The sequence below is a fragment of the Acartia tonsa genome, chromosome 1 (assembly GCF_053477335.1).
Source record: "Acartia tonsa isolate MP-2025a chromosome 1, ASM5347733v1, whole genome shotgun sequence".
Lineage (NCBI taxonomy): Eukaryota > Metazoa > Arthropoda > Copepoda > Calanoida > Acartiidae > Acartia > Acartia tonsa.
Genome location: NC_137260.1, coordinates 48,215,258 through 48,287,346, shown reverse-complemented (window position 1 = coordinate 48,287,346; position 72,089 = coordinate 48,215,258). Strand labels below are relative to the sequence as shown.

At 31.1% G+C, this 72,089-nt stretch overlaps 1 long non-coding RNA gene across 1 annotated transcript; it reads right to left on the bottom strand.

The window, feature by feature from the left end:
• Positions 1-31,037: 31,037 nt before the first annotated feature.
• LOC145322460 (uncharacterized) lies at positions 31,038-32,474 on the bottom strand. The gene is made up of 4 exons (XR_013880712.1): positions 32,250-32,474; positions 31,787-31,859; positions 31,401-31,611; positions 31,038-31,193 (listed from the first exon to the last, which is right to left on the bottom strand). It is a non-coding gene; the product is annotated as an uncharacterized LOC145322460 (long non-coding RNA).
• Between the last annotated feature and the right edge of the window lie 39,615 nt (positions 32,475-72,089).

Genomic DNA, 72,089 nt, shown 5'->3' with positions numbered 1-72,089 from the left:
CAAATATAAATACACACACAGGGACAATGGTAGATTAAATTCTATAAAAATGAGGAAGATAATAAATTTTGTATGAATAATGATAATACCTTGTATCCCTGACAAATATAAATACACACACAGGGACAATGGCAGATTAAATTCTATAAAAATGAAGAAGATAATATATTTTTTATGAATAATGATAATTCCCTGTATCCCTAACAAATATGAATACACACACAGGGACAAGGGTAGATTAAATTCTATAAAAATGAAGAATATTATATATTTTGTATGAATAATGATAATTCCCTGTATCCCTGACAAATATGAATACACACAGGGACAATGGTAGATTAAATTCTATAAAAATGAAGAATATTATATATTTTGTATGAATAATGATAATTCCCTGTATCCCTGACAAATATGAATACACACAGGGACAATGGTAGATTAAATTCTATAAAAATGAAGAATATTATATATTTTGTATGAATAATGATAATTCCCTGTATCCCTGACAAATATGAATACACACACAGGGACAATGGTAGATTAAATTCTATAAAAATGAAGAATATTATATATTTTGTATGAATAATGTTGATTCCCTGTATCCTTGACAAATATGAATACACACACAGGGACAAGGGTAGATTAAATTCTATAAAAATGAAGAAGATAATAAAATTTGTATGAATAATGATAATTCCCTGTATCCCTGACAAATATGAATACACACACAGGGACAATGGCAGATTAAATTCTATAAAAATGAAGAAGATAATAAATTTTGCATTATTAATAATCATTCCCTGTATCCCTGACAAATATGAATACACACACAGGGACAAGGGTAGATTAAATTCTATAAAAATGAAGAAGATAATAAATTTTGTATGAATAATGATAATTCCCTGTATCCCTGACAAATATGAATACACACACAGGGACAATAGCAGATTAAATTCTATAAAAATGAAGAATATTATATATTTTGTATGAATAATGATGATACCTTGTATTCCTGACAAATATGAATATACACACAGGGACAATGAGGGAATTCTATAAAAATAAAGAATATTATACATTTTGTATGAATAATGATGATACCTTGTATCCCTGACAAATATGAATACACACACAGGGACAATGGCAGATTAAATTCTATAAAAATGAGGAAGATAATAAATTTTGTATGAATAATGATGATACCTTGTATCCCTGACAAATATGAATACACACACAGGGACAATGGTAGATTAAATTCTATAAAAATGAAGAAGATAATATATTTTGTATGAATAATGATAATTCCCTGTATCCCTGACAAATATGAATACACACACAGGGACAATGGTAGATTAAATTCTATAAAAATGAAGAAGATAATATATTTTGTATGAATAATGTTGATTCCCTGTATCCCTGACAAATATAAATACACACACAGGGACAAGGGTAGATTAAATTCTATAAAAATGAAGAATATTATATATTTTGTATGAATAATGTTGATTCCCTGTATCCTTGACAAATATGAATACACACACAGGGACAATGGGGGAATTCTATAAAAATGAAGAAGATAATATATTTTGTATGAATAATGATAATTCCCTGTATCCCTAACAAATATGAATATACACACAGGGACAAGGGCAGATTAAATTCTATAAAAATGAAGAGGATAATAAATTTGTATGAATAATGATAATTCCCTGTATCCCTGACAAATATGAATACACACACAAGGACAATGGCAGATTAAATTCTATAAAAATGAAGAATATAATAAATTTTGTATGAATAATGATCATTCTCTGTATCCCTGACAAATATGAATATACACACAGGGACAATGGCAGATTAAATTCTATAAAAATGAAGAGTATTATATAATTTGTATGAATAATGATAATTCCCTGTATCCCTGACAAATATGAATACACACACAGGGACGATGGCAGATTAAATTCTATAAAAATGTAGAGTATAATAAATTTTGTATGAATAATGATGATTCCCTGTATCCCTGACAAATATGAATATACACACATAGGGACAATGGCAGATTAAATTCTATAAAAATAAAGAAGATAATAAATTTTGTATGAAAAATGATGATTCCCTGTATCCCTGACAAATATGAATATACACACAAGGACAATGGCAGATTAAATTCTATAAAAATAAAGAAGATAATAAATTTTGTATGAAAAATGATAATTCCCTGTATCCCTGACAAATATGAATATACACACAAGGACAATGGTAGATTAAATTCTATAAAATTGAGGAAGATAATAAATTTTGTATGAATAATGATAATTCCCTGTATCCCTGACAAATATGAATATACACACAAGGACAATGGTAGATTAAATTCTATAAAAATGAAGAGTATTATATAATTTGTATGAATATTGATGATACCTTGTATCCCTGACAAATATGAATATACACACAGGGACAAGGGCAGATTAAATTCTATAAAAATGAAGAATATTATATATTTTGTATGAATAATGATGATTCCCTGTATCCCTGACAAATATGAATATACACACAGGGACAAGGGCAGATTAAATTCTATAAAAATTAAGATTATCATATATTTTGTATGAATAATGATGATACCTTGTATCCCTGACAAATATGAATATACACACAGGGACAATGGCAGATTAAATTCTATAAAAATTAAGATTATCATATATTTTGTATGAATAATGATGATTCCCTGTATCCCTGACAAATATGAATACACACACAGGGACAATGGCAGATTAAATTCTATAAAAATAAAGAAGATAATAAATTTTGTATGGATAATGATGATACCTTGTATCCCTGACAAATATGAATATACGCACAGGGACAATGGTATTTCAGCTGAAATTCACAGGGGAACCATTTTTCATTTCTATGTAAATCTGGTGAATGAGAGCTTCAGGAATCAAGGGATTGGAAAGCCAATTCTCCAACCTGAATAAAATTTAAACCTTAAACAATATTCTCTCTCTTTAAATCAATACTAGCGCCTGTGCTCCTGGCATCTAGAGGCCCTGTATTTGAAGGGGTGTCAGAATTTAATAGCCTGAACCCAACCAAGACTTAAATTTAAAAAAGAAATAGTGTGAAACCATCACAGGACAAATGTTAAGCTATTCTAAAAGGGAGAACACAATTAAGTAATTATTGAAATCTTAAGCTACAGACAAATTATTATTATAGGAGAGTGTATTCCTTTACTTACCTTACCTTACAATAAAATTAAGTGGTAAAAAATACAGTAATTTTACTGGCGGAAAAGCTAAAGACCAATCTTTTTCTTTGGAGAAAATATTCCAGTCATCATCTTGATTTGGTTTAGGTCATTTTCAAGTTTAATTTGGTAAATTACATGTCTTTTTATTAAATTCCTATTAATTTCTATGCTTCATATGTCTATTACTTTAGGTATGATATGTAGGAGTAGGACTAGGCATATTCCTTGAAAAGCACAACATAATCAGCTCACTGGTTATGGAGAGCTTAAAAGGAAGAACGAACAAACAAACGTAGTGACATCGTTATTCTTGGTATTATTAATGATAAACTATTTTAAAAATCACGAAACTTTTACAGTTAGGATTTAAATTCAATAAACGTAAGGAGTTGATTTATTTCCAGAAATATATGTCAAGCTATGTATGTGAATATTTAGCATAAACATTTCCGGTTGACAATTTTTGCAATAAAATCCCTTTGGGAAAATTTCCCTAAATAAGACAAGTAAGTGCAATTTTAACGCAGCAATAATAAAATAACAATATCAATATCTTTTAAAAGACCAGAAAAATAGAGAAAATCGTAAGCAAAATAAAATCATTAAAAAAGCAAAGGCCAACACCAGAAAGCCAGTTTAAATTTTCAACTTTTAGCACATGTTCCCCATAGTTCACTGGTTATGAAATTTTTATTTTAATGTAAATTATGCTTTAATTTCCCATTATCCATAGACAGGCACGGACGTCGTACAGTCTGAAGACATTAGTTTATAGAGATATCTTTTTATAAATTTTCTATAATTCGTATTAATGGTTGTGACATTTTAAATTTTATATGTATGAAAGGCAATATTAAACATTTATACTTTTATTCTCGTATTTATTCGAATCCGGTGGATAGGAACCGGTTCTCATTCATACGAAAAAACTATGTCTAGCATCGTATTATATCCAGCTTTCTACGAATATAAAAATGTACAATCATAAGATTAAAACAAGTTTTTTTGGCCCGTGCCTTCGGCACCTCGGGGCTAAAAAAACTGGTTTTAATCTTATAATTGTACATTCCATATCCGCGGAAAGCTGTTTATAATACGATGCGAGAATTAACTATTATTTGTTTTTTTTTCTCAAAACTTTCATCTTTTTTTCAGACAAACTTTGTAAATTAGACAGACATATCGAGTTTTTCAGTAAAAATCTTGTTAAATTGTTAATTCATTTTTATGCTGTAAAGTTTTATAATGTTTCGTCTGCTTTTCACTTTTTACTTGATCTTAAAAAAATATATATTTTTTAAAAATGATTTTCAAAAGAACAAAAAGCAACTAATAAAATTTTTTTTATTATTTATAAATTCCATTTTGCTTCCAAAAAGCTAAAAATAAGAACAGGTGTAATTTAAAATACATAAACATGAACATTATAATTAAAAATGGACATATGATACATATTCAGTCATTTAAACACACATAAACCTTGTTATAAATATTCAATAAATAAAGAAAATAAGTGAAATTAAATATGTGTACTAAAAAGTTGATAGTTTATTGGATTAATGATAGATAATTATGCCCTTTTTGACAAGAAACTAATGGAAAAAGTCTGCTGATATCATATGGAAATAATAATAATTGGAGGAATACTTTCAAAGAAAATGTTTTCGTTTATTAGAGTGTTTCAGTAAATTCTCCAATAATTAACTCAGAACATTTTTTAAATCTATACGAAACTTTGCTGAATAGCATTTTCTTTTATTCCACATATTCAAAGATAAACTTTTTTCATCTCTATATTATATCAAATCAGATAATTTTTCGTTGCTGCTAAAAACCTTTCTTTTGTTGTATTACTTAAACAGACGGACATACGGACATATTGTAGTTGTAGAGTAGCTGAAATTGTTAAAATCAGAGATGATCAAATAACAAAATCGAAAGATGAAGGGGACATTGAATTGTAAATTGTACAGGTACCCAATGTTTATAAACTCTTGCTTTCAATAATCACCAATACGTCAAACACGTTGTAAAAGTCAAACTGCTTAAAAATACATTTTAGCATTAATCAAATACTTATTACACGGTTATTTTTCTACAGATATTTTTGAGAGCTACTAGTGGCTACGCCCTTACAGGCCTCTAGGGCCATATAAGGTTGGTGAAGTCGCCCCACACTTTCAATTTTAGTTTTTAAAAGCATTGTTACAGTATTTCTCTATTATATTAACAAGTTTATTCAATTGTTTTAATCCCCGATATTCTATAATATTAGGCTTAATCATGTTAAACTTTTTTCAAACAAATTTAAAGATTTAAATGCTTTTTTCTTTTGTTGAATTTGTTGAAAATATTATTTTATTTGCCCTGGCAAATAAAGAAAATGATAAACAATAAAGTATAAAGTCATAAATATAAATTTAATTAATACATATGACTATTGATATATTATATGGCAAATTAACATATCAATTGCTTCCCTATGGAGCATACAGGGATTTGGGGGATATGACATCAAAAAATTTTCAGGGAAAATTAGAAATTAAAGAAAATCTTATCAGGTCATACTGCTTGGTTTTTAGTTATAACAAATAAATACTATTCGTTTTGTTTTCTGAATGTTAAAAAGTTTCTCTTGTTAAATTTCGATGATTTTTGTTATTTTTTTGATGAGGAAGTGGGGTTTCATTCAACCTTTTGATTGCCTTTATTTAGAGAGTTTTATACATTTAAATTTCACCTCAATACTTACCTATTATTTAGGAATTATTCATAAAAATTAATTCTAAAATACTATACAAGACTTGGCCAAATGGTCCAAAGTTTATTTTTTTTCAGATATTAATTTTTCCTAATAAATAATATCCCCTTTTATCCATGAAAGATGGTTGAATATATGATATGAGTTTGGTTAGTGGATATATAAACTATTAATAATAATATTTGTTACACAGGTTTTGGTTCAGAAAGTTCTTTAAGCAAAATAGTGTAACAAGAATGACAATATCTATAAAGGCGAAGTTCTGAAATTGCAGAATAAACGAACATTAACACTAGTAGAGTGTCAAAACTGGATAAGCAAAATATAAATTTGTCTAAAGTCTTTTTTTTTATTACAAAACTGCTCAAATACAGTATACTTTTTAAGGACATTTTAGGACTTGATTATAGAGAATCTTTACTTCAGTATTCCAAAAATTAGACGAATAGGATAATTATTACATAACAAAACTATTATAACAAGCAGCCAAGCTAATAAAATGAAACTTAAATTAAAAAAACAGACAATCGACCAAAGTAAGTAAAAGTGCACGGTCGAACTTTCCTCACTTTCTTTTGGGGGCGTTGCCGCTAGTACGTACACATATAGATAAGGCAGATATGTTTAAGTTGAGATGACTTGTGGTATTCCTAAATTATGAATTCATAAATTTGTTGGTTTTCCGCGATGGGTAGACTTATATAATGACTGTATACATTTTTAGGATAAAATAGAAAAAATCGGAATAGATAGACATATGACCTAGTACAATAGTGACATTCTTATGAAATTTATCTTGATACCGGCGACTCTAAGCCCCTAAAGGCCTCAGGGGGTACTTGATTTTTGATTTTTTTTGGGGGGGGATTTTTTTTATCTAGTGTCGATTTCTCTTTGGAGGGTGGTTGTTCACTCCCCCAAAATAGTTATAAAACTTCCAAGAACCTATGAGAAGCTACAAAGTAAAAGAGAACCAAGTCGGTCAGCGAGATCCTCAGGTACAGACAGACTGATAGAAATTTTAATTACTACAATGCTTTAGATAGACAAACAAGATAAATTGATATGAAATCATAATAGATAGATAGATAGACAATAAAGATAAATAGAATATAGATATGAAATTATAAGAGATAGATAGACGATCAAGGTATATACGATAAACTGATGATAGATAGATAAAAAAATTAATATAAATAGATATAAAAGTCCCTACAGAAAGATAGACAATCAAGCTAGATAGATATAAACTGATAATAGATAGATAGACAGATACATTTATGTTGAGATGACTTGTGGTGTTTCCAGATAATAAATTGAATATATTTTTAGGATTGTAGAAAGGAAGTGCAGCTTTATTTACTTTAAAAGTTTGGATGTTGGGGTTGTGCCGAATATTAGTAACATAATTTGGGTACATGGCATTTCTACAACCAGCAAAATACGGTTAGATTTTTTGTCAAGCTTTATTTACTTTAAAAGTTTGGATGTTGGGGTTGTGCCGAATATTAGTATCATAATTTGGGTACATGGCATTTCTACAACCAGCAAAATACGGTTAGATTTTTTGTCAAGCTTTATTTACTTTAAAAGTTTGGATGTTGGGGTTGTGCCGAATATTAGTAACATAACTCGGGTACATGGCATTTCTACAACTGGCAAAAATACAGTTTGATGTTTTTTTGGCAAATTGCAAAAACATCTGCCAAAAATACAGTCATTCTTAAAGTTACCGCCATAAATTATTAAATAGATTAAGACTGGCATAATACATACACACAATTTTACATCTATTTCTTGTCAAATAAAGATCTAAACTTTTTAATATAAAAACATCCTCTACATTTTAATTAACAAACAATAATAAACCATAAAGTTAAACAGAAGATATAATTACTTGTATATTCTAATGGCTTATCCCCAGCCCATAGGGACTACAGGTAGATAATGGAGAATATTTAAGTTCCTCTAATAAAGGTTACATTGGGGAGGAGCTGATTTTTCAATGAAAGGGGGGCAGGGGGGATAATGCAGTCCAAAACCTTGGTATGACAAATATGTCTTAATGAATTGGTCTTAATTTTAAGCATGTATATTTAATAGCATAGTTCAAAGGATAAAAATTAAAGCTATTAATCAATGGGTGATTAATATGTGTTTGTTACTAAAATACTATAATAATAAATTTATAATGAAGTTTAAAAATATTACGTTCTACATTGACATGTAAAGATTATTTAAGAATCGATAAAATGAAATAAAAAGCTTAATTTGAAACAAATATTAATTCTAAATTTAAACAAGATATGATGATACAATTTTTGGTTTAAATCTGAGTCATACAGAAGGGGGGTGTATTTCCCCTCTGACAAAATTAAGTGTGGTGATACTCCCCTAGTGTCCATCCACCCCTCTACAATTACATCCTCCCTGACAAATGTCTGCGCCTTTCTAATACAGCCCAGAGGGTGTTTAAGAAAGTCACAACCACCTTAAATTAAGGGAAGTGTTAAACATAATTTGCCCGCTTTGCACCTCAATTAAAAAAATCTGGGACACTTTGGGGGCTTTTTGGTGGGCCGGTGAATATCAAAAGTGTGTATCCTACCCCAGGACACAAAAAATATACTCCTCTTGTTTTCTGTAATTCATCCCGCTAAAGCCAACATCCCCCTCGATTTTGGTCAAGGGGGTTATTAAAATTTTAAGGTGTGCTCAAATTAAATTAAAATTATATCTTTGTAACCGCGACGACCCTAAAATTTGATCATGAAATTGCAATTGCCAAAAATTTAAAATTTTCAAGAATTTTCCAGAGAAACCAAACAATGAAATTTTGGAAAGCGGTGAATTTATATAAATTGTTTTATATGTAAATACGTCAATGCGTTAATTTAGCATATGAATGTTCAGAAATAGGTTTTATCATTTCAAATAGGCTTGAATTAGTGGTAAATCTAAATGCTAAGTTTCTTCGATTGACGGACGTCTATAGACCCATGGTAAAAGTCTATAAATGCCAAGAAAACAGGGATAAGACAATGGACGCTTTATCAATATCTCCACTGAAAAAATTCAACCATTCTCACCAATAATTTAAAGCTAATCAGTTGAAAATAGGTTTTTCATTTTCTCATTTTTTTTAGAAAACATATTTAAAGCATGTTGATGATATAATTTCTGATTTCTTCGAATTTTTTATCTTATTTTTTCTTCAAAATACACATCATATTTACATTATTGTAATTTTTATTAGGTTTCCATCAAATTATTCAAATTCAATTTAAATATATTTTCATATTTACTATACAACAGCGGCTATTCTTCAGTATAACTTTATTTGTTGTAGCTGTCTGTCTGAAAGATTTATATAGGATATACGTGGATAGATTGACAGGTGAAAATTTGTCGTCAGTTTATCTTGCTAATATGGACCTCTTTTATTGGTCAGTTCGTTAATCAAGTAGGAGAGGATAAAATGGGGCAAAGGAGGTGGATGAGGGGCATCGTTATTTTAGCCAGCTGCGAGCATTAATTTATCAGAGTACGTGAAAATCTGGAGCAACATCATGTTTTAATATATCGATTGTCTGAGACAAGTTATTCCATATTGTGTGTGTTATCTAAGACCTAAGAAACTGTTTAACTGATTAGTACATAGTTTTCATCGGTATATTCGTAATTTTTCTTGTAGTTTAAAAGTATTTAAATTGGTGGGTCAAAGCCCTCAATGAAAACCTACTTCTCTCTATCAAAATAAATTTTATTGGAGGCCCTTTAAAACACAACAGTCTTCATGGCAAAGTCAAAAACTACAGGCGAAGCCATAGGAACTTTTAAATTTCTTTGTCCAATATTCTCAGAGGTATAGGTGTAGAACAAGGATAAAAAAATTATCATTTCCTCAATTATTGTTAGTTCTTTACTTTAGTTGGTTAAAAATAGCGGGAAAAAAGGAATGTGGATTAATTTGAAAGCCTTAGCCCTTTCCCATCTGAATATTCCATAGTAAAGGGGACAGTAGAGAACTTACAGGGATCTAAATGTACATATAAGCCAATGGCCTATAAATTTATGTACATCCCTAATGACGATACACAAAATTACTACTTTTGTGGTTGAAACGTTTGGTCACTTAATTTAATGAAGCAACCAATCAAAATTCAATAAAAGTCCCCAAAGTTGATAAACCAACTAATACAGGTATAAGGATTAGGCCAACAAGCGAAATAAATCTGAAATAATATTTGGGAGGCAAAGTGTTGCCCCCCAACGACTGCTGAAATCGCGTATAGTTTTCGTGATATTTTTCTGAATTAATTTCGTTGTTGATATATGCTGCAACAAATAAGTAAACGTTATTATAAAACTTTGGGGACTAGTGTAATAAACAGCCAAATCAAAGTCCCCTTCCTTCCAGAGAACTTATCAAGTTTAGTAATTGTTTTATCAAGTGAAAGGTGTAATTTGTGTTTATTATAACTGACCAAACTTTTAATTGTTTTTATACACGTCATTCACACTGGTCTATCTTCACATTAAGGTTTAAGCTATAAAGATTCAATAAAAAGAAAATTTTCGAAAGTAGGTGTATCAACTTTTTTTTTATAGCTAGCCGGTTCTTTTATTAAGTAGTAGATGTAAAATTTTTCATAGAATTCAGATATGCAATCGGGTTTTTTGTAGACCTCTTATTTTTTAAGTAATTTAAGTTTTTTAAAAAAAGATTAAGTCAATTTTAAGGTACTAAAACGCAACAAAAAAAAGGGAAAAAAATGTCCATTATGTACAAAAATAGTAAGATCTTTAATTTGACACCTTACTTTTTGAATTTTGTCAGGTAATTATTGAAAAAATTGTTTTTTTCAAACTCACGAGAATAAAAACTTTGAACTTAATTTTATCATTTCACAGGTAAAAAAATATGGGTTCATATATACCTTTAGAATCAGAAAAATATTACGAATCCATTGTAAGCAAAATTGAAAAAAACTAAAAAAATAAACAAATGGCCAATTATATTTTTTGTTCAGGCAACACTTTCGTCTTCCCTTTTTTACCCCCTCTTTACCCCGTCTTTACCACCTTCCCATTTTTATACTCAATTCAAGAATTAAGACGTTGCCTGTATAATATAATATGATATTTTCATATAATTCCTTTTATTGTAGTTTATATACTATATTGTAAACTTTTTTTTCAATTTTGCTTACAATGGATTCGTAATATTTTTCTGATTCTAAAGGTATATATGAACCCATATTTTTTACCTGTGAAATGATAAAATTAAGTTCAAAGTTTTTATTCTCCTGGGTTTAAAAAAATCGATTTTTTCAATAATTACCTGACAGAATTGAAAAAGTAAGGTGTCAAATTAAAGATCTTACTATTTTGTTCATAATGACCATTTTCTTTCTTTTTTTTGTTGCATTTTAGTACCTTAAAATCGACTTAATTCTTTTTTTAAAACTTAAATTACTTCAAAAATAAGAGGTCTACAAAAAAACCCGATTGCATATCTGAATTCTATGAAAAATTTTACATCTACTACTTACTAAAAGAACCGGCTAGCTATAAAAAAAAGTTGATACACCTTCTTTTGAAAATTAAACATAAAAAATAAGTGATAAATTTACTAGAGTGAAACAATAGTCTTTTCTTCATAGATTTATAGATATATATTTATTAAAACTAAAAACTTAAAGAACTGAAAATTTTATTCTTCTGTAATAAGAAATTGTTAAGAATTTAACATAACTTTATCCAATATATACAACTTTGAACCTTGTAGTGAATTTAGCACAGTGTGCACACAGTTAATCAATATTTTTAATCAAAGCTCCTCTTTAACTAGGGTCTGAAATTCCTGCAATTTCAATTAGTTTTTGACTTCATGGTAATTAAAAAGTGGTGTTTGCTTATGGTTTTAAGCAGCATTGCTGAAATCATATTTATATTCTTGAATCAAAGTAACAGGATGTCTACCTGTTTGTCTGTTGCTTAAGATATGGTTATTCTTTATAATAAAGCTTCTTAGGTCCCCAATTAAGGTTTATATCTATGATGAGGGAGGGTACCTACTCTTTCCAAAGATAAATCGCCCCTGGAAAAAATAGGCGAGTATAGAATAAATTTGAATCTGAATTAGAATAGCACAAGTTAAAAAAAATGTTTCCTGGTATATAAATAAATAATAACTCATGAGGCTGATTTCGGGTATATCAATAACAGAAATTTGTGTATATAATTTATTTTAGGCAATAGGATTTATCGCAACTGACAAAGTACATACAAAAATATTAAAATATATAATAAAATCAGTACATTTTCATTGTAACAAGTGTCAGGATTGTTCTATCAAAATTTAAATGGAAAAATATATTTAATTTTAAGCTAAGAAAGGAAAATCTGTTTTTAATTTCAATTTGTCAACAATTTTAACATTTTTAGCAAGAATTAAAAAAATATATTTTCTAAATCATAGTTAACATTAAAAATAAGTAACATTCTGTTACACTCTTGAAACTAGATATAAGTAATGAAAAAAAAAAACTGTATTTGAATAGACTCTTTACTGTTTAATGAACTGATTATCATAAAATGGATGGATGGATGGATTGAAGGCCATTACTATTTATCTGTAGCTGTAAAGCTAGCCTTACCAATACAAATTAATATAGAGTAGTAAAGTCCTTTTTATTCCCGGGCTATGACAATAAAAGATAAAAACTATTTAATTGTCTCCTTTAAAAGCAATTTGAAAAAATAATATTGCACTAAAAGAGATGTATATACTTAAACTAGACTTTTGAAAAAAGAGAGAAATATTATTATATAATTATTAATCTTATTGCTCTTTAAAATCTCTCTTGTCTATTGATAGAGCGAAGTGAATATTGAGAATATTTTCAGTTATTGGTTACAATGAGCGCACATCAGGGATATTAGGAAATATTATTTAAGCTTCTCTATAATTGCTTCTCTAATCTTTATTTCTGTCTGTCCGTCCATAATGCTATGTGGAAAATAAGGTTTATAACAGAGCTTTTAACATTTATGAGCTTTGTTACGTTGTTTGATAATAAATTATTTGGATCTGGAGCAGTTCACGGTAAAATATTGGTGCAATCAATTATTTCCAAAAACTAACGATGTACGTTCAGCCGTTTGGCAGCTAGCAGCCTTTAAAGTTCTTAGTTTAGTTGTTGAGATATTCGACCCTAGGAACATTTCACCGTGAACTGCATTAGATCCAATTATATAAATTATTTTTAACTATTCCTTTATGTGTGACGCCCTCATTCTCACAAACGCACACACACACACAGGAAGGAAGGAGGGGTTTCTCTGGGATGAAAAGAAAAGTAAAAAAATCTTCTATAAAATGTATTTCTAAACATTGATATTAAAACTTAAAGCACTTTTTATAATTATGTTACTTAGGTACTTGTATTAATGAAGAGTAGATAAAAAAGATTTTTGAAAAGTCAATCTTTTTAGTTTTAATTATGCTTTTAGGGGTACTTAAGTGATAGGAGAGGCTGAGTAGACCCGCAACTTTAAATTAGCTTTAAAAAAAGAAAGAATATTTTTTTTTGGTGGTAGGGGGGGGGGGTATTTTTCAAGGAAAGATTTCATTTGAATGGATGGAGGCCCTCGCATAAAATGAATATAAACCTTCCCTAGACTTAATGGAAGCTCCACTGTAAATCATATTGGTTAAAAGATACTTAGCTACAAACAGAGATACAAGCACACACACACAGACAGACAGACAGAAATCCTGTTGCTTTTATCTAGATATTTAAAACAATGTAAATTATAAATGCTGTTTTTCATGAAAAATGTTTCTTGATAAAAAATAAAAAATCATCATTGTTGGTACCAAGTCAAATCTTTCCTAAAAAGAATTTCTAGTAATGTTTAAATACCTATCTCAAATATTTCTAATTTATCTATATAACTCGTTGTATCCTGTTTTTGAGCTTGTTTATGCCTAATTAACTAACAAGAAATGTATTAGAAGAAAAAGCTTATATTCAAATAAAGTATATAAAATGATTTTTACCTACGGAGTCCCGCGTAAATTAACTCTTAACAGCAGTCAAATTGGAAGCAGTCTATAGTGGCTATAAAGAAAGACGTCATACAATCCAAGCATTTTAATTGACCAATGCAATGGTAAAATATATACTGGCCAATTATTGGTCATTTGTATTGTATGGCTTTATTTATTTTTATAGGCACTAAAAACTGCTTCGTGAAATTTGAAATTGGTGTTTAAAAATTGCAAAAAACAGTGGTGTTGTAAAAATTAGTTCTTTTATGGTCTCTGCACTTATTTTTGCACCCTAACGCATTTAAATTTCAGACTTATTGCCGATTGCTGATTAACATTGATATTATATCAAAGATTAAAGAATAAATAAGTTTTATAATTTCCTATGTATTGATGTATTGGGCACCATAGTTGGTTATGCCTAATTGGATAGGATGAATTGTAATGAGTATGAGGAGTTTTTCATTTCTTAATATATTCAGTACTAGCGGATACACCCCTAAAGGCCTCTATGGGTACTTGATGTTAGGGGAGGGGGGGAGGGGGGGGGGAGGGGGTGCTAAGGTGACCCTCCATTTTAAATTTTATTTTTAGATAGAAAAAGGGAAAAAAATGATGGTGTTAATGTTTTTTCGAGAGTTGATTTTTCTTAGATGGGCGGAGGTACCCAATCCTAAAATAGTGTAAAACCTTCCCTGGATCTACATTCCCCCTACTCTAACTATTATTGTAACTTACCAGACATAGTTGTAGTAGGTACCATTTTTAACGTCTATAGTATGATGTGATGTGAACCAGATCCCCAACAGAATGAAGGCACGCTATACTTTTATGTTTTGTGTAAGTTTAAAAATAAAAACGATGAATTTGCAAATGAATTATTTTGTTGAAAAATACTATGAATACAATAAATATAAAATCAATTTCATATAAAATAAATAAAGCAAAGTTAATGATTACTGGATCATTTTCTATGGAACAATGCGTGTGCCTCAACATTTAATTAATAATAAATCAAAATATTAATTGGTATGCCTCAATTTTTCATTTTGGAACTCTCCCTTATTTTACAGTGGGATCAAGTTATTTCCCTAAATATAGAAACCTTAGGTTACGTCAGGTTAAATAAGCCAATAATAATATTATAATACATTTTTAGTTAAGATATTTGAAGAAATAATCATTTATGTAGGCCACTTAAATGGTTATTGCCAAAGGCTGGCAGCTAACTTTACAATTGCTGGCTGCTGCTGAAGCTTATTGGGCTTGTGTAAGCCGCTCGGCTGACGGTGAGACTTAATATTTTGCTTTAGCTGAAAAAGCTGCTGATCCCTTTTTAAAGCATATTTGGCTTGATTTAGTTTTGTGCAGTTATCGCATGTCTCTGTTTTTAAAACTAAAATAAAAAACCTCTGCACTTTCTCAAGTGCACCTAGAGTCCTTTAGCGGCGTAGCCGCTAGTATTTAAAACTTGTAGATAAGTTTCATTGGAAATTATGTTTTAAGGTGGGTATAAGGTCCACATTCTAAATAAGGGAAAATTTTGTTGGCTTTGTTTTTGTACTTGGTCAAGTGACAATTTTACAAATGGTTAGAAATATCAACAATGAATCATTAAGTAACGGTTTACTTTTTTATTAGTTTTTAAATTTAACAAGTTTGTTTCATCTATAATACAAAGTAGCCGTCCGTCCGTCTGAAGCTTAAGATCTTGGTAACCACTGAACCGATCGGATTCTACTCTTCAGGGAATATAACTACTGGTCCTATGGTGGTTTTAGGCTGGGAACTCTGAAATCCTTGTTGCTGAAGATCTCGTAAAATGCAGGTCCGAAATTGTATCACTTTTTAGGGAAGCTTCATTAAAGACTTTTGGGGGTTTTAAGCTATTTTCCTAACCTCCCCCACCTTCCTTTAAAGCCTTGTTTTTAAGCAGCTAGTTGTTAATACAAAGTACAACGATGTCTTCGTCCGCCTGTCTGTCTGAAGCTGGACCGAAAAGGTTTTGCTTCTCAGGGAATATATATACTAGTCCTCTGATGGTTTTAAGCTATTTTCATTTTTTTCATTAATTATCGTAACATTCATCTAAGCAATAAGCAATTTGTTTTAAAATATTTCCCCTTGTTTAAATTTAGAAATTGTTAATTTATTAGTTGGTGACATTGAATCGACCCAGAGACAATCATTAATTAGGAATACAGACAAATTTATTTTAAATACATGTATTCTCTCATTTAGGTATGAGGGTGGGGTTACTTGACAATGTATTAAATTCATATTTTGGTGTGAGAAAGGGGTTATAGCTACGCAATATTACGTAAAATTGTGAGCAAGCTTCCAGTCTAACTGTTTTTGATTTTTACCAAACGCATATTTAAAGAACAGTTTGACCTAATAAGCGCATTTGACTGGAATCTCACAATTTTCCAGAATTTTGCGAAAGCTACTATTCCCATTATTATAAAATACAATATACATTAGTGTGGCCCAAATGAAGGTCTAAATCGCTTTTCAATGTGCGCAATGTAAATATAGGTTATGTATTGTTTGTAGATTTTAGCCCTATAATTGATTTTAAGAAAAAATCTATCGCTATCTCGTCAAATGCATTTTTATTTTCATTCTTTCTTCCCCAATTAATATAGCCTTACACCAGATATAAAGCAAAACATCAAATTTTCTGTCTGTTTGTTTACAAACATTGAAATAAAATATTAAAATTACCAGGAATAAACATATGAAGAAAGAAAGTATAAAAATTTATTTATGTACAATTACAATAATTTGGGAAAGCTAATTCATACTGCAAAATCATTGAAGAAAAATAATTTAAGATAAGCCTTACTCTTTATTCCTGGTTTAACCCATTAGTGCCGAGCGCCACTTTTATGGGCCGATCGAGCTGAAAGTTTCAGGGAAGCTTTATAATGGTCAAAACGGAATTCGTATTTTTTTGTTTTGCTCTAGTGGCATGCACAGGAAAGTTGCAATAAAACCCGGTTCGGCGTGAGTAAAAAAACCTTGCGGCATTAATAACCGTTTTTGGCCCTTTTTGGTGCTTTCCCCCGGCATTAAAGCCCGTTTGCGACCTAAATACCCGGTTTTTTGGCGCGAAAAGTTAAAAATGTAATTTTTGAACGCCCAAAGTGAGATGAACACTTTTTAGAACTTTGATACGATCCGTAATTGAAAACTACACAACCTCATGTAATTGATAGAGCTACAACTAACATACAAAACAATTTATATCACATTTAAGATTTTGGCTATAGGTGCCGCCGTTTTCGGTTAAAAAAGCCCATTTCGAGGAAGTTTTAAAACTTTTGCTAATATTTGTATTGATAATAATGGGAGGGATATTGATAATGTAATTTTTCAACGTCCAAAGTGAATTATAGAGTAGCAACTATTCTAGTAGTATCAGTAATTGACAAATATATAAAAAAATATAATTTTTATTGATAAAGGAAAGACTAGAAAAGACTTATTACATATCTTTGGCCTAAAGTATTTAAAAAATATCACAAACAAAAGAATAGAATAATACAGTAATATCAAGATAACAAAAATGGCCTAAAACCATCAAATTTGCATAGAATACTGGTTAGTTACGCCCCCATCCTGTGGGGAAATGTCAAGATAAGCAAAATGGCCTGAAACCATCAAATTTACATAGAATACTGGTTAGTTACGCCCCCATCCTGAGGGCGATGACAAGATAATGAAAATGGCCTAAAACCATCATATTTACAAGTAATAATAATTGATTTTTCGTGTGTTATGCCCCCATCCTGTAGGGCTATGACAAGATAATCAAAATTTAAAATAGTATTGTTTTTTTTGAGAGAAAAAAACATATCCCCCCCCCCCCAACCCTTAAAAATATTTATGTAATAAAGTCTAAACCAAGATAAACCAAGATATATCTATCTATCTGTCCATCCATCCTTTTATTTATCTATCTAACAATTGTTGATTATCATTGGGAATCTACATAAATTTATCGGCCATTGTCTTATCCCTATATATCAGTCTATCTATCTATCCATCCATCCTTTTATTTATCTATCTAACAATTGTTGATTATCATTGGGAATCTACATAAATTTATCGGCCATTGTCTTATCCCTATATATCAGTCTATCTATCTATCTATCGATCCTTTTATTTATCTATCTATCAATTATATTTATCATTGGGAAATAAAGAAATTTTTACATTTGAAGAGAATAATAAATGATAAAAAATATCTAATATATCTAATGGTTGAAAAGTTAAAACCGGGTATTTTTACTCATGCCGAGCCGGGCAATAAAACTTTCGGGTATTTTTACTCACGCCGAACCGGAGTTATATAGAACATAATTAAACGATAAAAAAATCATATAAAAAATAATAATTTGAATAAAACGATTTCACAAATGAATGTAGTTGCCAATAAACTTTAAATTTCACGAAAAAAATCACTAACTTTACTTCATAAACAAAAAAGTTAGAAGGGGTATTTTAAATCACCTTGTTTTTCTTGGTTCTCCCATTTTTGATGAAAGATTGTGGCCGACCGAATAGATAGAAACGCTTCTCTCTGGGGGGAATTGAAAAACAGCGTAGTAAAGGTTAGGCTCATGCGAGCATGATGCAATCCTGAAACTGAAAACCGTTTTTTTTCGGCATTTTCTGGAACCGGGCGTTAAAAGCCGGTTCGTCACTAATGGGTTAATAAAAAACAATCAAATTATTTTTTGCAATATTAATTTTTTTATTAGTATGCTTTTTAGAAAGTTGAATATGAGAATAAGTATATTACATATTTTTTTACCTTCATTTAATTTCTTATTTAAGTAAATTGTCTCTTTTTTGGCGACAATGTCTGTTGAGCAATGAAATTTATTTACTTTTTCCAATTTTATGTCTTTAAAATGTATTTTTTTTAGAGTTTTTTGTCATTTCTCTTCTCATAAGACTAATAGCTACTGTTTTAGTTCAAATTCTTACACAAATTATCAATTTAAATAAAACAATGTTTTTAGACGTTTTTCGGAATTATTCGGCAGGAATGGCGGTTCTGCCTACTTTTTATGATTGCTTCATATTTGAACTCTTGTTACATTATTTTAGGTTGGCAGTTCTTTAATTATTTCTTGTTAAAATAATGAAAATATGAAGTTTTTAATAAAAAGCTTAAGATTGAAATTTCGAGGTCAATTTTCATTGTAGAGAGGTCTAGTTTTCACCAAAAGGTCTACATTTGAGCCGGTAACAACTTCAAGGTATGCGCAAATTGATATGGTAAAGATTTAAAAATTCATGTGTTTTTTGGCCAGTCTAATATACATATATATATTCTCACATTTAGGTATTAGGGAGGGGTTACTTGACAAATATATTGGTATTTCTACTATTTAAGAATAAGAAAGGACTTACTGGACTTATATTTTTCTTTCGCCACCAACAAATCTGAATAAAACAAGAATGACAACATCCTCAAGTAGCAGAAACACAAAAAGGAATGTAAAAGAATTGACAAACAGACAAAGTAAGTTATATAGTGCAAACGTTTAGAGGCAATTAAAAAGAAAAAGAGATAGAGAGAAGTGTATGATTAAAATAAAAATATGATGAAACCTTTATGAATACATATTTTTTTGTCCTATCTCTTGGTCCACTAAGAACTGCACCACGGATGATTTTGCACAGTTTTTTTGCCAAATTATTTTAGCTGCTCTGCAGAAACTGGTCTAAATCATTTATTTAATTTTTTTTGGTTGAATAAAAAGTATATTGATAAGATTCTTCCTTTATTTTGTATGTGCATAAGCCTAGCATAAACAAACAACAATTTTTATATATGGCACGTCAGTGTAATGCGAATTTTATTTTCAAAATTTGTAAAGCTTTGGCAAGGTTCAAAACTTTGACGAAGTCCAATCTGTATCACTTTTGCACTACTTTTGATTCCTGTGACATGATAAAAATGAGGGATTCTCCATCTCTTTTTTAGGGGTTTACTTTCCCACTTCTCCTCTCATCTCCCTCATTTATGTGACGTCACAGGAATCAAAAGTGGTGCAAAAGTGGTACAGATTGGGCTTTGTCAAAACTTTTAATAATTTCAACATTAATATTTATAGTTGCGAACCTACTCTATAATTCTTAGTTCATATGGCTGTAATTAATTATAAATAAAATATTTTTAATATGTGTGAAAAGTTTGCTTGTGATTAAAATTATAAATATAAAGTAAAATTAACTTAAAATACTAACATTATATGGAAATTTAATTAATTTGTTAGGCGGATGTTTTCAAAAAGTCTCTGTCTTAACCAAATATTTGTTCTTCAATAGCCTAGACTCATTATAAGTACAAACAATGGAAATTAAAATTGGCGGTAACTTTTATCGGCCATTTTGTTTACATTCCATCGCCATATTTAATCACTGTTTGCACGAGGTGGATAAATTCCCGCCCTTTTTTTTTTGGTAGCGATGCTACTCTATAAGTATTTGTGTGCCTCTCTGTCTGTCTGATGGTAATGTTAGAGTTTTGCTGAATTTTTTATTTGATTTTTTAAATGCAGATAATTTAATTTTTTTGCACTAATTCTCCACACTAAATTTATAGCATAAATGTATAATCAGACAATTACCTGGATTCCCCTGTTAAGGACCTTATTCGTCTGCTAGCAAATTGCTTTCTGTTCTTAAGTATCGACTTGATTGTGCTAATATTCCCAACGCTATTCGTTGATCTTCAAAGACCCAATTGAAAGTCTCAACAGGTTACTTGGGGATATACAGTTATTTAAACCCCGATCCCCTCTAGTGTTTTACTTTCATCTCTTCACTGTAATATTTATAACATAAACTTGCTTTTTCAATTAAAGATATTAAGATACAAGTGGACTTAAGTAAAACATTTGATATGAGTGTAATTAAGCAAAAGCTAAATCAATTTTTCTATATCGAATAAGTAAACAATTAAAGGTTGCTTTACACCGTAAAAGTTATTATTACTAATTTTCAATATGAAAGTCAACAATATGTAATATTTTTTGTATGCACAGTTTAACGCGGAGCCGGAGCCGCTATTTCCGTTGAAGCTGGAGCCGGTACAGAGGGCTCTTTTCAGTCAGTATCCTCCTTTAGTATTGTTTTGACCTTTACCTTTTATTTGTATTTTCTGGCTAAACTTTTATTTTAAATATATTAAGTACTAGTTATTAGCAGTTTATCATTTACTCGCAAGTTGCATTTTCCAATCATATATGCATACCCACATTTATTAACGTAGCTACTAAAGAACAAACAGCAAAAATATATTATATTTCACAAAAACTAGATCTAATGGTATGCATGATATTTTTCATTCATTAACACAAGCCGTGCAATTCGTGTTTTAACAAAGAGTGCATTTTTTACAAACCCTTAAGTTGTAGTGCCGAAGTGTAGATCTTATTTCAACTCCACATTCCTGTATATTATAATTAATATGTACTAAAGATAGGGATAGTTTTGGCAAATTTAAACGATCATTTTTTTTAAATTTTGAAGTTTAATATCCCTAAAAGAAGATAACATCAGATTAAATAGGTTTGGAAAGGTTAGATAAAAGTCAAGAAATGAAATTCAAAATTAATATGAATTGAAAATATATTTTTTTCTATTCCAACTATATAGGAAACTAAATCATGAATTTTCTTAGAATTTTTTCTAAATGGTCTTTAAATATATATACAAATTGTCTATTGTAAACCTAATCTGTAAATATTGGACTACCTTATCTCTTAGTTTTTAGGCATTTGAAGTACTATCTAGTGATTTGACTGAAAAAAAAATGGTAACCAAATCTACTGATAGAATAGCTTATTATTATGCACTATAAAACGAAATCCACCAAAATTTTTGTTGTATTAATTCAGAGGACGATAAGGTAAATATTATAAGCAAAGCTTCTCTATAGTTTTAAAATGTAGGTATGAATGAATTAGTCATCCTGTATGTAAATAATTATTGGATGTATAAATAAAGAATTTTCATTGAAAGTCTTAAAAATATTGAATTTAAATTACAACGTAATCAATATTCATAGGACCGTCTGATATGTTAAGTTTCGCTTTTATACAAGTTGTCATCTTTGTTTTAACATTGGATCTAAGCTAAATATAAGTCTTACAATATTTACATAAAAATAATTTCTTTTCTTATACAGATCGCAAAGATTAGTTTCAAATTATATACATTGTGTGCTGTAAATAGGCAGGTCATAAATACAGTAAGATGTGTATGTACATTTTCTCTCATTTTAGCTGGGTTTCTGTTGCGTCTATTTAAGCGTACTCTTTAAACCAAGGTTTGTTCGCTTTAATTCAATTGTAAATGTGGTTTATAAAACTCAAGACCACGTATTATTTGGTCAAACGAAGCAGTATAGTTTTCAATAATCTCCCACCGAATATAAAATCACAAAAACCGTTATAAATAATCGAAAAAGTTTATGATAAGAAAACAAATAAATGTTGGCGTCCTTTGTAACAATATGAAGATGCTTCTGTTTATGAATAGAATATGGTGTGGATTCAATTAGGCAAAAAAAACCTCTTACTTAACGCTTCCATCTAATTTTCAAATTTGATGGCCTTAAGCAGAAGAAAAAACATTGTTAAAGTTCGTTCTATTTAGTAATTGGATGTCTATAAGCCATAATATTTCTTTTTGGAATTCAAAATACAAAAGACTTTTGAAAACCAATCTTTCATTTTTGCGTTTAGATATTGATTTCTGGATTTTTTAACTTTACTATGCAATGACGGCTAAGCTTTTTTTGTGGGGGGTGAAGTGGTGCAAAATTTCAAGATTGGGATAATTCAAGCTTTTTGTTGGGGTAGGGTAGGAGAATATAATCACCGCTCACCCCACCCACCCCCCTTAGATGTTCCAGTTATTTTGTAATGTCTATTAGATTTTTATACTAATTTAGTCACTATTATTATTAATGCATTGGCCAATGAAACACCAATTTAACGAGGTTATGCTAGGACAGAATTGAATATGCATGTATTGTATCATACTATTGTATTATTCTAGTCGATGTCAACACTTTTCTCAGGGAAGTTTGTCTTTTACTTTATTTGTATGTTTTATAGTAGCGCAACTACTCTTTTGTTAAGGACAAACTACACAGGAAAAAACGTAACTATACAAAGTGCCTCATAAAAATGATAGAGATGAGAGAAGAAGTGGGAAAGAAAACCCCTAAAAAAGTGATGGATAATCCCTCACGTGGATGACGTCGCATGGCTGATTTTTGAGACACTTTGTTAAGTTACGAAAAAACTCTTATTACAATTTACCTGATGCCTGACTAGCTTTAGTTTTTGCTGTTAAAAAATTTAAATATATATTTTCAAAATTTGACTTAGATTAATGATCTGCACTTAATTGTCCCTGTATTTATGATATTTAATGTGTTTCTTTGGTAACTATTTATCAAATCTTTTATATGCACTACTACCATGCAGTTTACAAATTGTCTGAAAATGTTTTTTTTTTCTTCTAAAGTTAGTCTCTTCCACGAATCCACAATTAGGATCGTTCCGTACGCCCGTCCGGCGTCCTTCCGTACGTAACGGATAGTTCTTATCAATAACGTATGAATGTTAGAATCGTTCTTTCGATTTCAAACTTTCTATGATGATTCCTGCAACAATTAGGTATGTAATAGAAAGCGTAGCAACTGTATGGTCTTTACTACAAAGTCCATACATTTATGCTGATTGTTAATTTGTTGACAACTTTTGAACTATAATTAACCTATTTATATGATTTTGAACAATTATTCCTTTATTTTAGGCGAAGCATCTCTTCAATAAAGTACTAAAAATATAAGTATTTAAGAATTTGCTTTTATAGGTGTTTTCATCCTTGTTTGTAAAGCAAAGCATTTTACATTTGGGATCTGTTCATTATCCGCAGGGATCTTAAGGGATAAGACGATGCACGATGATTGATGCACATCCCCAATAATGGTAAACAAAATTATCCCCTTCATAGATATAGTTTTAAAAGTTTGGACAGTGCTGTTTCAATAATTATTCAATAAAAGTATCTAAAAATCTTAATCCAATGAATTTAAGATTGTGTTTTGAAGCTTTTGGTAGCAAAATCATGAGTCTGTAGGAGGTTAGGTCAATTATTGTTAAAATGTGGAAATATTCAACTAAATTTGTACTTAGTCCAATTTATTGAACCTAAAAAGGAAAGAAAAATCATTTTAAATAGGAAAATAAATCCATTAGAATAGTGAGAAATAAGCCATTTGGCAATCATGGCTAAATGGTTTTTGGCCCAAGTGCCTGATTTTACATTTTAGTGGCCTTAATGCTTCAATTTGAATTGTTAAATCACAGTTGTTTACTAAAGGACAAATAAATGTGCCTCGCACAAATACTTTGTCTTACGGCCGCAAAAATGTTATAATACAAAAGTGTGCCATTTTGTATTTTTGTGTTAGTAACCTCAATGCTTAAATTAGAACAGGTGTAGATTTGTCAGAGACTAAATTTGCTATAGAAACATAGATAACTACTCTATGGCTTATGAAAACGATTCTATGTAGGAGAGAACTTCCCAATGTCCTCTAGGAGCAAAGCCGCTAGAGGCTGGGGGCGATGGCAACCAAATATTGTACTTTAGAAAATCAGATCATGAGGAAAAAAGATGATTTTTAGTTTACTTGACTGCATTTCTCATAAAAGTTTTTTATGCTATTATATATATGTTATTTTTGTGTTCGAACGAAGTATTTAGTTTATATGTTCTATAGAAATTAAATTTTTGATGTATATTTTTGTATAATTTAGAAATTTTATGGTCTTTTTGTAGTGTTTATTTATAATTGAAATATAAACTAATTTGTGGCTTTTTAGCGACTATGTACCATAGGAGTACTTGAGCTGTTAGTGAGTTTATAAGCTACATACATTCAGCATCCTGTTACTTAAAAAAAAGGACTTGGAATGGAGGGATTGAGATATTTTTTTCCAGGTGCTATTTCTCTTGAAAAAATATGGTTACCCTGCCCCCATAAGGTTATAAACAAACAATCCCTGGACCTATTAAAAGCTTCACTGTAAAGGAGAATCATGTCGGTCTCGCAGGTAGCAAGATTATATAAGACAAACAAACATCTTGTTAATTCTATATGAGGTTAGGTACTGCGGGCTGGTTTTTAAGAACACCCATTTTCTTAAGACACAACAGTCAGACATGCATGCTGGGTTCTGGAAAGTCAGACCAATGACGATTCTTAGAACCTAACCTATATAAATATCACAATAAAGTTTTATCCATAAAGGGTTGGTAATGGGCTGTTATACTTTTAAGATATATGACCTTAGAACTATTTTCTTGTCTTGTTTTTATGGATTATTTACAAAGGGTCTTTAAACAAATAGAATTGACAAAGAATTTAAATGAATAGTGAATTTATTTTTCTGGTAAAAATGTATATAATAAATCCATTAAGAGTTAAAAAAAACTAAGCGCTATAATAAACTATATTCAGAAGCCGCAGGTATAGGTCATGCAGGGTTAGGGCATAAAATAGAATACCATACATTCATTTTAGATAGATTCTAAACATATGAGGGAGATCTTTGAGGATAAGTATCCTTTATTTTCTAACTGGCAAGTTTTACACCCTTTTTTTGTGAATAAGGTTCTGTCTTGTTCAACCTTAACTTTTTCCTCTTTTTTTTGTTCTTTTTCCTTCTATTTTTCATTGTCAGGAACAGAGTACAACCATTAGGGACGTGCACAGGAATTATCTTCAGAGATAGTTTTTGTATTTCTGACTTTAACGTATTTTTTATTGGTATTTAGGTAAGTTTAGGAGAAATATTCACAAAAATTCGTACAATAGTTGTTTAATTTTTTTTGACTTACTACTCTTGTCTTCTTTAATATAAAGTAGTAAGCTTTTTTTGTCTGTAGCGTAGGATCTCGATAACCGCTGAACCAAAAGGGTTCTCCTTTACAGTGAAGCTTCTTATAGGTCCTGAGAAGGTTTTAGGCTATTTTATTTTAATAAATATGTCTGGGTATGATTTTAGAATATTTTTCTACCCTTCCATATCCCTTCGAATGTAGAGCCCATAGATGCTAGGGGCGCATCCGCCTAGTAAATAATAAAATAGTACATGCAATAGCATTGTTAACACTAACGTTATATCACAGTTCATGTAAATCTTTATTATTGTCCAAAATAATAGTTTCTCTCAACGGGTATATGGACCAAAGACCAAGTAAAAGCGTATTTTTGATGTTTAGGCTAATTTTGCATTAGAAGTGTACTAGAGGGATAAAGTTAACACAATTAACGCCTCCTTTAAACCTATAAACTTTTTTTTCTCTTGAAATTGATTATATAGTCTTGCTAGTTGCTTCATCCCTAGGGCTGGTGAGGTAAGTATAATAGCTTAAAACAACTTCAAAATACTTAGAAAGCTTACCTAAAAAGTACAACTAATTCGCTCCAGCAATTTTCGAGATCATTGACTTCAAACAAACAAAAAACTTCATTACTGTATATAATAGGATATCTTTTTTACTCCTTTTAACCTTGAATTTGTAGAAGGAAAATACTCGTATCTTTTCATAAAGGGTTTTCCGTTTTCATTTATTTTCCCCAGCCCTTTCCAAATTATTTTTGTTTATTTTTTGTTTGTTGATGACAGACATAAATTAATGTATATTGATTGTACACTGCATCTTTTTACATGATCAATGATTAACTTTTACAAGAAGATATTCATAAATCTAACTAAGGTATGGTTAAAACGTCTATTGAATCTTGAAGAAGACTAATTGTCAGTGATGAAACCTTAACATCAATACATTTTTGCTTCATAGCTTTGTCTTCATTGTCTGATCCTTTAGGAGCCCTGCGGTAACTTAATCTTTAGTAAACCCAACCTCAGACCTACAACTTGTTAGCGTCCTTCTGATATTGAGGTATCGGGTTCGGGTTTTCTGTCAACATTCAATTTTAAGAATGTTTACTAACTGCTGAAAGTTTTACTTTTATGCATTAAACATTTAGTTATATGCATGGACTTCAAGGGGAAGATGGGGGGGGGGGGGAGGGGAGGGTGTTTCCCCTCATCAAACTTTGAAACTCCTAATTTTACCCTCCTAAAATTATTTTCCCCCCCGTCAAAAAAAAACGGACGTCCTCGGTCATTTGCATTGGCAAGAACTGATAATCCAATGCTAAGATATAGAATATTTGTGGACTTTCATAACGTTTGGACAACTACAACAATCTAGCATTAAATGGTTGATTGTAAATTGTTAAATAAATTGTCATTGAGGGTCATTATTTGTCTAATTCTGTAAAGTTTGGTGTTGGTTGTAGTCAAATGCTCTTATTAAGTCAATGTGTTCTTATTTATAACAAGGATGACAACACCCATAAAAGCGAAGCACTGAAACGGTGGGACAAACGGACATTAACACTTATATAGTGTCAGAACTGAATAATCAGAATATAAATGTATAAGAATCGGAGCAAAATTGTAAGTAAATTTGTTGAAAAACTCCTTGATACAGGATAATGTTTATAGACATACTTATATTTTTAGGACTTGATTATAGAGTTGCTTTGCTTATAACATTATACTTTGTTGTCCCAGGAATTAACATACCAAAAGTCAAATCAATCGGATGATTAAATCACATAAAAATTAGTTGTTAAAAAAGTAAAAAAATAAACATGTTTAAAATAGACGTACGGACACTCTGGTTATGATTATAGAGATGCTACGCTTTCTAAGTCGTTTCTAACTACTAAAGGAATCACCAAAGTTTGAAATCGATAGGACAATTCTAACATGCCTAAATTAACGAAAAAAGCTATCCGTTTGTGACGGACGTACGGACCTACCCTAATTATAGAAAAGCTTGGCTTTTAACAAAATGTATTTAAATTTTAGAACAATTTGACTTAATAAGAGCATTTGACTATAACCAAACACCCAACTCTACGGAATTACGCTAAGAATTACCATCTTTATTACAATAAAAATTATGTTTTTTGAAAGTCCTTTCTTCTAAAATTACTGTGTGTAATAAGAGACAAGTTATACCTGTGTCTTTATTATAAAGACAAGCCTGTACTTAACTGATTACTTTCTCTTAACATTATCACATAGAGTAACTGCAGCTTTAAGCTGCCCCGTTTATTAATAGATTATTTAAGATTACAATAGGAACAATTAAAGTGTAGAAATAAGGTATAACAAACAAGCGAAATAAATCTAAAATAATATTTGGGGGGCAAATAGAGAGATTTTACGGACAAAGCCCAAATTGTGTTAAAATTGTGTCAAAAATGATCAATGTGATGTAATAATAAGGAGGAATTATCCATCTTTTTTTTAGGGGCTTTCTTTCCCACTTCTCTTCTCATATCCCTCATTTTATTACGTCATGTGGATCATTTTTGACACAATTTTAACACAATTTGGGCTTTGTCAATTTTACGATGTGTTGCCTCGCAACGACAACTAAAAAACACTTATAGGTTTAGTATTTTTTTCCGAATTAATTTCATATTAATATAAGCTTATAAAAGTGAATAATAAGACATTTTTTAACTTGTCTGGTATTCAAACCTTAACATTTTCTAAATCATGATATAGTTAAAGCAAAAAGGTCTGCAGATTTTTATTGTTTGATATTTTTCCAGTAAGGTAAATAAACCCCTTTCTGCGCGCTTTTGTTTTCAAATATAACCTTTCTCACTGGGGACAGAACTCTGGTTAATCCTATTACGGGCAGACAATTCCATTAATATACACTTGATGATTATTTAAAGGGCATTACAGAGGGCATACAACAGTTAAGTCTGCCAAATTGCCAGAAAACAGGAAGTAATTTTCTTTATTCTATAAACCGTCACTAAACTCCTAAAAATAACGTTTTTTACGTTTTTTAAGTGCTTTGAAGGTATTGGTAAAAACAAGCATATTGAAATATGAAGTACAATCTAAAATATAACATTTTTTTATGATCATAAAATTCTTGTATACTTCATTACAACACAACAAGTACAGGTAGATTCCCTCATAGTGCCTAGTCGAGCACATACCCCCCACACCTTATTTCAAATAAATCAGAAATTGTTGAGGGGGGGGGGGTGTAGTATTTCCTGTTTTTATTCATTAATTAGGGTCAGGTTAGAAAAGGTTTTAGTATGTAATGAACTGCCTCTCAGGATTAGGAAGGACACTGCAGGTAAAGACCCGCATGATGCGTTTGCCAAAGGAAAAAAACTACCCCTTATAATTATTTAAAAATTTAAAAGGCGGGAAGAAGTCTCAGTGCTGGATATGCACTTTGAGGGAAACGACCTTATTAAATAAAAGAAAATGAATAGTCTAGCTTATGTCTAAATCCAAAGTAAAATTGGAATAACAAACATATAAAATGTGAATTATATTTTTACCTTTAAACGAAAAATTTACAATTGGTTGCTTAACAATCTGAAGAAAAACAACAAGGATGATATTTTAAATTTTCGTGAATTGTTTAGCAGAAATTTTTTAACGTCCGCTTATCTGTTGGGGAGGTGTCGGGTTCGAGTCCCCAGACCGCATCAATACTAAAGATGTAAAAATTAGTACCTACTGCTGCTCTTACAGGCGTTAGAGATTTGGAGTAAGAGTAGGGGGGAAGCCTTAGCCCTAAATCAGGTATGCATGGGTGGTCCTTGGCATGGTACACTAGTGATCGAAAAACTTTGCTCAGTCATAGGTTGACTGAAAAGTCCCTGTGGACTAGCATTGTGTAGTAGCTAGCTAGTGTGTTAGTAGCGTTTGTTAGTTCATCTACTGGGAGTCACCCTTAAATACTAGGTTGACTGAAAAGCCCCTAGGATTTGATGTGACTTTATTGTGTCGTTGTCGAAACAGCGCCACGTCCTGTGCCTTGGTTGCATTAAAAGTCGCAATAATATCGTGACAAAAATCACGAAACCTTAACTCACCATCTATAAGGTTGAAGTGTAAATTACCCACAAGCCCTAATTAAAGTGTCAAGGGAAATGATGGGAAGGATGCAAACTCGAATCCGCGTCATACCAAAGACGTTAAAAATGGTACCTACCTGCTCTGTTCGGCACAGGACATCAAAGAGTTTGAGTAGGGGGAATGCCTTGGCCCCAAACAGGCGCAACTCACTACCATGCACAGTTAGGATCTCCAGACAAAGATCGTGCATTCAAAGGGTTGGTTGTCTGCAATGTACTGTGCCACGGGTATGAGGTGAAGTACCAAGAGTCTGGCCTTGAGTTGACAAGTTGACTGTTCAGTCCAGGTGCAACTCACCCACACGACATTAACATTAACATAGCAGAAATTTAATTCTTAACAGGCTGAGGAAACGTTCGCATATTGTTATAATCAGCATAATTATTTTCCTTGCAATTAATCTGAAATTCCTAAAATCCAATAATGTACAATAATTGGAGCGTAAGGCTCGTAGAAACGGTGCTTTAGACTTATGAAACAAAACTACCCCCTCTTATTTTTCATTTATTTCAAAAATATTTGGGGGGGGGGGTATCAATGCTCAACAGGGACTTGGAGTGAAAACAACCAAAATAATTTCTACGTCAACTTAAAGTCGAGAAGCAGGGGCTTTTAAGCTTTTTTATTTGGGGGGGGGGGGATCACCCCTTTACCCCCCCCCCCCCCTTGGACGTCCATGTCTGGAAGCATTATTCAAGCCGAATGATATAAAAATAAACCTAATTGAAAAATTGCCAGCACTTAATTTAACATAATATGCTGTAATTTCTAGGAACTTTTTAAGACTATTACACAACCAATAGCGTCCGAAATCTTTGCTTTAATGGTTAAATCTTTAAATCTCGTTAAAAATAACAACACAAGTAGTAAAATATAAAACTTTATTATACATAAAATTTAAATAATAAAAATTACTACTAATAGAGGCATAAAACAAAATCTTGGGTAGGAGGGCTTGGTCTTGCTTTTCTTTTTTCCTGAGTTTTGAATAAACACGTTCTTGATATTCTTGACGGTTAAAACCTAAAATAAAATTAGAACTTTTGCATTTTTAGATCATTCAACTTCAAGGTACAGAAATATTTAAACAAATCTTTTAAAGAATATAAAATACTACAACAAGGATGACAACATCCATAAGAGCAAAGTACAAATAACATTGTAAAAGCTATAAAATAAGTCAAGTATCAAGACTATCCCTGCCCTCCCCATTTATTGATAAGTACTCACTTTGTCAGGTATTACTCTTGTGAAGAATAGTTGGTTAAACTTGGTAAGGAATCTCGAGACTCTGGGGTAGCAGATCTACCACTTCAGCAGATCCTGGGCTTCAAGGGAGGCAAAACTCTAATGCTTTGTTGAGGTCAACATCTAAGGCATCACATCCTGCAGCTAATAGGCAGGCGGAAAACTAGCGGAGTTTATGAGATCAACACGCTTCCTGTAACAGTAACATCGGGTTAGATGTAGTCCACTATATCCTACAGGTAAGTCTATCCGTCGGTCTGTCTCTCCTCTAGGCTACAGCACTCCTCTCTCTTTAACATCAATTGGTATAGTCCAGATCTCTCTATCCTTCAAGTCTGTCTGTCAGTTAAACCATTATAAATAACTACCTGAAAGTTCCATTTTCTTTTAGGCTTGTTAGAACCAATCGAATGATGTACAGGGAAGGGAAAGATCTTGACACTAAATATATTACAATTTTAATTATACATAAAGATACATATTTAAGTCCCAACAGCAGGGATTACAAGGGATAAGACACGTGTATTTTAAGCGTGCTTATATACAGGGATTGCATGGGTTAAGACAATTGCAATCAAAAAAATTATAAACATTTACCTTGTGTCCATATCAGGGATCACAAGGGATAAGACAATAAATAATAAAAAAGGCAAGTAAATTCAATATAATAAATTACTTCCTTAGATATAGATTAATTTTCGCCAGTAAACATGGGTTGGTTTTAGGCTATTTTAATCATAATAAGTTACAAATAATAAATTAAATAACTTCACTTAAAACTCCCTTTTGGAGCACAGCTAGGAACAAATATATATAATAGTATGGTAGTACCTTCTCTCTCACAATAAAATAATGACTGATAGATTTGCTCCAATTACCGCTGCTTTTATACCCGTCTACTTTTGGCGCGAATTTATTTTGTACGCTAAACTGGTTTTTTCCTCCCGTACCTTTCTTCATCAGGGAACAAAGGACGGGTAAATCCATACTTTATTTTCGTCTTTTTAAGTATATTTTCACAATGGATTTAGATTATACATTTAGATTTTACATATGCTAGGTATTCAAGGTACATCGTAAAAAAGGGAATATAGCCAAAGCTCGACAACCGAAAATGTTTTACTTGAACTTTTCTATAATTATGAAAAATTAAATTTCTCTTTGACAATACATACCAAAAATGACGTTTTTAAAAGCGAAGCTTTTCTATAATTAGGGTCGGTCCGTCCGTCCGTCCGTACGTCCGTCACAAACGGATAGCTTTTTTAGTTAATTTAGGCATGTTAGAATTGTCCTATCGATTTCAAACTGTGCATGGTGATTCCTTTAGTAGTTAGGTACGATTTAGAAAGCGTAGCAACTCTATAATCATTACAAGAATGTCCATACGTCCATTTTAAACATGTTGTGATCTAATCATCCGATTGATTTTTGGTATGTTTATTCCTGGGACAACAAAGTATAATGTTTCAAGCAAAGCAACTCTATAATCAAGTACTAAAAATGTAAGTATGTCCATAAACATTATCCTGTATCAAGACGTTTTTCAACAAATTTACACTTACAATTTTGCTTCAACTTTTATACATTTATATTCTGATTATTCAGTTCTGACACTATATAAGTGTTAATGTCCGTTTGTCCTACAGTTTCAGTGCTTCGCTTTTATGGATGTTGTCATCCTTGTTTAATAACCTAATTGTAATACAATAAGGGTTAAAAATGTTCTAATTAACTCGATTTTATACAAAATTTTAAATTTTGTTAACTTTTCTCTTATTATTTATCGTAATATTCACCGTAAAATTAAATTTTTTTTGTAGGACCTGGAGGGGGGTTAGTTTTTCACTAAGCATTTTGTTGGGCACCGCTAATTTTTTTAGGTATAAAAACTATTAAACAGTGTATTAGATTTGCTGTTTAGTGTCAAATCCAATTTTTATTTTTTTAACAGCAAATCTACTCTATAATTCACTATGTCTGTCAGTCAGTCGGTAACGCTTTGTAACTCACTTTGTCCTTTTGTCCATCTTTTAGTGTGCCTCATTAATTATGGATGTTGCCATCCTAGTTATATTCTTATTCATTAGCAGAATTTGCCTTTTCCCTAAACCTTTTATTATTTCTATACTTGTTAAGATAAATAGTTGATATCTTTATATTATAAATATAGAGTGAATATGTCGGAAGTATTGCAATTATACTTGGTCAACATTTCTTATAACAACTGTCAACTTGGGGAGAAATCATTTCCTGTTACCTGTCCTAATCAGGAACATGGACACAACTACAAAAAATATTTACCAGCATGGCTGTGAAACCGATTTATATCCGCTGGATTAGAACCAGTTTTCAGTAATACTTTATAAGTCATGTATAGCATCGTATTGTAGACAATTTTTCATGAATATTAAATTAAAAATCATAAAATGAACACAATTTTTGTTAGCCCGGGCTTTGGTCCCTTCAGGTATAACAAAACTGGTTTTAATCTTATACTTTTTATTTTTAATATCCACGCAAGTGTGGTTCTCTAGGGTTTGAACCAGTGGTATGAGAATGTTAGGTCTAAAGGGGTGTTAACACCAAAAAAAGAAAATCTACATTCAACTTTTTTTACCTCCCTCAATGTTTTACTAACCCATAGTGAATCGCTGTGCATGCACGCCACTGCACTGGTTTGAAATAACAAATTTTTACATATCTTCCTGATTCTAAGCCATATCAAATTATTAAATTATATCATAAATCATAATTAGGGAACCAAAGGCTAATTAATACCTGCATGGCTTACTTCTATGATTTCTATTTACGTTTATGTTTTGTTTATTCTATGGAACAATCATTGATACGTTTTGTTTTTTATTATACCTAACACAGTTGATGATCTGTTTATTTGATTCAATAGAAATTGGAAATAAAACATAAAATTTATGAATATTGAAAAATACATGTCTATGTCAGTAGTATTAGAGATGTCACAAGAATTTTTATTTTATAGTATTTATATACTATTGGCAAAGAGAAACTCATTTTAAACCATGTCTTGCCTTTTTTAGTGTATGTGATAAAAATAATTTTACTTCTATCACAAAGAGCATAATGGAATAAGGGGCTATTGGACAATAACTATACTGGTACCCAAAGTTTTAAAAACATATTATTCCTTTCATGGCTTATTAACTTTGGGTATGATATTATATCTTGGTTGGTTAATTCCAACTAGAAATATCCAAACTTTTCTTCAATTAATTTTAATTTCTAAAAGGCAAAATTTAGTTTATCATCATTGAGAATATACAACTATTAACGTGTCCCTTGTGCAACCTAACGACTATAATATTGCTTTTTCCACATAATTCCAAGATAAGAGTGTACCTTCAAATGAGATGGATTACTCTTTATCTAGTAGGCAAATTGTAATTCTTTGGTTTCAGATATGGGGTTCAGGAACATTTATAAAATTAGTTAGTTGTCCGCGGATAGATAAATCTTTTAATTAATTTCTGTTGTTTTCATATAATGTTCAAAAAAGCATAACTCTAGATTGTGGGCAATATGTAAAGTTTATGTAATAATTTGCTATTTGATCTGTATTATTTTAGTGTCTTTCGTCAATAGATATATAAGTATAGATGTATACTACAGACAACTACCTGGCCCAAGTGGTGGAAACCCTTTTCATATACTCGCAAATTACTTTCTATTCTTTGGTATTGACTCTGCTGTGTTTATATTTCCGACAAAATTAGCTGATTTAAAAAAGACCCATTACAAGAGTTGGAGAGAGTTTCATATAGCTCATGGCCCCTCTATTCTTTTACTTTGATCCTTGGTCAACAAAAGTACTTTTAGCACCAACTGCCAATAAGGGTAACAATTTAAGACGAGTAATAATGAATGTAGAAAATACACAGATTTTATTATTATATCATAAATTATCGTTAATTGAGGTTGCTATTTTCCCTGTCATTTATTGATTAGTCCGTTTATTCTGTAGAAGGGTAGGGGATGGTGTAACTAAAGGGGACTTGGGTTGGATCATTATTTTAGCCCGCTGCAAGTTACACTTAATTAGAGTACATGATAATCTGGTGTAAGACCCAAGTAATAATAAATCCATTGAGTAGAGAGATTCATTAAAATCAGAAAGATCCGAATGTCTGTTGTTGTGAGTTACACAAATATACATTTGATATAGGTTAAATAGAGGATCCTTTACCTAAATACATACATTAACATTGACATTATTTTATATCCATATGTACTATGCTATTCTGAACAATTATTTTTTTTTCTTTCTGTGTGTCTTTAATAAGTAAGGCTTCGAAATCGATTAATATCCGCTGGATTAGAACCGGTTCGCAGCCACACTGATAGTATAGTATTACAGACAATTTTCCACGAATATCAAAAATAAAAATTATCAAAATTATAATTAAAATATAATTAATTTTTTCATTTCAATTTCCGCGGAAAACTGCCTATAATACGATACGATAAATAACTATTATGAAATTATAATCAAGGCTCCATAATTTTGATTGAATATTGTCAACAAATTAATTAAAATAGATTTTTTTGAATTGTCAACCCATGACGTTAATAAAGATCAATTTAGAGTTTACCCTATATTACTGATGATGCCTAGCAAAACCTATAGTTAAGGTTTCAAGGTTGGTGAACCCAGTCCCCTGTTACACTGGTACTTTTACAATCATATTACTTTTACGTTTCCTCAAAAACTTTTGTTACTTTTGTCAATGTATGACCAATAATTTTGATAGTTAATGAAGGAGAAATTTTGTTTATAAATAACAAATTTATCTTCTATTATCTTGTCGCTGATAATCTCTAATGAGTTTATAATGAATAAATAATTAAACAGAATTTAGACTGCGACTTTAAACCATTTTCTTGGTTCTCATCCATACGAAAAGAACTATGTCTAGCATCGTATTATATCCATCTTTCTACGAATATAAAAATGTACAATCATAAGATTAAAACCAGTTTTTTTACCCCGTGCCTTCAGCACCTTGGGGCTAAAAAACTGGTTTTAATCTTATAATTGTACATTGTATATCCGCGGAAAGCCGTTTATAATACGATGAAAGAAATAGTTCTATTAAAACATTTTAGTTCTTATTTAAAAGATAATTTTCTCAAAAGAATTTAAAAGTGTTTTATTCACATTCGTTTAATTATGATAATGTAATACCCAGAAAAAAGCCCATATCCTTTATATATAATGAATTGTTGGAATTTCTTTATAGACAGAATGATGAATATATTCTCCTTAATATTTATAGACAGGCATTTCTTTTTGCATAAATTATCCTAAATTTATTTCGTCTCATTGAGTATAATGCATTTTCTTGTATGGCACAGCATAATATCAGATTTATTGTAAGAGAAAAGTTTGTTGATATTTTCATATGAATTGTTTTAGAATTCATGATTGTTGAAAAAATTGAATTCGGCCTTTTTTATGCATGTTTGGTTCCTAAAACATCAACCATTATTTGATACTGGCCAATAGAAAAAACAGTTTGGGAAAAAAATATTTCATAATATAAAATTCTGTGCCTACGAAGATGATAAAAGTCCCTCAACAGATTATGACGTCATACGACAGAATATACAATGTAATTGACCAATGGTAAAATTTATGCTGGCCTCTCATTGCTTATTTTATCGTATGACGTCATAGTTTGTTAAGGGACTTTAATCATTTTCTGTTCCTACGATAAAAATAAATTCTTCTCAATTTCTCTATGGAAGACAGAATGAAAAATAGTTTTCCAGTATTGCAGCTTTTCTACAATTTATGTCATTTAAAAACTTTACATATTGTGAAAGTATTTATGTATTATGCAAAAAACTCACAGTTTATTCAAAGCCTTTTTAATCTTTTAATTGTTAAGAGAAAACAGACATAGATTCTCATTAATTTTTATGTACCTAATTGAACTAAGCACATCTTTACAGAGGTATATTTAAAACAAGGATGACAACATCCATAAAAGCAAAGCACTGCAACGGTAGGACAAACGGGCATTAACACTTGTTAGTGTCAGAACTTAATAATCAGAATATAAATGTATAAAAGTCGAACAAGATTTGTAAGTAAATTTGTTGAAAAACTGCTTGATACAGGATAATGTTTATGGACATACTTACATTTTTAGGACTTGATTATAGAGTTGCTTTGCTTATAATATTGTACTTTGTTGTTCCAGGATTCAATATTCCAAAAATCAGATCAATCGAATAATTAGATCACATAAAAATTTGTTGTCAAAAAAGTAGAAAAATCAACATGTTTAAAATGGACGTACAGACATTCTGATAATGATTATATATTTGCTACGTTTTCTAAACTACTACAGGAATCACCATGCAAAGTTTAAAATTGATAGGACAATTCTAAAATGCCTAAATTAACGAAAAAAGCTATCCGTATCGTACGGACGGATGTACTGACTGACCCTAATTATAGAAAAGCTTCGCTTTTAAAAAACATGAGAATTGGAATCTCAACTGCGGCTGAATAAAATTTAGGCGACTGGCTTCAGCGGCTATCAAGCCTGTAGAAGAATAAAAAAACCTTAACAAATGCTGAAAGCTACCAAGAAGTCATCGCAGGATTACAAAAGTAAAAGTTAAATATTTTAAATGACTTTCCAGGTTTTTAATATAAACTATCCTTGTGTATTAATATTCTTTTGATAACACTTTTTTTTCAGAGTAAGATTAATTAATAAAAGCTGCACTTTCCTAATGAAAAATACAATTATGCCTAAAAATAGAATGATGATAATTTATACAATCAAAAACTTTTATAGGGGGGGGGGAAATAACGCGCAAAGTTCGCCGAAATTTCCCCTCTCCCAAATTTTTACCCCTGGGAAAAAATTAGCTTTGGGAGGGGGTTAATTCCCCCCCTCAAATTTGTTGGCAAATCTGCTGCCAAAAAATTACCCCCGGGGTAATTTTTTTTTTTTTTTTTGGGGGGGGGATTTAATATTGTAAAAAGGTACCTACCTAATAATGAAATACTATTAAATATTTGGTAGCAAAAATGCGCTCGTAGCTCGCCAAAAATTTTTTTGTTAGGGATTTTTAATTTTTTTTTTGAGGGGGGGGTTATCACCCCTTTACCCCCCCTCCCTTGGACGTCCGTGTCTAGAAGCATTATTCAAGCCGAATGATATAAAAATAAACTTAATTGAAAAATTGCCAGCACTTAATTTAACATGCTAGGTACATGGTAAAAAAGGGAATATAGCCAAAGCTCGACAACCAAAGCTCGACAACCGACAATGGTTAACTGTTACTTTTCTATAATTATAAAATATTAAATTTCTCTTTGACAATACATACCAAAAAATTACGTTTTTAAATAACTTAATTGTAATGCAATAAGGTTTAAAAATGTTCTAATTCTATTATGATTAACTCGAATTTATACAAGATTTTAAATTTTGTTAACTTTTCTCTTATTATTTATCGTAATATTCACCGTAAAATTAAATTTTTTTTTGTAGGACCTGGAGGGGGGTTAGCTATTCACAAAGCACTTTGATGGGCACTGCCAAATTTTTTAGGTATAAAAACTATTAAACAGTGTATTATATTTGCTGTTTAGTGTCAAATCCAATTTTTATTTTTTTAACAGCAAATCTACTCTATAATTCACTATGTCTGTCAGTCAGTCGGTAACGCTTTGTAACTCACTTTGTCCTTTTGTCCATCTTTTAGTGTGCCTCATTACTTATGGATGTTGCCATCCTAGTTATATTCTTATTCATTAGCAGAATTTGCCTTTTCCCTAAACCTTTTATTATTTCTATACTTGTTAAGATAAATAGTTGATATCTTTATATTATAAATATAGAGTGAATATGTCGGAAGTATTGCAATTATACTTGGTCAACATTTCTTATAACAACTGTCAACTCAGGGAGAAATCATTTCCTGTTACCTGACCTAATCAGGAACATGGACACAACTACAAAATTTTTTCCTGTATGGCTTTGAAATCGATTTATATCCGCTGGATTAGAACCGGTTCTCAGTAATACTTTATAAGTCATGTATAGCATCGTATTAAAGACAATTTTTCATGAATATTAATTAAAATATCATAAAATCAATTCTGTTATCCCGGGACTTTTGTCCCTTTGGGGTTAACAAAACTAGTTTTAATCTTATAATTTTTATTTTTAATTTATGAGTGTGGTTCTCTAGGGTTTGAACCAGTGGTATGCGAATGTTAGGTGTAAAGGGGTTTTAACACCCAAAAAAAGATGTTAGGAAAATCTACATTCAACTTTTTTACCTCCCTCAATGTTTTACTAACCCATAGTGAATCGCTGTGCATGCCGCCACTGGTTTGAAATAACAAATTTTTACATATCTTCCTGATTCTAAGCCATATCAAATTATTAAATTACTAGCGGCTTCGCCCCTAGCCTCTAGGGGCTTTTTCCCTAAGAGATGGTAAAAAAATTGTGGAAACCTTCCACAAAGGTTACAAAAAAAAAAAAATGCAGCCTGCGGCAGCCTGTAGCAGAGCAAAATAAAAAATAAGGGTTTTTGTTTTTTGTTTTTTGGGGGGGGGGTTAGGGGTGTCCCACCCCCCAAGAAAATAGCTTAAACCACCACAGGACCAATAGGTATATACCCTCAAGAGTAGAATCCGATCGGTTCAGTGGTTACCGAGATCTTAAGCTTCAGACGGACGGACGGACAGACAGACAGACAGACAGACAGACAGACAGACAGACATCGTACTACTTTGTATTATTGACATCATAAATCATAATTAGGGAACCAAAGGCTAGTTAATACCTGCATGGCTTACTTCTATGATTTTTATTTACGTTTATGTTTTGTTTATTCTATGTAACAATAATTGATAAGTTTTTTATGACACCTAACACATTTAAAAATCTCTTTATTTGAATTAATAAAAAATCGAAATCAAACATAAAATTTATAAATATTGAAAAATACATGTCTATGTCAGTAGTATTAGAGATGTCACAAGAATTTTTATTTTATAGTATTTATATACTATTGGCAAAGAGAAACTCATTTTAAACCATGTCTTGCCTTTTTTAGTGTATGTGATAAAAATAATTTTACTTCTATCACAAAGGGCATAATGGAATAAGGGGCTATTGGACAATAACTATACTGGTACCCAAAGTTTTAAAAACATATTATTCCTTTCATGGCTTATAAACTTTGGGTACGATATTATATCTTGGTTGATTAATTCCAACTAGAAATATCCAAACTTTTCTTCAATTAATTTTAATTTCTAGAAGGCAAAATTTAGTTTATCATCATTGAGAATATACAACAATTAACGTGTCCCTTGTACAACCTAACGACTATAATATTGTTTTTTTTCCACATAATTCCAAGATAAGAGTGTACCTTTAAATGAGATGGATTACTCTTTATCCAGTAGGCAAATTGTTATTCTGTGGTTTCAGAGTTGGGGCACAGGAACTTCAGATCTTAAGTTTAGAATTATATAGAATTAATTTCTTTTTTTAAAAACTACAGTTAAAAGAGAATTTAGAGTATTGTAGGTTTTCATGTATAATTTGATATTAAATTTGTATTATATTAATGTTTTGTCTATACAAGTTAAGCTCCAAAAAGGGTAACAATTTAAGACGAGTCGATATTCTAATGCGAGAAAGATCTGAATATCTGTATAGTTGTGTGTCTATCACAAATATACATTTGATATATATAGGTTAACTAGAGGATCCTTTACCTAAATACATACATTAACATTGACATTATTTTATATGTACTATGCTATTCTGAACAATTATTTTTTTTCTTTCTGTGTGTCTTTAATAAGTAAGGCTTCGAAATCGATTAATATCCGCTGGATTAAAACCGGTTCGCAGCCATACTGATAGTATAGTATTACAGACAATTTTCCACGAATATCAAAAATAAAAATTATCAAAATTATAATTAAAATATAATTATTTTTTTTTCATTTTAATTTCCGCGGAAAGGTGCCTATAATACATTGCGATAAATAACTATCATGAAATTATAATCAAGGCTCCAAATTTTGATTGAATATTGTCAACAAATTAATTAAAATAGATTTTTTTGAATTGTCAACCCATGACGTTAATAAAGATCAATTTATAGTTTACCCTATATTGCTGATGGCGCCTGGCAAACCTAAGTTAAGGTTTGAAGGTTGGTGAGCCCCACTCACCTTTACGAGATGCCAGGGATGAAGAGGACATTGGAATTCAATTTACACTGGTACTCAAAGATTTACAATAATATTATTTTTACGTTTCCTCAAAAACTTTTGTTACTTTTGTCAATGTATGACCAAAAATTTTGATAGTTAATGAAGGAGAAATTTTGTTTATAAATAACAAATTTATCTTCTATTATCTTGTCGCTAATGATCTCTGATGAGTTGCCCATAAATTTAGACTGCGACTTTAAACCATTTTCTCGTATTTATTCGAATCCGGTGGATAGGAACCGGTTCTCATCCATACGAAAAAACTATGTCTAGCATCGTATTATATCCAGTTTTCTACGAATATAGAAATGTACAATCATAAGATTAAAACCAGTTTTTTAGCCGGTGCCTTCGGCACTACGGGGCTAAAAAAACTAGTTTTAATCTTATAATTGTACATTCTATATCCGCAGAAAGCCGTTTATAATACGATACGAGAAATAACTATTCTCGTATTCATTCGAATACGGTGGATAGGAACCGGTTCTCATCCATACGAAAAAACTATGTCTAGCATCGTATTATATCCAGCTTTCTACGAATATAAAAATGTACAATCATAAGATTAAAACCAGTTTTTTTAGCCCCGAGGTGCCGAATTGTACATTCTATATCCGCGGAAAGCGGTTTATAATACGACGAAAGAAATAACTATTAGTTCTTATATTAATAATAATTTTCTCAATAGAATTCAAAAGTGTTTTATTCACATTCTTTTAATTATGATAATGTAATCCCCAGAAAAAAGCCCATATCCTTTATATATAATGAATTGTTGGAATTTCTTTATAGACAGAATGATGAATATATTCCCCTTAATATTTATAGACAGGCATTTCTTTTTGCATAAATTATCCTAAATTTATTTCGTCTCATTGAGTATAATGCATTTTCTTGTATGGCACAGCATAATATCAGATTTATCGTAAGAGAAAAGTTTGTTGATATTTTCATATGAATTGTTTTAGAATTCATGATTGTTGAAAAAATTGAATTCGGCCTTTTTTATGCATGTTTGGTTCCTAAAACATCAACCATTATTTGATACTGGCCAATAGAAAAAACAGTTTGGGAAAAAAATATTTCATAATATAAAATTCTGTGCCTACGAAGATGATAAAAGTCCCTCAACAGATTATGACGTCATACGACAGAATATACAATGTAATTGACCAATGGTAAAATTTATGCTGGCCTCTCATTGCTTATTTTATCGTATGACGTCATAGTTTGTTAAGGGACTTTAATCATTTTCTGTTCCTACGATAAAAATAAATTCTTCTCAATTTCTCTATGGAAGACAGAATGAAAAATAGTTTTCCAGTATTGCAGCTTTTCTACAATTTATGTCATTTAAAAACTTTACATATTGTGAAAGTATTTATGTATTATGCAAAAAATTCACAGTTTATTCAAAGCCTTTTTAATCTTTTAATTGTTAAGAGAAAACAGACATAGATTCTCATTAATTTTTATGTACCTAATTGAACTAAGCACATCTTTACAGAGGTATATTTAAAACAAGGATGACAACATCCATAAAAGCAAAGCACTGCAACGGTAGGACAAACGGGCATTAACACTTGTTAGTGTCAGAACTTAATAATCAGAATATAAATGTATAAAAGTCGAACAAGATTTGTAAGTAAATTTGTTGAAAAACTGCTTGATACAGGATAATGTTTATGGACATACTTACATTTTTAGGACTTGATTATAGAGTTGCTTTGCTTATAATATTGTACTTTGTTGTTCCAGGATTCAATATTCCAAAAATCAGATCAATCGAATAATTAGATCACATAAAAATTTGTTGTCAAAAAAGTAGAAAAATCAACATGTTTAAAATGGACGTACAGACATTCTGATAATGATTATATATTTGCTACGTTTTCTAAACTACTACAGGAATCACCATGCAAAGTTTAAAATTGATAGGACAATTCTAAAATGCCTAAATTAACGAAAAAAGCTATCCGTATCGTACGGACGGATGTACTGACTGACCCTAATTATAGAAAAGCTTCGCTTTTAAAAAACATGAGAATTGGAATCTCAACTGCGGCTGAATAAAATTTAGGCGACTGGCTTCAGCGGCTATCAAGCCTGTAGAAGAATAAAAAAACCTTAACAAATGCTGAAAGCTACCAAGAAGTCATCGCAGGATTACAAAAGTAAAAGTTAAATATTTTAAATGACTTTCCAGGTTTTTAATATAAACTATCCTTGTGTATTAATATTCTTTTGATAACACTTTTTTTTCAGAGTAAGATTAATTAATAAAAGCTGCACTTTCCTAATGAAAAATACAATTATGCCTGAAAATAGAATGATGATAATTTATACAATCAAAAACTACTTTTTCCTCATGTTTTTTGATTTACAAAATATATTGCAATACTCAAAAGTCACACTTCTTTCCTTACCCAGATTAATATATTTATTTGGAGTTGGGTATAAAAAAAGTTTTATTTTGAATGCGGTATAAATTTTTAAAATAGATAAACAATTCACATTATTAAAAAAGGAAAAGTTTCATGGTTTATAAAATTTGTCAAAAGAAAACTTTTGATTCAGACTAATATTTACTAAAAACAAATAAAGATTCGAACTATAAATTCTATGTTAAAGACATAACTAATAAATTGAAGAGATTTATGAAAATGAATTAGATTATTAAAAAAAATAGTATATGTTTATTGAATCGAATAAACAAGAATATAAGTTTTAAAATGTGTGTCAGTATTTTTTTCTTATATTGCTAATAAAATGGGTAGGACATAAATAAATTTCATCTATGCATTGTGAGAATATAATAATAATAATGAATGTAGAATATTCATGGATATTATGACAGGGGAAAAATTGTCGTGAATCTAGCTTTATAACATGGAACTCATATATTGGTCAGTTTGTTCATTCAGTTGGAGGGGAGGAGATTGGGCTAAAGGAGTGAAAGAGCGAATCGTTGTCTTAGCCAACTGCGTGTTTCACTTTATTAGAGAACATGAAAATCTGGTGTGAGATCCAAGTGATAATATATCCATTATAATAATAATAGTGTTCAATACGAATTCTCCTCATTTATACAAGGATGTTTGGAAAGACAGGTTAATCCAAAAATAAATATTCAAGAAATACCCCCCCCCCCCACTCGCTGGTTGGTTGACATAATTGCGACCAAATTTAATTCTATGTATTTAAACAAGGATGACAACTTCCATAAAAGCGAAGCTCTGAAATGTTGGGACAAAAAAACATTAACACTTGTATAGTGTCAGAACTGAATAATCAGAATATAAATGTCGAAAGCAACAAAATTGTAAGTAAATCTGCTGAAAAACTGTTTAAATACAGGGTATTGTTTAAGGACATATTTTTAGGACTTGATTATAGAGATGCTTCGCTTATAACAATGTACTTTGTTGTCCTAGGAATCAGTATTCCAAAAATTAGACCAATCGGATAATTTTATCATATAAAAATTTGATGAATCTTACAAGACAATGGAATTACCTAATTTCTGATAATATTAATAATGGAAAGGCTCCATCCCGCAGTGGCTAACCAACCAACCAATGTTAAAGAAGTTAAAAAGCAACATCTTTAAAATGGACGTACGGACTTTCTGGTAACGATTATAAGGTTGCTTCGCTTTCTAACTCGTACTTAACTCCTATAGGAATCATCAAGCAAAGTTTAAAATCGATAGGACACTTCTAAAATGCCTAAATTAACGAAAAGAGCTATCCGTTACGTACGGACGTACGGACCGACCCTAATTATAGAAAAGCTTCGCTTTTAAAAAGGTTGGTAGAAAGAAATTGTACCTTTTAAATTGTCAGTTTCCAGTCGCGTTTTCCAAATTATGCGGATACTCAACCCAACTTAAAATGTTGCGGCTGGCTTTATCCTATTGGTTTTGTTTTGCTTAGATGCTGACTTTCTGCAGATAGATAATTGAAAAGTTGACCATAGTTGCGAAGCTCCTTTATATATGTACTAGGGCTTCGCCCCTAGCCTCTAGGGACTTTGCCCCTCTATTAAAAATGCAAAACTATAAGTAAGGTTTATGGTTTTGTTCTATGAGTGTCCCACCACCCAAGAAAATAGCTTAAAGCTTCCACAGGACAAGTAGATATATTCCCTAAAGAGTAGAATCCAATCATCAGTTCAGTTGTTACCGAGATCTTAAGGGACGGACGGCAGACAGGCGGACGGATAGACGGACAGACATCAAGCTACTTTGTATATATGTTTAATATGTACTGTAAAATCGGATTTTCTATACATTTATCCGTGCATCTTGCTACCTTATTTTGCAAATGCGCAAATTCTTAATACTTAACCTATATCCCAATATTTAGGATATCTTTAGGATTTAGGGAATATGGAAATAGACCATTGCCATAATTTTACAAAACAGGCATTTGAAGCATACTAGCGGCTGCGCTCCTAGCATCCAGGAGCTCCGTATTCGAATAGGAGTATGTAAAGAGTTAGTTTTATTAAAGGTTATCCTTATATAAAAGTAACATGATGTAAGTCTTTGTGTTTGTATTGGAGGATCTCGCTAACCGCTGGACCGATAAAGATTTCCTTTCCAGCGAAGCTTATCCAAGGTCCATGGAAATTCTATAACTAAATCCCAATTTTTCTACTTTTTCTGTTAAAAAATATAATGTAAAAGAAGAAGGTCGACCCTCACCTCCCTCCCTCAAGTTCCTTTAGAGGCCTCTAGGCGCGTAGCCGCTAGTAACTTATACAGGTCTTGGATTAATAAGTGAAAAAACTCTCTTATTAAAGGAATCCTGTATTTTAAGAATGAAATTTTGTATTTATATTTCTTTGTTCCTGTATATTCCTATTTGAGCAGGCATATTATGTTATTTGGTTAGTATATATTCATGAAAAAGGCCAGCAAAACTAATATACGCAATCATGCAATCTTAAAACAAGCAGCCACATAATTTTGAGCATATAAATATGCTAATATACAATCAAAACTACCAAGAAGGGAATAGAACGATTTAAAATCTAAGCTACAACTTTAATGTTGCTTTTAAGAGTAGCTTGCTACTTGTCTTACTGTATTATGTCTAAATCTAATTATTCAAATTTTATATCCTAAATTTGCAAAAATTTTGGATCTTAGAAAGAAAACAAAGTAGCGGGTTTCGTCGTATTTTCACAGCAGCTTTTGATAGGTTACTTTATGTTAAGATAAATTGTAATGATTGCCCTGCAGGGTTAGAGCCCCCCGCATGGGCTAGAAATAGGAGAAAAGCTACTGTGAAAAAACGACGAAACCATCTACTTCGTTTTAATCCAAAATTTTAGTTGTCAAAACCAACAAAAAATGTAACCTTATCTTGCCTGGCATTGAATATAATGAAATCTTGTTGAAAATCCTGTTTACTTAAAATTACCAGGGTAGTTCTACAAGTTATAAAGCAAGCAATATACCTAATTCAATAAATATGGAAATTGTTTACTAGCAGAAGCATAAATATGATTTTGTACACACTCTTGATGTTATTATTGACATGCATATGAAATAGATATTTAAAAAATGCTAAAATTTGATATGAGCTACTTGCAAAGAATTCATGTTTTGGAATGGTGTTAATTTATGTGTAGGCATGAATCATGCTGCTATTTTCATTATTTCTTTGTTTATATTTTAAAATCAGTGGAATGGTTCTATCTTGGAATTCTTGAAATTAGAGTAAAACACTAGAGGGAGAATGAGTTAAATGACTGTATCTCCCCATTGCAGTGTCCTTGTGCAGACTCTTAATAGCCTCATTGAAAATCAACCAATGGTTTCAGATATATTAACACAGACAAGGAGCAGAAAACAATTTGGTAGCAGACGAAAAAGGTTATTGAAAAAGGAAGGCAGGTGGTTATATGTATATACATCTATACTATAGATCTGTTTACTTAAAGACAAACTTTGATTGGGCAAGGCCTTAGTCCGTGTATAAGCATAAATTATGCTGAATATTTTAATAATGTTGTCGTTTATATTCTAAAATAGGTAGAATGGTTTTATCTTACTATTTACTAGCATAAAAAATTTGAATTTGGCATGGCCTTAGTCCGTGTATAAGAATAAATCCTGCTGCAAATTTTTATAATGTAATTGTTTATATTTCAAAATTAGTGGAATGATTATATCTTGGCATATTTGAAGAAAACTTTGATTTTGCACAGCCTTAGTCCGAGTAATAAAGGTACTAAGAAAGAGAGGTAATGTCTGATTGAGCCAATAGGAGAATCACATCGGTACATACATTTAATTTCATTGGTTGAAATTTTGTACACATTTTGTTACGAGCGCATGTTTTTTTCATTTCATACATAGATAAAAGTCAGCTGTAAACAGTATATTTTCTTAGTAGAAAGCTTTGCGGAATCAGAACTAATTGCCCAAAAATTTTGTCTTCAATTTGAAGAGGTGGATTCTTAAAAAAATAATTAGGCTGGCTACTCGCTGGTGAGGCAAAATTATTTTTGAGAAAAATCCTCCAAAATCAAATAAAAAATTTTTACAAAAATTAAATAAAATCTTAAAAGGGTTAGATTTGACGAAAAAAGGGTTCAGAATATGCTTCTATTTTTATATTTCTATTGTCCGAGTATAAGCATGAATCATGCTACATATTTTAATAATGTCGTCGTTTATATTTTAAAATCAGTAGAATGGTTTCATTTTGGTCTACTTGAAGACAAACTTTGATTTGGCACGGCCTTAGTCCGTGTATAAGCATAAATCATGGTGAAAAGATTAATTTTGTCTAGAAAGATGATAAACGTACGCTAACAACCAAACAAACAATATTTTACAATATTATACAATATTTACACTGTTTATATTAAAGTCGAGAATGATTAAATACATCAAGTGTAGCTTTAAATTTCTAAAAAAATGTACATTTTAAGTTGATTTTTATTCTGTCGTCCTGTCAGACAATTAATCTAAAATAAATTTCCCTTATGTTCAATAGTTATTTATCGCATCGTATTATAGACAGCTTTTCGCGGATATTAAAATGTTAAATTATAAAATTAAAACTAGTTTTGTTAGCTACGAGGGCCAGACAACTCAGGCGAACAAAACTGGAAACTATGTAATGATTTTTCATTTTAATATTCGTGGAAAGTTGTCTGTAATACGATGCAATGATCTTTCAGAAAACCTGTTCTAATCTAGCAAATAATATTCACCTTCAAACTTAGCATGAAATAACCAACGCTTTTATTTTACGACTTTTTTTTCTAAAAGTCTCAATTTTGCATAGTGTTGGCAAAGGCAATCCCCATATTTACACTATCTATGTCACGCATCTGATATAGTAGCAGTAGGTACAATTTTTAACCATCCAATAACGAGCGGTTACGCTACAGTCTAACGTCACAAAAAAGGAAGATACCATCGAAAAAAAGACTTATAGGAAATATAGGATCTTTAATCTTTTAAATAGAATTTCAAAATTTATTATAAATAAATCCTATAATATAAAGTAGTAAGCTTTTTTTGTCTGTAGCGAAAAATCTCGCTTACCGCTGAACCGATATGGTTCCTCTTTACAATGAAGGTCCTGAGATGGTTTTGGGTTATTTTATTTCTTATAAATAAGTCTGAGTATGGTTTTAGGCAATTTTTCTGCCATTCTATATCCCTTCGAATATAGAGCCCATAGATTCTAGGGGCGCAGCCGCTAGTATAGCTATAGTGGGATTAAGAAGAATTGAATTAATTTCCATTTACATATCTTTGTGCCCATGAAAGACTTTTAGAGCTGAATGTCAAGTGAATTCATTTATTTTGTTTTGACTCAATCAATCCTCAAATAAAATATTGCAAAAACAAAAGTCTGGCGAATTTCTAAGTTAATAATTAAAGGTTTCCTAATATGTATAGTACTATAAAATGGTATTTTAGTAGCCAAGTTACTCTGTAAGTAGTTATGTCTGTCTGTCTGTAATGCTAGCCAGGCCCTTTTTTTATTAGAAGAGCAGTGCAGATATTACAATAAAACAGTAGATGGGGAAGGGGATAAATAACTGTATGTCCCCAACCCGTATCGACTTTCAATTGAGGCAGCGATGTAAATATTAACACAGAAAAGTCACTAAAAAAACAAAAATCAATTCGATAGCAGACAAAAAAGTCCCCAACATTGGATCCCGGTAAATGACTGAATTATACATAGTTACTTAATACATTTATTGTGCAGATAATTCACTTTTCCTCACCACTATGCGCCTACCCTTACATTTCCCATCCTTTCCCTTCCCCGTCCCTTTTTTTATCCTATTTTCCCCTTCACTAGCCCTCATACATAAAATATTTATAATAAAAGCAGAGAATTTAGGCAGGCTATTAGTTTTCACAACTTTACCAGTTGGTCACATATTCGCAAGTCAAAAATTTAGATGATTATGACAAAATTAATTTTTTGTTTTCACACCAAAATATTTTTAGCATGAGTTAAATATTAACCAATAAAGAAAATTAGGCTAAAAAACTGTTATATTTGACTGGTAAAATAAAAATCCCTTTTCTTTATTATTATAATTTCAAACAGCGCTGTTACTATATTGGATGAATGTTAGTAGCCTTATTGCAGGAATAAGGTATAACCAACAAGCAAAATAAATCTAAAATGATATTTGGGGGGCAAATGGAGAGGTCGTCAATTTTACGATGTGTGCCCCCCCAACGACAGCTGAAAACCACGTATAGGTTTCGTGATTTTCTTCCGAATTAATTTCGTTATTGGTATGAGCTGGCCTTATTGTGTCTTTTTGACAAAATAATTTAGTTTTCACCTTTTCCAGCAACTAAACATTTAGGGCCATGTAAAGAAGACGAAGTTTTTTTCTTCAAAAAACATACCTTCCTAATACATGACCTCAGATGGGCTAGGTATGAGCTAGAATCGATGTTAGGTGTCTATAGAAAGGGCCATGGCATGATTATAAAAAAACTCGAACCAACCTAGGGCCCATCTCTACATTAAACGAGTACTTTGCAATTTTTACGTGTAAAACGTCAAAAAATTTGGCTTTTAGCCGATTTTAAATGAAAATTCTAGTCATTCTATGTAGTAATTGGATCTACCGAAGCAATAGAATGTATGTGTGTCTGTCTATATAATATCTTTGACAATAAAATAAAACATTACGGTCTTACGTCACTAAACAATAAAAAGTGACCTTTTCTGGAATATCAGTGCACACAAACATACATTCCTTATGTAAAATAGATTAAATGTATGTTCTACGTATTCAGTCTGATAACTTTCATTAATCTTGTACTAGAGTTGGGCAGGTGAATATATCTTCATATTTATATTTATATATCATATAATTTATTGCTTCTAATTCCAAATAATAGTTTACAGACAACTAACAGATGCGTTCCGAGAGACCTTTCGAGGCTATTGAGGTGGTCGAAACCAGACCCCACTCCCACTTTAAATTGTAGTTTTAAAGAATAAAAGTTTCGTCATTGTAAGGGAAGTTGAGAAAGCCTAAAATGTCACGCCTAACGACATAAAAATCCATCTCTTTTTTTGGAGGTTTCCTTTCCTACTTCTCCTCTCATCCTTCTTTTTTAGACATATTTTTTTGACGTCACACGTGAAATTTTAGGCCTTCTCGGGAAGTTCAGTAAGTCATACAGTGGCGACTTCTAACAGCACTCCTACTTTTCAAAGGGCGACTTCTCTTGGTGGTAGTTATAAATCTTTTAGAGCAGCTATATTGTAAAGGAGAACAATTAGCGGTTCAGTGGTTAGTGGAACCCTTCTCTACAGACAGACACAGATCCTGATACTTTATTATAAGGATTCTACAATATACATGCATGTTAAAATAAGAGATATCTGTCCGTCCGTCTGTCTGTCTCTTAAGATCTTAGTAACCACTAAACCGATTGGATTCTACTCTTCAGAGAATAGACCTACTGGTCCTGTGGGGGTTTTAAGCTATTTTCTTGGGGATGGGACACCCCCAACCCCACCCAAAAAACAAAAAAATTTCTTCAATTTTTTGAGTTATGCTGTAGTAGTACCTATTCTTTTTTAGGTAGTTTATTTAAAATGTGGTGGTTGCAGCACCAGAGGTACTTATTTTTTCAAAATTACCTCTTGGGGCAAAGCCCCTAGAGGCTATAGGCGAAGCTGCTAGTCATGTTATAAAGTAAGACTTGGCCATGGCTGAATTGAAATTGGCGACTTCCCTGAAGCCATTCGTTTGCATTTTGTGTATAACTTTTAGCAGTTAAAACTATTTATTTCATCACTGTAATTAAAATGGAAAAATTATTCAAATTTAATTTCATTTATGGAAAGAAAAAATTTTGATTCTTCCAACTGAAGTATTATTCTTAATAAATAGGTCTAATCTGGAGAAAAACAAAATAAATGCCTCCTTTCAAGTTTGAATTACGAAAGAAGGTATTTTTCCTGCTATTTAAAAGACGTTCAGTAGAAAACGTATCTAGCTTAGCCATTGTTTTAACATGTACTAGCGGCTTCGCCCCTAGCCTCCAGGGGCTTTGCCTCAAGAGGTTTAATCAAACCAATTTTTCGTATTTTAGATTTAAAAGAAAAATTAAAAAAATTTTTTTTTGTGGAGGGGGAATTTTTTTTTTTGGGGGGGGGGTAGTCGACCTCACTATTTTAATTTTAGTTTTAAAAAGAAAATTTTTTTTTGGGGGGGGGTATTTTTCATTTTTTGGGGGGGTTGGGGGTGTCCTACCCCCCAAGAAAATAGTTATGAACCTTCCCGGGAGAACCCGATCGGTTCAGCGGCTAGCTAGATCCTTTGCTACAAACATACAGACAGATAGACAAAGAAACAGACAGACAGACAGACATCGTTCTACTTTGTATTATAGATTACAATATCAAAAAAGTAACTAAAGACCCAAAATCTAATACAGATTTTGTGTCATCCTTGTGTTAAGCCGTTTAAAACTATGTGAAAACTTGGGCTGTTAGTCCAGCCGTTTCGCCGAATTTCTTGTCATCAAAGAGCTTTACAAAGATTTTATTTTAAAATGAAGCATTGCTACTCTTAGAGTTGGTCCGTACGTCCGTAGCAGTTAACTATGGCAGTTATAGGTACGATTTAGAAGGCATAGAAAGAAACTCTATTTTCATTATCGGAAAGTCCGTCTAAAGCAAGTTGATTTACCTTATATGAAAACAATTTTTCATGTCCTATTCATCTGATTAAAAAAAATGCTTTCTAGGACGATTTTGCACTATGTTATGGAGCGAAGCATCTCTAAAAGCAAACTTCGGATTTTTTGTTAAATATTTTATAATTGGTTTAATAAAAAAATGATGATGTATGATTGGCGATTATATACCTATTAACTTAAATACTTGATTAATTACGCAATTAATCTGTACATATTTTACTATCTATAAAACAAAGTAGAACAATGTCTGTCTGTCTGTCCGTCTGTCCCTTAAGATCTTTGTAACCACTGAACCGATCGGATTCTACTCTTCAGGGCATATACCTATTGGTCCTGTGGTGGTTTTAAGATATTTTCTTGGGGGGTCGGACACCCCCAACCCCACTAAAAATAAAAAAATCCCCCCCAATTATTTTTTCTATTATTTAAAAATAGGGGTGGAGTGGGCCTGGGGGCTTCTCACCAGGTACTTAATTTTTTTTCATTAATTACCTCTTGGGGCACAGTCCCTAGAAGCTAGGGGCGAAGTCGCTATTTCTTAATAAATCAATGTTTATATTTCTTAAAAAGTGTTATACTTACATTTGGCATTTAATTTTCAGGGAATTTAGAAAAAACAATAAATTTTATGCACTTTGATAAATAATTTAAAACTATGCTGAACAATATATCAAATCTCTGTCACTAAACAAGAACGATTACACCCACTTAAACTTAACTAACATTTTTAGCTATGCTTCTGAAACGGGATTTTTTTTTAGTAAATTACAGAGCAGGTTATTACAGACAGACAATGAAGGTCTATAGAATATCTAAGCTGCTAGATACAAAAAATAGGCGTTTTCCCTCAAAGTATCTTGTTAAACACAGAAACCTCTCTCCACCTTATTTTTAAAATGAACTTGAAATTTGAGGGGAGAGGTGTAGTTTTTTCTTTTATTTTCAAATTAATTTAGGTAATATTAGGTGAGGTTATATTAGGTACTAGGTGGCGTAACAGGGTTAGGGTATCGCAATTTATAGGCCCTGCAGGGTTAGGCCCACCCGCAGAGGTAATGCATAGAAAAAAACTCTTTTTATAAAAAAAATTAGGGTAAAAATTTGGTATAGGGCACAGTGCTCGACTGGCACATTGAGGGAAAGCACCGAATATCTTTTAAAAATATAGTTCTTAAGAAAGGTGTGTGTTTAAAGTAGCTCAGAAGAGGAATGGCAAATACAGTACAAAGGCTAATTTGTAAAATCCTTATCTGAACTGTTCTTATAAAATTTTTAAGAAAATAATAGAACAATTGTAACAAATAGAAGCAAAAGGTTTCTTGCAATACAGATTTAATAAATTTAATAATATTTAAGGCCCCGTCAAATGTTTACGATGAAATAGTATGTAATAAAAGACTATCTGTGAAATATGGATACACAAACAAACCAACAGCTGAGAACAATTGTAGAGTTGCTTTGCTATCCAAAAAATTATTTTCTGCAACTTTGTTTTAGGAATGGAACATTTTGCTTTTTGTTGTTCTTAATTTCCGAGAAATTCGCATAAACAAGATAAACGCTTCCTTCCAAGGCACACAATTGTTTCAAAATATTTAAATATTTAAACAATATGAAAATATATTTTGTTCTATCTAGTTTTATTTGCATTTAATAAAGGGCAAAAATAGTACAATCTGGAGAATGATAATTTTAGTTGAAAATTTTGAAGATGAAGCCCTCCACAGATTGTGACGTCAAAATTTTGTAAACATTTAAATTATTAAGTTTTTATTTCTTCAAATAAAATATTCGATTACAGTTACTTTGATTATCAAAATTTAGATGTTTTGAAACAACAAAAGATACATTTTAAAAGCAGGGATCGGCAGCCGTGAGTCAAAATTAAACCGGTTTGGATGCTTTGAAAACGTTTTTAAATATAGGGATTGCCATATTTGGGTCAGGTTTAGACTTTCCGCTGATTTTTAAATTGGCAAAAGGTTGATTTCCCTGAGCCTTACATGCGACTGACGAGCTGCTGCCAAACCCGGATCCTAAGTCCTAATTAACAAAGTAGAAATATTCATATTTTTTTCAGCCAGATCTCTGAAAACCATTATTGCTGTTTTGTATTGGTCCTGGTTATTTTTTTGTGTTTGTTAGGTCAATTTATTAAAATCTGATTAATATTTTTAAAATAAATAAGGGAGGGGGCGGGTAGGATATGGGTGGTACCTGTCCTCTATTGGAGGTTAGAAGTTGAGTAGGTTGTTTCTTTAAAGTACAAAACCATTTAATTTTCTCAATTATTGGGAAAACTTTAATTTGAAATACAAAACTAACATTTCTTGGTTCGACAGCTTTGGCTATATTTAGTCGGTTATTGAAGCCTCACATTTAGCCGTACGGATTTTAAAAGCCAACTAATATTCTCAGTTGCAGCCACGAAATAATTTGTGCAACCCTTAGCTTCAGCCACAATAAGCCACACTCAGCGGCAGTCATAGCCGCGAAGCTTGCGGTTCAGCGGACGATCCCTATTTATTTTCTTGTTTTATTCCTATAATCTTTTTTTGTTGTTAGCCATTTTGATTTTATTACCCAAAATAAGACTATGTGCTCTTATTCTGGAGTAAGAAATATAATGGACTATAAATGATTTTGATTACTAATGAATTTAGGAAGCAATCAAATCAAACATAAAAAAATTCTTTTACATGTCTGAATTTCTAAAACCCAGACAACACATAGGCTTTCAAGATTATAATTTTGAATTATTGTGCTTTCCTTACAATTAATATTTTGTATGCCTCCAGTCTCTTGTGCAAGTGCAACATTTTTTATGCTTAGATTTTCTGTTTAAACTGTCAGTGTGCATTTTATTCTGTCATTCCAGTTTTATATAGTCAAGGATTATATTCACAAAGTTGATTTTAAAGACTTCATACTTTTTTAAGGGACCAATATCAATTTAGAAAAAGGTTTTATTTTATGAATACATTTACAGGAATTGGAAAAAAAATAAGTTACTTGCATTTTTACAAAAAAAAATTTACATTATTTTGTAAGAATTTATGATTTTAGGTTTAAAATCTGTTAGTTGAGCTAGTCTGACATGTTGAATATATGAACTAATATATGAACCAATATAAATATGAATCAAATAACTGAAATAAATCAATTTTTTGTCTTTCTTTTTATCTTAATCCTATTATATTTTAGATTCATCATCATTGCCTTATAGTTCTTGTTAGAACATAGGCCACGCACGATAGTTCTCCAATCTTCCTTAGATTGGGCAAGAATTGAGGCATCGCTGAAAGATGATATTTTTTTTTCTTCCAGTTCACGTAGGAGTTCCCTCTTCCAGGTTGTTTTTGGCCTACCTGGTTTTCCTTGGAGATTCCAAGTTAATGCTTAATTGGTTAGATCATCATCACCTTTTTCTTAGAGTATGCCCAAACCATCTCCATTTAATATGTTTTATTGTCAGTTTGATGTTTGACATATCACTGCGCTCTAAAAGCTCAGCATTTGTGATCTTTTAGATTAGAAATTCTATTTTGTATTTCAAATATTTCTTCTTATTTACCCTTTTCTATTTTGTGACCTTTAGCTATTTTGCCATGCAAAAAGCCAATTGTATTTTATTTAGAGAACAGTTAGATAATAATAAATTCTATTTCTATTAATTTCATTTAGATAATTACAAATTCTTTCTATATTAAGCAGCTTAATAGTTCTTTTGTTGTGTATTTATGATCGTAAGCACGGTAGAATGGGTCTATCGATTTCAAACTCTTGAATATTTACATAAATATCTTATCAATCTAATTGTTAATAATTGATTATTATTTTAGAATAGATTTTAAAAAAAATTATATCTTGTGTTTTAAAATTATTCTTTCAGGCAGTTTGACATAAGCATAGCATTTGATAGATAAAGTACATAAAGTACATATTGAGTTACTCTAGTAAGGACTTTTAGAGCGAGGGGAAAAGGGAAAAACCCTCACGAAAAAATATAGGCGGGTTATACCAACCTCTTGACAATTTTTTGAAAGGAAGAGGCAGGTGGGTGAGTCGACTTTTAATTTTAGTTAAAAATATTTTTTTTTGTGGGGAGGAGTGGGGGTTTGTCTAGAAGTATTCAAAAGAAACTTATATTATATATTTGTAAAATAATGATCATAAACTTATATAAGAACTTATAAGTAAATGCCTTATTACAAAAGTTATGATATATACTTTAGACAAACTTTTATATATTTGAGTTTGAAGATTTTTTATTATTAAAAAAACAGTGTTTTATCTTATGTATAGATTTCAATTAGGTCAAAAATATTTAAAATTCTTAAATAATCATCAAATAAATGTTTGATATTTTTACATCTACAATTTCAAGAAAATTTATATTAATAAAATTTTATTGGGTCAAGAAAATCAAACTATTACATAACTAGGGTTTGTCCGTAAGTCCGTGCGTCGCAACGCCAATACAATTTTCCAAAAAAAGAAATTTTCCACTTTTATGGTTCAGTAATATTTCTTTTTATCTAAAAAAAAAAATGTTGTATGCTTGTTCATGCAATCGTCATTAATTAAAATTATATTTTATTTAAAGAGAACATTCCATTTATCCTTGAGTTTATTGTTCACTTTCTCTGCCAATTAAATATAAGCGAGATTTATATAATAACTAAAATATTCAGGGATATAGAGATATTTAAAAAATGATTTTATTCCATTTGTCGTTGCATCTAAATTTTTAGATTATTATAAAGAACATCCAAGATATCTTAGTTTTGAAAAAGATAAAAATATCTCCTATGAACGTATCCCTGATAATGAAAGCCCCAACTATTTGAAAATATTTTGTGTCTTCAATCTTGACCTATTTCTATCTGTTATTAATGTCTATAAAGTTTAAAATAAATTGATATATACTCAGGGTTGGGGAAGGTTATTCGGATTTTAATTGATGAAATCATGCATCTGTTTTGTTTATTTAAAACTCATATTGTTTAACCCTTTAAAGGGACGTCCAAGCTTTTTTATTTGGGGGGGGGGGGGGGTATCTTATATAATAAGACAAGGACGTCAAGATTTTTTATTTTGGGTGGGGGTAATCTCTCTTTCCCCCCCCCCCTCTTGGACGTCCCTGACCCTTTCCCTCTTTTTATGAAAACCTTTTTTAATACATTATTATCTTTCTTTTTTAGTTAGGGATGGAGAGGCACCTTTTAACATCTCGTATTAAGACTTTGAAAAAAATAACATTACTGCAAAATATCAATAGAAAAAAATGTTCTTTTTGACTCAGTAAACTTTTTAGAATTACCAAATACATGAAGGATGATTATTACAAAATAAAGTTTTTAACTAAAACCTATAGACTTAAAAATTTAGTTTCCTAAGGAGAAAGAAAGAAAGAGTGAGAGAGAGAAGAATAAGGAAAGTTAGGAAACCAATAGGAGCAACTTTAATAAACTTTAACTTGTACAAACTTTAGTATAGAAATTGAGTAAAATTGTGCTAGATATTCAATGTTTTTTTTATTTTTTTGTCTGTACCAAATTCTTTTTATTAAAAGCATTTTTGATTCATCCCTCTGTATTATACATTGTTACATTTCATATGAAATGACATTAAAGATATAAAAATAATCAAAAACGTTGTTATAAAGTGTAAGCCGAATTATTGATCATTATCTACATTACTTAAAGATTTGTGATTTTATAGTTAATTCATTGATCTCAAAGAGTACTACAGTGGATAATAAAAACATTTAAAAAAACATTATGAATATTTGTGGAAAAGTTTAGACACTGCTGGTTTGTACAACCCAATCAAGAGTTTTTAAAAGTCTTAAAAATTTCTATGCCAACATATGAGGTAGTGGTTTGATAAAACTTATGGAACCAACAGTATATACAGTCTAATGACCCAGCTTATACCAACAATGAAATTAATTCGAAAAGAAAACGAAACCTATATGCGATTTTTAGCTGTCGTTGGGGGGTAAAATTGACAACCTTTTTATCTTCCCCCCAAATATAATCTCAGATTTATTTCGCTTGTTGGCTATATCTTATACCTGCTAATGACGATCGACCCTCACCTTCTTGGATATTGCCCATGAATCAAACCTATATCTTATGATTTGAAAGGGTAGCAATATTTGATCATATGTTTTTGGAAAAACAACTACTCAGAATAAAATTTAGAATATTCGCCAGAGCCCGGGCGCAGTCTATATTGAATTATTGTAAACAATACATCCATTATTAAGCAAACAGATTTTAATCATCTCATACAAACTTTAATTCCTAGCCAAGAAGATTGAATATTTATGTATTCAAGTATTCGGGACTTTCAAATAATACACTTTGGGTCTCAGGGTTAAAATAACTCTTTTATATAACACGAGACTTTAGTAAAAAAAGATTTATTGCTGCTAGGGTCAGGTAGCTGCTTCCATTTGCAGATGTACGTTGTTCTTAGCAAACATATGCATGTTTTATTGATATATCTAAATTTGGAGAAATATCTCAATAATTAACAATTGGATCAGTTTATATTATATTATGCATTATTATCTTTAATTTCTTTATAACAAAAATGAAAACAGAGTGGTCACCCACCCGATCTAAGCCGTTAGAGGGTGGGGTTAAATGCAGTTCATAAATTTAAAAGATAAATCTCAAGAAAATGTCAAGATGAGAACAAGAAATAAAACGCTAATCTGTCAATAAAATTAATTTAAAATAATGATTTAGCATGCTAATCAAGAGTAAAGTTTATCAGTCTAAAATGTCAAAAATCTATTTGTTAGGGTAAATTTCATGTCTGAATATATACAATAATCTATTTGTTGCTTTAAATTTTGACCATTTTGCTTAAATGAATTGTTATGTTATTGTGTATATAAACATTTCTTATACTTTTTTTGTAAAAAAAAATTAATATTTTTTTAGACCCTGATGATGTTTATGACAATAATCGAAAATATTCGGTACCTGATGTGTTGATTTTTCCTTGTTGGGGAATAGAATAGTTGGTGCGCGTCCTTTTTATGAATATACTTAAATGACATTTTTTAGCTGCAGCAGAGAACCCGGCTCAAAAGATAGACATGTTAACTATGTCTGGCATTGAAACCAGTCACAGTTTGGAATTCTCAATGAGTTCGGTACATTTTTAAAAGATTGAGATGTAAAAAATATTTAATCCAGGAAATATACAGAAAAATAGAGCAGGAAAAAATGAAAACAAATTGTATTCTTTACCATATTTACTTAGATATGAAAAAGTTGAAAATAAGTTAACAAAATAACCAATGTAATTTAGTTAATTTTTGTAAATGTTAAATATGTAAGATTCAAAAATTTATATTTTCATTGTTAGAAAAGAAGCTGTGCACACTTTTTTTTCACCAAAAATTAAGTATTGTCTTTTCTTTCTATTTGTAAATTCCTATACATTTTCCTGTTTGCTTGTTCTACATTCTTTCAGTTGGTTGCTTTCATTATGAGAATACACATCAGTTGGTAAAAGTTTGCTTTAAGATAAACAAAAGATAAGACAGTTTTGAGCAGCATAACCTTGGGGGTAAGCAAAAATATTGTTCCATTAAAACAGATGTTTAGAAATTATTCTAATTCAAGGTTGTGCAATACAAATTAAATAATCATATCAAAATTAAGACACCTTAACCCAAAATAATTTGTTAATCTGAGGATTATTATTTTACTAGTGTTAATCAGAGACAAAGGAGACTACCCTTACTACTGACCAAATTAATTGACTTAGAATGCCTATTTTGATAAATTTTAATTGCTATTTTTTGTTTTGTTCCTGATTATGAGGGCAGTTTTGCCCTCGAAACATTGAATAAATTTAAAAGTTTGATGCCTTGAGTTTTTTATTCTGATGATTTTACATGATTTTACATGGGTCCGTAACCATTCGTCCTACTTAACAGTGACCAAAGATAGAATTTCACGTATTTTTGGGGTGGGGTGGGTTATTTTTATTTGAGATTACCAATCCTTCACTAAAGCAACTAATGTTTTTAGGACCAATACCAAACTCCTATGCAATAGAAAGCCCTAACTGTCCAGGAGGCATACAGATGGACTGACTGACAGACCGACAGACAAACATATAGACATATAATTAGACAAACACACAGATAGATATTCAAATAAACAACCACCCGTCAACACAGAGGAATTAGCAGAAGGACAGACTGTCACAAATTAAAACTCTTTAGACTACAACATAGATACCAAGTTCTGGCGAACAACCCCAACTGTAATTGATAGTACATAAATGCAAATACTATCAGAAAAATACTCAAGTGAATACAAAAATAGGAGGGAAGGATATGTAAAAGGTAGGGGGCAAAAAACGAGGGCAGATATTTGCGAAAAATATCGTTGAGTGTTACAAACGACTTACCATTTGTTTATAGTATGTGGAGTAATACTTTTTCTGCATACATTCAATGGAATCAAGGCATATAAAAAGGACTATCTGTACTTTTATCCCGCAGTCGTTTCGTAATTATAAATGCTACCGTCTTATGAAAAGCATTTTGTTTTATATTTTTAATCTGTTACTTTTAAACAAATTTCAGTAATTATATTCCACCCATAACCTACTTTTTTCCGTCTATTAAAATTCTGGCTTATTTTATATTGTTGTGTTTATTTCATTTCATTAAAACTTTTCGTAGAAACCAATCAGGAAAAAATTACTTTTAAATTATTTTTAGTAGAGAAGCACAAAAAATCACGGATGCTCATAATGGAAAAAGATATTTGAAGTGAATTTGATGATTTGTTAAAATCAGGAATAGAAATAGATTGGAGAAAAAATCACGAATTTTTGATATTTATATTTGATTGAAAGACCGACTGACAAAGTAAATTAGATAATGTATGCTCATTGGTAAAGGAAATCATCGTAAAAAAACTCAGACGTCTATATTAATTAGAAGCTAAAAAAATTATTTTTCTTCATAGCTTTACGGACTGACTGTCACACAACCAGACAAAGTGAATTAAAGAGAAGCTTTGCGACTAAAATCTACTAACTCAATATATTGATTCTTAATTTTATATGAAATCTAACCAATTTACCTAACCAAAGCCACACACACACATGAAATAGGAAGATAATAAATTGAATAAGAGTTTTCTCCAGATGTAGATAAAGTTTTGTTGGCTGTGAGCATTTATTTTCTCTACATTCTGTGTGTTTACCTTTTTATATGGCAGAGTTTCAGTACAAACAAGGATGATAACTTCCATGAGAATATAATTCTTGCCCCAAAAAAATTTGAAAAAATTGGGGGTGGTTAATTGACTTTAATCAAAGCCAGCTACAAATTTCCAATAAAATAATCGTTGTTTACAATTGGATCTTACGTAGGATAGGCACGAGGGAAGATGCGAACATTGAACGGTAAACTTTACAGCTGGTATCCAAAGTTTTATAAACACAATCTTTCATCTTATAGATAAAAAACGTTGGGTACTTTTAATATATCTTCATTGGTTGTTTAAGTGGACAAAATTTTCATCCAAAAACTTGATTCTGCTGTTTGTTTTTCTGCAATTAACAAAGAGCATCTATCTATCCTCAGGTGGACATTTTAACTATAGAAAAGCTATGCTAGACAAAAACTGTGTGTGTTTTGAGTGTGTAAGATGCAAGAATAAGAATTATTGTCAACACTATAGCCACCAATCTTGCACGGAGTGATCACAAAAGACCTATTTAAATCTAAACAGTCAATAAAAACTAAAAGTAATTTTTCAATAGATATCTAAAAAGGGAACCCGAGGAAAAAATCAGGGCTCAGCCGCTGCGAAGAAGCCATAATCAAATTGGATTATTTTTTTTTGAAAATAGGGATTGCAATGTTTGGGTCAGGTTAAGACTTCCGGCTAATTTTTTATATAGTTAAAGATTGATTTCTGACATCCGGCTGCCAAAGCTTGGGAAATAATCCAGAAATTTTATTTTTCATTATATATTTAAAAATCAATATTAAAGGTTCTAATAAACTTGCTTAACAATGATCATGAAAGAGCAAATATTTATTTATTTATTTATTGGATGACAGTTTACGAAAGTAAGCACAAACATTTAATAATATTTGCCCGTGCAGAAAACTTTTGAAAAAATGTTTTTTGGAATAGGTCTTTTGTCCCCACTCCAAGTAAAGAGTGTACATATGTTGTGCAATTTTAACAATTTGTTAAGAGATAATGCACCCTCCAATGGAGACAAAAGGGATACAGCATTCGAAAAAAATAAATTCGCAAATGAGCAAGATAGTTTTCACTCTCTTAAATAATTAGAATTTAATAAATATAAAGCAATAAAAATGAACACATTAAAGCCAATTTCTTTGCTGATGGGATAAAAATAGTAGTTGGTGCTTTAACGCATTTGTTTCATTGGTCTTTCGAAAATTGATGTATTATTTCTATAATTTGGAGAAAGAATACATGCTTCTAGCCGGGGGAACATTAAGTGTTCATAAGTAGTGTGAGGGAAATTACCAAACATTGAAAAAATATTACATAAAAGGGAAAAACACAACAAGACTGCAAAGATTTAACAAAGAAAATATAAATACGTCCATAAGATTTTTGCTTTGAGCTCTTCTAATCTAACTAAATTATCTAATTATACATAAACATAAGCACTTGAAATCCAGCTCCAGACACAAAATAAATCTTTTTTAAACCATAAAGTTAATGCTTAAATGTATTAAAAACACTCGAACAAAACACACAGACCCATCACACACACACACACACACACATACACACACACACACATATACACCCAAGTACACACAAAGTCATAAAATCTTTGGACTTTTTGGTAAATATTGATAATCTGATTATGCACAGTCACATCTTTTATACAATTTTAATATCCAATTTCCATCTAGGCCAGAACAGATCCAAATAAAAACCCTGAAATTTAAATAGAAAACAGTAAGTTTTTTTGTATGTCTGTTGGGACCTCGGTGACAACTAAATCGAGAAAATTCTTCCTTATATAGAGAGGTTTTATCCTATAGGCTAAGGGGGTAGCCACTAGTAAGATAAAATGTAAAAACTTATGTTACAGTTATGTGCTTCCAAGGATTTGCCATCGGCTGTGAACCTTAAGGAGTTGAAAAAAGGGGAAACAAGCTCTCCTAATTTCTTATTCATAAGGAAAGTTGACACCCCTATTTCCCCCTCCTGCACGCCTTTGATATAATTCACTTCTGAATTTCATACAATGTTGATTTTTGGCGTTGTAACAATTTTGCCTCTTTGATTTTAGGCTATTTTTCTAATGTATAAAATAGTAAGTTTTTTTGTCTGAAGCTTCTAATCTCAAAGACTATTAAACAAATTAAATTCTCCATTATAGAGAAACTTTACAAAGGTCCCAGGATGGTGGTCTATTTTATTTGAAAATTTAAGTCTTCTGATGGTTTTAGGCTATGGTTTTCACCCCTCCTACCTAAAATACAGAGCCCTTAGATGCTTGGGGAGCAATAAAAACATCTTAATATAAATTAGCTTTGTTACCAACAACCTTATTCCCTGTAAGAAATTTATAATCCTACCCTGTAAATCCTATGCTTATAAAATCTTATTCTGAAAAATCATGGCTCTTAAAACAGGATTATTTCTACGCTTTTAAATCAGAGTCTTTGGAATTGTATTTTGAAGCAGAAATGGGGGTGACATTGTACTGTGAATTACACTGGTACCCAAAATCTTATAAGCGTCATCTTATAGGTTGGTTCAAAAACTTTGGGTACTTCTATTGAATTTTAAATGGATGGTTCCAAACTAATGGTGTTCCAACCTTTCAAGCAATAATTCAAATCTAAAGAATTAGTAATTTGTTTATCATCATTGAGAATGTAAATTTATTCATCATCCATTGTCTTATCTCTTAACCCTTACAGATCGGGCCCCAATTCCCACCTTAATAGATCGGGGGGGGGGGGGGGGGGGGTCATATTGATATCTCAGTATTCACCAAAAAAATTTTAGGTTTCTACCTTATACACAAAAGTCATAATGTAGAAATTAAGATTTATTTAGAATTTTTTTTTAAATTTTGGTGCTACCCAACCGACTTTGACCGGACATCACGACCGACACAGACCAGATATCCCAATAAAATCAACTCTTGCCGACGCATAATTATTAAACTTAAAAAGTCATGAAGTCACAGCTCTCCATCTTACCTACAAAAAAATGTCATTGAAAAAACTAGAGGGGGGGGGGTCAATATTAACCCCCCCCCCCCTCCGATCTGTAAGGGTTAAGATCCCTGATTATAAAGAAAAAATATTACATAACTAAGGGCATCTGTACTTGACAAAAAAAATCCCCAAAATCTTTAACTTATGCACATTTTTTTTTCTCATTAATTACTTTTTAGTTTAAATAATACTATTGCTGCGGTAATTATCAACTTAGTTGTACTAAATAGTTGAAGACCATAAAAATGTTGCAAAAACTTTCATTGAGACGACAAGTGTTTTGTAAATTTAATGGGAATATGTCTTCAAAACAAGAAAGACCTCATCCAGTACTAGTAACGTAAAAATACTTAGCTGGACAAAAAATCAGCATTAAGACGTCATAAAAATGAGGAATTATCCATCTCTTTTGTTAAGGGTTTTCTTTCCCACTTCTCCTGTCATCTCCCTCATTTTTATGATGTCACAAGGCTAATTTTTGAGACGCTTTATCCAGCTACAAAATACTTAATTTCGTCGCTTTTTCTGTCGGGGAAAAACATTCTAAACCCGAAGTTTAAAATTAAAGGCAATGTAAAAATCAATCCTCAAATTTTAACATATTTTGAAAACAGGGATTGCAATTTTTGGGGTCAGGTTTAGACTTCCAGCTGATTTTTAGATTAGTAAAAGATTGATGTCCCTGTGTCTTACAGGCGGCTTACACGCAGCTGCCGAGTCCTGATAAATTGGTTTAACAATTATAGATAAGCTTTGCATTGAAAAAGTAACAAACTTTTTTCTCTCAAGAATCTTTGAAAAGTTGATGAATTTTAAAAATTGCCGCACCCATACTCAGATTCTTTTTGATCTAATTTTTGTACATTTTAAAGTGAAAGGTTAAAAGGAATATTCCTCAGGATCAAAATAATATAATATGATAATTTAAAATCAGCAACTTAAAGGAAATAAACTAACAACTAACAAAGATTGATACTGTCTCTTCTTGGTATTAAAGAAACTCTGAAATTGAAATTAAACTTTTGTTGATTTTCTGTAATATTAATTTACCATAAGCTATGAGTATCTGCTTAACATTATAGTTTTACTGATAGACATACACACCTTTAGGTAGGGACATACTCAAGAAAAGGCAAACGCAGGGAAAACAGGCAACTGGCACAAGTAGGAACAGACAAACGCACAGATGCACGCAGGGACAGACAGCCAAACAGACCTACGTAGGGGAAACAGACACACGTACAGGCCAACTTAAAAACGCAGGGTCATACAGACAAACTTACACAAGTAATGACTGACAAACGGACAGTCAAACGTAGTGAAAATCAGGCGAACAGTGAAAATCACGCAGAGACAGACAAACAAACTTGCAGGCGTAGGGACAGAAAACGATCGAACTGGTATAATTAGTGACAGACACTTGGGCAAAGGGGGAGGATGGGGGGTATCGTTATTTTAGCCAGCTGCAAATACATGAAAATCTGATGCATTATCCAAGTAATAATCTATCGATATATCTTCCCTATTTCTCAAACTGTATATTAAATGCTTTTTTCGGTTAAACTGTTCTCAATTGTCCTATATTGTTCATTATTTTTATTTTATCAAACAGAAATAGTACACTTTAATACTCATAAATCATAATGGGTGTTGGTCATAAAGTCAACATGTATAACAGACAAACAAATCAAAATAAGAAAAAGTCGTTGACATGTTAAATATGTTTTCTTTTTTTTCTATGTAGGCAACACATCATATAAGGATACAAACTATTAAAGAAAAATATTAATATTGCCCTGTATACTCCTTTAATTCTACTGATTCTATTAAAATGAAATCTTTATTTCATAGATTTGGTTATTGAATAATCTTCTTTAATTAAGAGGTCGACCAAGACAAACCCAACCTTTTAATTCAGAATCAACATTATAGTTTCTTCGTTTATTTTAGTTGGAGGAGCCCCTGTTCATATTTTTGTAATGGCTGCAGAATGTCCGTGAATTCCTCACTCTTGACCAGAGAGAACCAACGGAGAATGGTCGGAGAAAACTTGGTTTGGCCTGTCGGAGGCGTCCACAAATATGGGGGGAAATTATGTTGGGAGAAGGAATGTGAGGGTTAGTTTTAGATAGATTGCTCCACGGTGAACATGAGTTATGGTGATTTTTAGGGCCTCTTACTTATATTTCTTTTTTAATCTACTGTAGTTATTGTATTTTTAGTACTTTTAATAAAGAACAAAAAGAATAAGTTAAAATTATTGTTTAGGTAAGTAAAAAACCTTTATTCTTTTTTATGAACAAATACAGTATAATACTATAAAATGATAGAAAAATTTTAGAATATTAATGACATATATTTTAAAAATTAATCTTATAGTTGTTTAAAATTAAATCGGGCTATTGCAAAAGGAAAAGATATTTCAACTTAAAGAAATCTAGACGAAATCTGAATCTATATTAAGAATAGAAAATAAAATTAGTGATTGTTCTTGTGTGTGTAAACAAATTAATCAGATAACAAACAATTATCATTCCTATAGAAAATGAAAAAGAATAATGTAATAGGTAAAAATAATGTTTAGTACAATATAAATAACTAGAGGCTACACCCCAGCCAAAGCCATATCAAACATATTTTTAGAAAATAAAATAGCCTAAAACCATCAGGACATATAAGAAGCCCAACTGTAAAGGAGAACCATATCGGTTCAGCAGTTAGCGAGATCCTTCGCAACAAACATAAGAATTGCTCTAATAAGATAAATAATTTGTAGTAAAATAAAGTTATGTGAATTTCTTTGATAAAAAAAAACATGTTTACACGTTTCTTATTTTCTGTAAAAAGTTGTTGATTCAAATTTGAAAAAGAATGTCAAATGATGTTTAGATTTTGTAGGTTTAGTTATACATAATCTTTATCAAAGTTTCACTGTCAATATTTATTATAACAATTTAAGATTCTAGACTAAAGTTTATTTCAAAGAATAAATTAGACTGAAAGCCCGGTTTTAAATCTTTAATTTAAAAAGGAATGAGTTTCTATTAAAGAAACAAGAATGTTTTTTGGAAGGAAAACAAATATTGTACTATTTGCGTAAATTTGTTTTCTCTTAAACGTCCATCCGTCCGTTGCAAGTTGCCTAAATATTTTAACTGACATGTTTGTTTTATCTAATATGACATTATTTTTTTTGAGTAAATTTTCATGTATTTTTCTGAAAATAATTGAAAACCTATAGCTATCTATTTTGACCACATTCCTAATCAATTGCCATTTTTTTTTCAATTGCAATTCTGCTCAGAGTATCCAGAGCTGAATATAAGATACCTGTCCATCCGTCTATAGTTAACTACACTGACCAACATATCGCAATCGGCCTTGTATAATCGAAGACAAAAGTAATAAAAGTTGAAAACTTTTTAACTTTTATGTCTTAAAACAATTTAACTGCCATAGATTTGACAAAACTTTTGGGTAATACTAAAGTTTTTATATAAAATATATATCTTTATTGATAGAAATATTAGGTCAGGTATTGATATATTTATCGCTTAAAACCATGACAATATAATTTAAGACACAATACAATCTGTCCCGATTTTGTATTACTTTTGCGGAACATTTTTCCAGTTACGTCATATTTTTCTTTCACGAAAAAGGGAAGAGGGAAAGAAAAAAAAGGGAAGGGGTGAAGAAAAAAGAGATGGGAGAAAAGGGGGTTTTCCCCATCTCTTTTGAAGAGATTTTCTTCCCCCCTTATATAATATGACGTAACTGGAAAAATGTTCTGCAAAAGTAATACAAAATCGGGACAGATTGTATTGTGTCTAATTTAACCTATGTAAATTTAGACATGTTATCTAATCAATTTCAACCTTTGAATCTGGTAAACCTTGAAAGATTATCAACTCTAAACATTATTGGCATGGGTGTTTGTCAACTTCCTATTATAAAAAGTAGTAGGGCTTTTTGTCTGAAGCTTAAGATCTCAAAAACTACTAAAACAATTTTGTTCTATTTTTAAGGTAAGATTCATATAGGTCCTTTGATGGTTTTAGGCTATTTTATTTTCAGAATTACGTTTTGGAATAATTGAGCTACTTTTTAGTCCCTCTTTGGTCCTTCTAATACACAGCCACTAGATGCTAGGGGCATCGTCGCTAGTACTATTACTTTACAATAATCATATTTCTTAATTTTTGTAATGTTGATTCCAGGGACAATAAAGCACAATAGAAGTTTAATAAAAAATTTCAAGACTTCTCTATAGCCTTATATTTTTAAATATTGAAATACACAATTGACACTCTATGTTTGTAAATGTTCATTTGTCTGACTGTCTAAATGTGGATGTTTTAAAATCATTACTTTTGCTATCCTATTATATAAAGTACTAAGCTTTGTCTAAGCTTTTTTTCTGTTGCGAAGGATCTCGCTAACCACTGAACCGATATGGTTCTCCTTTAGAGGGAAGCTTTGTATAGGCCCTGAGATGGTTTTAGGCTATTTTATTTTTTATAAAAAGTCTGGGTATTGTTTTAGGCTATTCTTATGTCCTTCCATATCTTTTCGAATATAGAGCCCCTATTTGATGGGGGCGCAGTCGCTAGTTCTAAATATAACCAGTGAAGTATAATCAAATTCCTATATAAAATATTTAGTTGAATTTTTATAGCATGTATATTGTAAATATTAATGAAAAAACTTGATATCTTGCTGTGATTCTTGCAACAGGCAAATTTATTGAACACAGTAATAGTGTCTGACTGATTATGACGTAACAAAAAAAATAGCCAATGAGAGGCCGTTATTGACCAATGGTAAAATTTGTAGTGGCCTCTCATTGGCTATTTTTTTTTGTTACGTCATAATCAGTCAAGACACTATTACTGTGTTCAAATTTATTGGAGAAATAGATCAAGTATAAAATTGCACGTAGGCTTAAATCAGGTGTTTTTTTAAAAGCGAAGCTTTTCTAAAATTAGGGTCGGTCCGTCCGTACGTCCGTCCGTCCGTCCGGACGTCCGTAACGGATAGCTTTTTTCGTTAATTTAGGCATGTTAGAATTGTCCTATCGATTTCAAATTTTGCATGGTGATTCCTTTAATAGTTAGGTACGATTTAGAAAGCGTAGCAACTCTATAATCATCACCAAAATGTCCGTACGTCCATTTTAAACATGTTGATTTTTCTACTTTTTTAACAACAAATTTTTATGTGATCTAATCATCCGATTGATCTGATTTTTGGTATATTGATTCCTGGGACAACAAAGTATAATGTAATAAGCGGAGCAACTCTATAATCAAGTCCTAGAAATGTAAGTATGTCCATAAACATTATCCTGAATCAAGCAGTTTTTCAACACATTTTACTTACAATTTTGCTTTGACTCTTATACATTTATATTATGATTATTCAGTTCTGACACTATATAAGTGTTAATGTCCGTTTGTCCTACTGTTTAAGTGCTTCGCTTTTATGGATGTTGTCATCCTTGTTTATTAAAGGGTTGGTTATCTAACAATGACTATTTTAGGTTTTACATCAAACCCCGTTGAATCATTTCACTGAAACATCTTTTTATTATTGCGCCTGTTGGCAATACCTCATTCCTGTGTTTTTCTTCTCTATAATTCGCAGGAAGGGAGGGGACTTAAGATTTAAATTATACTGGTGCCCAAAGTTTACTAAACTCTTATTTGTAATTAGGTTAATTTTGGGTACCTAAATCAATATGTATAAATCGTAAAAAAACAATATCCCTACTGTTTTTAACAACAATTATATGTAATATACTGAGGTGTAGTTTTGTTTATCATGAGTGGGAGTGTTCAACAATTTATCATCTTATCCCTTCATCATCATCATCATTGCCTTTTAGTTCTCGGCAGAACGTAGGCCATGCACAATGGTTCTCCAATCTTCCTTTGTTTCGGCACGTTTTGAGGCATTGCTGAAAGATGGAATTTCCTTAGCTTTCAGTTCACTTAAAAGTTCCCTCCTCCAGGTTGTTTTTGGTCTACCTGGTTTCCTCTTTCCTATGTGGGGGTTCCAAGTCAAGGCTTGATTGGTTATATCATCATGCCCTTTCCTTAGAGTGTGCCCCAACCATCTCCATTTTCTCTGTTTTATTGTCAGTTTAATGTCTGACATATCACTGCGCTCTAGAAGCTCAGCATTTGTGATCTTATTTGGCCAAAAGATCTTGTGGATTCTCCTGAGACATTTATTGACATATGTCTGTAGCTTGGAGACCACTGCTGTGTTCAGGAACCAAGTTTCAGCCCCATACAGCAAAACAGAGAGAACATTTGACTTGAACAGTCTTAACTTAGTCTTTATGGAGATGTTGGTGGAATTCCAAATTTTGTTCAGGCTGGCAAAGGCTGTCCTATATTTGTTAATTCTAGGTTTAACATCTGTTAAAGTGCCTCCAGCTTCATCAATTTTACTTATCCCTTCAGATACCTGCTTATTTGTTAAAGCTAAATAGTGTAGAATAAGCAAAGGATAAAGAAAACCTTTTACAAAATTACCCTTTCATTTGATAGGGTAGTGACGTCGTTAACGACATAAGGAAGCAATTTATCCATCAATTTTAACTTTATTAACATCATTTATTTCTTAATAGATATAAGGTCAAAAGCTGACTTTTTACAATCAACCTTTTAGTCTTTTTATGGTATAAATCTAGCGGCTGCGACCCTAGAGGCCTATTAGGTTTGTAAAAAATGAGCTGAAGGGGAGGGGGAGGAGTCATCACACCAACCGAAATCTTTGTTTTTAAAAACAGATTTAAAAAAAAATGTAGACAGTAGTTTTACAGGGCGATTTATACTCACCACCAAAATAGTT